Source organism: Hyperolius riggenbachi, chromosome 2 (genome assembly GCF_040937935.1).
Source record: "Hyperolius riggenbachi isolate aHypRig1 chromosome 2, aHypRig1.pri, whole genome shotgun sequence".
NCBI lineage: Eukaryota > Metazoa > Chordata > Amphibia > Anura > Hyperoliidae > Hyperolius > Hyperolius riggenbachi.
This window is the reverse complement of record NC_090647.1, coordinates 538,479,619-538,551,707: the sequence shown is the minus strand read 5'-3', so window position 1 is coordinate 538,551,707 and position 72,089 is coordinate 538,479,619. Positions and strand designations below refer to the sequence as shown.

General features: G+C 44.8%; 2 protein-coding genes across 2 annotated transcripts; both read left to right on the top strand.

Annotated features, from left to right (window-relative positions):
* Positions 1–13,874: 13,874 nt before the first annotated feature.
* On the top strand, positions 13,875–52,511 carry LOC137547294 (putative gastrointestinal growth factor xP4). Its single transcript, XM_068270723.1, has 6 exons — positions 13,875–13,975; positions 23,905–24,045; positions 26,443–26,589; positions 35,155–35,304; positions 47,960–48,106; positions 52,341–52,511. The coding sequence occupies exons 1-6, from the start codon at positions 13,903–13,905 to the stop codon at positions 52,355–52,357; spliced, it is 675 nt and encodes a 224-aa protein (XP_068126824.1). The 5' UTR covers positions 13,875–13,902; the 3' UTR covers positions 52,358–52,511.
* A 9,101-nt stretch (positions 52,512–61,612) lies between these two features.
* Positions 61,613–71,801, top strand: LOC137545081 (110 kDa antigen-like). The gene is made up of 3 exons (XM_068266187.1): positions 61,613–61,741; positions 68,483–69,358; positions 71,566–71,801. Exons 1-3 carry the CDS (start codon positions 61,660–61,662, stop codon positions 71,583–71,585), a joined length of 978 nt encoding a protein of 325 aa, XP_068122288.1. The 5' UTR covers positions 61,613–61,659; the 3' UTR covers positions 71,586–71,801.
* The last annotated feature ends 288 nt before the right edge of the window (positions 71,802–72,089 follow it).

Sequence of the window (72,089 nt, the reverse complement as noted above, 5' to 3'; positions counted from 1 at the left end):
GCGGCCCAGCCTCATCCCAGGTAAATTGAGTTTGAGACCCCTGTCATAGGGGATTCTCAAGATTTTTTTTTTTTTTTTTACTAAATGACAGTTGCTCATGCTCAGTCCAACTGCCAAAACATTGTGCAAACCAGTAGGGAGGCTGGCCAACATCATTGTATCTGTGAGGCCTGGCTGAGTATCCACCTACAGTTCAGCTCTGATGTCCCAATATATCATCGCAGTCTTCACCCTATGTGGTGCGTCTCCGCTGAAACGGGAGGTGAGGAGACAACACCTACCCAACTTCGGTTACAACCAGGACCATGGGCGTAGGGCCTGCGGTCGCAGGGGTCGCCGTGGCAACCGGGCCCGCCTCCTAAAGAGGCAAGGGAGGGGCCCGGGGCCTGGACCCCCCAGGTGTTGAAATCTGGCTCCCGGTCGGTGGCAGAGCAGGATGCTGCAGCGGAGCAGCCAGTTTCTCCCGGAGGCAGAGCAGGGCTACGGCAAGATGGCTGCCGAAGCCCTGCACTAGAGACTATTTGTGTCTCCATTACATGGCTTCGGGCGCCGTCTTGCCGTAGCCCTGCACTCTGCCTGTCAGCGAGGGAGAAACTGGCTGCTCCGCTGCAGGATCGTCGCTGGAGCAGCTGCAGGAGGGAGGCTGGTTGCACTTCGGGGAGCTCACGTCAGAGGCTGGCCAGGTGAGTGAATTTTTTTTATTTGTACAGGTTTATTTTCTGGTGACTGCTCTGCTCCCCACATAACAATTATTTTCTGGTGACTGCCCCCACATAACGATTATTTTCTGGTGACTGCCCCCACATAACGATTATTTTCTGGTGACTGCCCCCTCATAGCGATTATTTTCTGGTGACTGCCCCCACATAACAATTATTTTCTGGTGACTGCCCCCACATAACGATTATTTTCTGGTGACTGCTCCCCACATAACGATTATTTTCTGGTGACTGCCCCCACATAACGATTATTTTCTGGTGACTGCCCCCACATAACGATTATTTTCTGGTGACTGCCCCCACATAACGATTATTTTCTGGTGACTGCCCCCACATAACGATTATTTTCTGGTGACTGCCCCCACATAACGATTATTTTCTGGTGACTGCCCCCACATAACGATTATTTTCTGGTGACTGCCCCCACATAACGATTATTTTCTGGTGACTGCCCCCACATAACGATTATTTTCTGGTGACTGCCCCCACATAACGATTATTTTCTGGTGACTGTCCCCACATAACTATTATTTTCTGGTGACTGCCCCCACATAGCGATTATTTTCTGGTCACTGTCCCCACATAACGATTATTTTCTGGTGACTGCCCCCACATAACGATTATTTTCTGGTGACTGCCCCCACATAACGATTATTTTCTGGTGACTGCCCCCACATAACGATTATTTTCTGGTGACTGTCCCCACATAACGATTATTTTCTGGTGACTGCCCCCACATAGCGATTATTTTCTGGTGACTGCCCCCACATAACGATTATTTTCTGGTGACTGCCCCCACATAACGATTATTTTCAGGTGACTGCCCCCACATAGCGATTATTATCTGGTGACTGCCCCCACATAACGATTATTTTCTGGTGAATGCCCCCACATTGCGTTTATTTTCTGGTAAATGCCCCCACATTGCGTTTATTTTCTGGTGAATGCCCCCACATTGCGTTTATTTTCTGGTGAAAGCTCCCACATTGTGTTTATTTTCTGGTGAAAGCTCCCACATTGCGTTTATTTTCTGGTGAATGCTCCCACATTGCGTTTATTTTCTGGTGAATGCTGCGCACATAACGATTATTTTCTGGTGACTGCTCCCCATATTGCGATTATTTTCTGGTGAATGCTCCCACATTGTGATTATTTTCTGGTGGATGCTCCCACATTGCGATTTTCTGGTGAATGCTGTGCACATAACGATTATTTTCTGGTGAATGCTGCGCACATAACAATTTTCTGGTGAATGCTGCGCACATAACAATTATTATCTGGTGAATGCTGCGCACATAACTATTATTTTCTGGTGAATGCTGCACACAACGATTTTCTGGTGAATGCTGCGCACATAATAATTATTATCGGGTGAATGCTGCGCACATAACGATTATTTTCCTTCAGACTGGCATCTTGCTACTAATTGCCCTATTTCCTCTGGGTGCTGCGTATGTTTGCAAATTGAACGTGCCATGCTGCTGGAGAGCGGAATTGATATAGCCTGGGAGTTCTAATTGATTGGGATTTAAACTTCAGAACTCAAATCTCTGCTGTGGTGAAATCATCCTATTTTCACCTGAAGAACATTGCAAAAATCAAGCACCTCATACCCCCAGAAGATCTGCCAACCTTAGTCCACGCCTTCATCACATCCCGACTGGACTACTGCAATGCTCTCTACACTGGCCTTCCAAAAAAGGTCTTGTACCGACTACAGCTGATACAGAATACTGCTGCCAGACTGCTAACCAACCAACCCCGTCACTGCCACATAATGCCAGTCCTGCACTCCCTTCACTGGCTACCTATAGAATGGAGGGTCCTATTCAAGATCGGCCTACTGACATTTCAATCCCTGAATAATTTAGGCCCTGGATACATGAAAGATATGTTGCAGCTGCGTAGCAATCCCCGCATTCTCAGATCAACAGGTTCTAATAATCTAGTCATACCCAGAGTCCACTTGGAAACTTTTGGTCCCAGAGCCTTCTGTCATGCTGCCCCTACGTTTTGGAACTCCTTACCTCAACAGATCAGGACAGCTCCATCCCTGGACGTGTTTAAATCCAGACTGAAAACCCACCTGTTCAGTTTGGCATTTGCAGAAATATAACTTTTGTTGTGTGAATACTTCATCCTACTAATTACTGAATCTGAGAGAGCCTAAGCGCTTTGAGTCCTATGGGAGAAAAGCGCTATAGAAATGTTATTGTATTGTATTGTATATAGCCATGCCATGCACAGCTATGGGGATTTGGATATGTGTGTGCTTCGGGTGTTGCGAGGGGGGGCTGTTGTTGCCGGGAAGGGGGGGGGCCACATCCAGATTCCGCATCGGGGCCCAGAGGTTTCTAGCCACGCCACTGACCAGGACTTGTATGTGCAAAGCATCAAAGCTGAACAGAGGGTAAGCAAATAAACCACCAAACCACACTAGAGATAAGCGAGGTCTACACAGTCCAAGTCAGCAACGGGTATCAAAAGAACCACAGTAACAGAACACTAGGAAAAAACAGGACTAGAAACGATCCAAAGGTTCGACACGGAGAGTCAGAGATTCGCAGTACTAACGGGCTAGGCAAGAAGTCATCCAGTAATTAGGCAAGAGTCAATCCAGGCGGCAAACAAAACGTAGTCCAGAACACAGGCAAGAGTCATTAACAGAAATTCCAATCAGAGCAATAGCACCCAGTAATACACCAAGACAGCTTAACCATAGCTCCCAACTGTCCCTCTTTTGGAGGGACAGTGCCTCTTTGGGAGCCATGTCCCTCTGCCCCTCTTTCCTCCTCATTTGTCCCTCTTTCAGGACTTTGTCCCTCTTTCTATGTAAATATATGTATTTCTCAACTAAAAATTGTGTTTGATTGACTTTAAACTTAATCCCCGTCCTTTAATTTCGATGTATTACTCATTTTAAAATGTTACTATGATGGAAAATGAACCAGGATAGAAAGGACCAGTGTGGTTTGAATTATAAAACAACGTATTAAATCTTTATAGTGTGCGTGACTAGGGGTGTGATGGTGCGTGGTCATGTGTGTGGCAGGGGCGTGGCTTAAGTGTCCCTCTTTCTCATCTCAAAAAGTTGGGAGGTATGGCTTAACGCTATAACAGACAAGAAGACACTGCAGGAGCAAGGTATAAATACTCTAAGGGGAGAGGTGTGGCTACAGACTGGCTGGACAGCTTGAGCCCTGATTGGCTGCAGCATTCAGCCAGAAGTTTCTCCAACATGCTGGACAGCTGAGCCCTGATTAGCTGCAGCATTCAGCTAGATACTCCTCCTAAGTGCATAGAATGGACGCCAGGATGTATGTATCCGTTCCTGCACAATGCAAAAACATGTACTGGTGCTTCTGGCCGCAGGGATGCCGGGGATGCTGCTGGCTGAGTGCGCCGCACAGGAAGAGGAGACGCAACGAAAAGACCTGGACCGCAGCGATCCCGGCTGAGTCTTGGAGGGACCTGGAGCAGTGCAGGACCCCTCAGGTAAGTTCCTGACAGTATCGATCATTTACAAGCATGGCTTTTGTAAATAAAGGAAATGCTGATAACCCCCCATAAGGAGATGGACTGGTCAAAAGCCTGTCAGATCTGTCATATTGTTACTTTGTAGTCTAAGTGACAGCAACATAGGAAATAAGTAATTTATAGTGCACTTTATGCAGGGAGAAAGGTACTTCTTATATTTAGGTGTTTACAAGTGTCTAAAATAATGCAAATTTTTGCAATAGTGGTGTTTTAATGTACCACGGACAAGCACAAAGGGGTACATGCAAAAATGGCGCCTGCGAATAATGGCGCACGGTGATGCCGCTAATCCGTCTTCTGCTTATTGTTAAATAACGTTAACACTAAATTGTTAATTACTGTTTTAAAGGCGTCTCCTCAAAAACCAAGGACACCATTTTTACACCATTTTTTGTTAAATACAAATAAAATTAGGACTAGGAATAAAATATACATACATATATATATATATATATATATATATATATATAGATATTATAATTGTTTATTAAATATTACATTAGAATTGAATTAATTTAAAGAAGTACTTGCACTAAAGTTAGTCTAAGTTATGTCACAATGTATTTCGTTATTTAAAGTGAACCAGAGACGAAGCACCAGGGATGCTCAAATTCGGCTTCGGGAGATATCCGGATTTTTGCTATCCGGATATCTCCCAGTAATGCTGTGCAGGCTGGGCGGGGGGGTCAAGCTTACCTCTCTGACGTCTTCTTCGGTCGTCCCTCAGCGCCTCCCACGATGCGCTCCATGCGCGTCACGTGATTACAAACACTTCCTCCTTCAACCCGGAAGGAGGAAGTGTTTGTAATCAGGTGACCACCGCTTGGACCGCATCGTGGGAGGCGCCGAGGGACGACCGAAGAAGACGTCAGAGAGGTAAGCTTGACCCCCCCCCCCCCCCCCCCCCCCCCGCCCAGCCCGCACAGCATTACTGGGAGATATCCGGATAGCAAAAATCCGGATATCTCCCGAAGCTGAATTTGAGCATCCCTGCAAAGCACCCTTGTGTATTTTACCATATATATCAGTAGGAACATTAGAGAAAACACTTACCATGCTCTCTGTTTCACCCTCACTGCTAAAAGTGTCTGTTATCAGCTGTGATAAGAATCCCGGACTGAGCATTCAGTCTGGCTTTACGGGGAATAATTATAGCTCAGTCATTATAGCAGAGCCACAAGTGGGCAGGCTTGGGCTTGAAAAGACACCGGAGAAGACAGACTCAGCTATAATCTTTCAGTAGCAAAGCTAGACTGAGTGCTCAGTCCGGGATTCTGATCAGAGGTGATAACAGTCAGATTAAACAGAGAACAATGAAACAAAGAGCAGATTAGGTGTTTACTGTCATGTTCCCACTGATTTATAAGGTAAAATACAAGAGGGTGCTTCATCTCTGGTTCTCTTTAAAGATAAAAAAAAATGCTCACCGATGCACAATCACAAGAGGTAAATTTGCATTTCAATAAAAAAATTGATATTTACATATAAACACATGACAGTATATGAATTTTTAGTTATATTTAAAATGTAATGCAGTGTGCAGTCCGATCCTGCAAAGTCAAAGTGTATTACAGTTAATTAACGTTAAAGGGAAGGTTCAGGGATGCTGTGAAAAAAATAAAAATCCAAATCCACTTACCTGGGGCTTCCTCCAGCCCGTGGCAGGCAGGAGGTGCCCTCGTCGCGGCTCCGCAGGCTCCCGGTCTCCTCCGGTGGCGCGCCCGACCTGGCCAGGCCGGCTGCCAGGTCGGGCTCTTCTGCGCTCCAATGTGCGGCTCACTGGTGCGCGCTGACGTCATCGGACGTCCTCCAGGCTGTACTGCGCAGGCTCAGAACTACTGCGTCTGCGCAGAACAGCCCGGAGGACGTCCGATGACGTCAGCGCGCACCAGTGAGCCGCACATTGGAGCACAGAAGAGCCCGACCTGGCAGCCGGCCTGGCCAGGTCGGGCGCGCCACCGGAGGAGACCGGGAGCCTGCGGAGCCGCGACGAGGGCACCTCCTGCCTGCCACGGGCTGGAGGAAGCCCCAGGTAAGTGGATTTGGATTTTTGTTTTTTTCACAGCGTCCCTGAACCTTCCCTTTAAGAGTACTATACATTACAGGTACAAATTGGCTAACGTTATTAACGTTAAGAATTTTTTTTTTAAACCTCCAATCCTGCACAGTCACAGTGTATTAAAGTTAGTTAAGGTTTACAGTACTGCACATTACTCCTCATTCTGGGACATCTTTAGAATTTTTAGCAGTGTTACATTAAATCCATTCACCGTTTTGCAGTTAAATAACGTCTGCTGTTTGACATATGTAGGGCGCTATTGATAAATAACAGCACTGGGCGCCGTCTTTCTTTATTTTTCTCCGTGCGCCATTATTATGCAGTACTATTCAGCCTGCGGGGATTTTTCACCTTATGCATCAGAGCAATTTTCACCTCCCATTCATTTGCTAATAACTTTATCACTACTTGTTGTCACAATTTATTGATCTATATCTTTTTTTTCCGACACTAATTAGGCTTTCTTTGGGTGGTACATTTTGCTAAGAATTTTTTTTTATAAATGCTTTTTAACTTTGTAAATGTTGGTACACGCTCAACCAAACCGCCTGATTGACGCCTGATTTTAGGCTTTTGGAGGACAATCAGGCATGTGTACGGATGGCAAACGACTAGATGACCAACTGATAACAGGCGCTTTGCCCGATTCAACCGGCGTTGCAACTCACACGAATGTTGAATTGATATTGTGCAGTTGGCCACGTTTGTACACATCGTTTGAACGACTCGTACTTGTTTTGAATGTGGCCATATCGCGCAGTCCGTCATTTCGCTTGTGCACGCAGTATGCAGATGATTTGGTCATTCAGTTGGTTGGTGTGTGAAAAAAATAAGTAATGTAATCGCTTGGTCCTGCGGTCGGTCATGTCATAGACTTGGTCATGCCTTTCACTGGACAAGGTCAACTGTGTGTTGGCAAGATATTAGCCATGTAGTCCAGATGTGCACCATCCACCATCTACTTTGGGTTTCTTCTCTCCCACGCCACCCTTTTGTATCCTCTTCAGTGTTCCCCAACCCTGTCCTCAAGGCCCACCAACGGTGCATGTTTTGTGAAAATCCACACAGGTAGGTAATCAGCTAAGAAAGACACTAATTACCTCACCTGTGCATGTTTGTGGTTTCCTGCAAAACATGGACTGTTGGTGGGCCTTGACGACAGGGTTGGGGAACTCTGCTCTATGTGGTTAGATTATTTAAACATCTAGTAGGGAATGAGGGGACCCCCTCTGAATTGGGCGTGGTCTGAAGAGCAGATATACAAATAACAAACCATTTACCAAGTTCGAATGCCTACATTTTAAAGCCATCAATGGAGTCAGTGATGGACTTGTGGAAAGCAACATTAAAAATGCCAGTTGCTATGTCTGTACACAGGGAGAAAATAATGGAGATAGGACAGGTGCCAGGAGCGTCACAACTCATGAATTAGTAAAGGGCATAATAAAGAGGAAGACGTCATCTGATAAGATATTTGCATGGACAACCCTTGTAGCTCATTGATAAGATCTTATCACCATGAATCCTGCCCACTGAGTCACCCATGATAACGATATTAATAGAAGACATTACTATCCCTAAGGGTAAATGATGACAACAATAACAAAAGCTTTAGCTTGCACTTTAGCTGTGAGTAATCCTATGACAAAGCATCAGTAGTAGTTAAAGGACCACTACCCTGGAAAGAAGGACATTCTGTTGACATCTCCTACAGTCTAATGCCTAGTACACACCATACAATTTTCTGTAAGATTTTCTGTTAGATTTACCTGCCAGATGTGGAAATTAACATGTTGGAAATTATCTATCTAACCATCTATCTGCCCAGCAATTAGGAATTGTTCTACTCAGCAGGAGATAACCAGAACACCATGCACCAGAGATAATGACCAGTCTCTACCAGTACTATACAGAAAATAATCTAATTACAGAAAATCTGACAGAAAATCTACAAGTGGCCACACACTGGTCGATTTGCCATCAGATCGACCAACAGATAGATCCCTCTCTGATCAGAGAGGGATCGTATGGCTGCCTTTACTGCAAACAGATTGTGAATCGATTTCACTGTGAAACCGATTCACAATCTGTGGAGCTGCCGCTGCCCCCGCATACATTACCTGATCCGGCCGGCGCGAGTCCCCTGGTCTCCACTGTCTCTTCACCGCTCTGGGCTCCAGGGCTACAGCTTCATTTTTACTTTAACAGTAGAGGGCGCTCTACTGTTTAAACTTCCTGTCGGGACAGGAAGTAAGTAAAGTCAGCCGGAGCCCAGCGCGGAGAAGGGACAGCGGAGAGAGCGGGGACACGCGGCGGTGGAACAGGTAATGTATTGCCGCTAGCGTTGGTCGTCGGACATTAGAACGCCGCTATCGACGCACTCTCAACCAAAAAGCCCTCCCCGGCGATCGAGCAAAATCCTCCACACGGAGGGAACGACGGGAATGATCGAGACGGAAATCAATCATTCGCTCAGCGTTTGCGCAACGATTTCACAGCAGATTCGATCACAGTGATCGAATCTGCTGTATATCGGCGGGAAAATCGTTAAGTGTATGGGCCCCTTAACAGAAAAATCTAAAAGAAAATTGTATGGTGTGTACTAGACATTAGTCTGGACACACATTCCAGGAGCAAGTGTAACTGTCGGGCATAAAATCAAAAATCAATTATTTATGTTTATCTGGTAATACGGATGCTAACCAGGCAATACAAAAGTTAAAAAATCACTCTTATTTTTATTCTCCATAAAACATCATTCTACAGTATCCCTGGCTCTTATTTGGTACATCTGCCGGACAAAGGAAGTTGCAGGGCATGCTGGGTTGCCTTTCTTTCTTTTTTACTTTTCCCTAAGACTTAACTCATGCAGCCTGATTGGCTGAAGCCTCTCTCCCTCCTGATTTCCCCTTGCACACCTTTCTAAATGCACTTTCTACTGCAGAACTGGGCGGGAGAGTCTGAAGACTGGGAGGGGGGCGGGCAATGATACACAGACAGAGTAAGGGAGGAAATGATGTCAGGATTGGCTTCAAGATAGACACAGACAGAATGGAAAATCCTAAGAAGGATCCATCCATCTCCCCAGCAACGTACCAGACTAGAGCCAGACTGACTGAGACAAGATTTATTACAGCAGAAACATTTATGATTATATTGGAATGCTTGCAATGCAGACAGCATGTAAACTACATAATAAACGCAAAGCAGCGGGTAAATGCAGGCCCAGTCCGCCCATGATGCTAAGTGAGGAGACTTCCTCAGGCGGCCGAAGTCTGAGGGCAGAAACAGTGAAGAGAGTGCTTTGCCAGCCTGCAGGGGTGCTCGGATACCCCTTTTTAAAATCCGAACTGATCCGGATCCGGATACCCAGATATCCGAATCCGGATCGGATATCCGAAACCGAACTTTCAGATATCCGCGTGAACACGGTTATCCGGGCGGATTCGGATATCCGCATAGAAAAAACGGAAGTGCCCTTTAAATTGCTTTAAAAATGTTTTTAAGGGTAAATGAGGCATGTAGCATCATTATTTTTAAGGGGCAACACTAATTGATGATGTGGGGACTTAAAATCCCCCCCCCCCAAAAAAAAAATGGCTGTCAATTACCATCAGGCCTAGGTTCCAGACAGCAGTCGTGCAGCCCACATTGTGTCCAAAGTCCAACCACACAACTGGGACAAGACTGTTTTCAGCCAAGACACCTCCAAATAATTACGCAGCAATTGTGTTTTGGGTTAAATATAGGTGGTATCAGAGGCCTGTGGCACCCTGGCCTGGCGGTGGGAGCTGCACAGGCAGCAGGAGCAGGGCAATGCAGCAGCAGCAGGTGTAACGTGTGCCAGGAGCATGCCATGGCAAGTGGCAATTGGCACTTAGCACCAGGGCCGGGCCAAGGCATAGGCTGGAGAGGCTCCAGCCTCAGGGCGCAGTGTAGGAGGGGGCGCAGAATTCATTCAGCTGTCATTCCTAATTGTGTTTGAAGCAGAAATAAATAAGAAAAGGGGATACATGGCAGTGACTGCAAGCCAGATAACTAGATATTAAGGTGTTGGGGAGGTTGTGGGCCCTGTGGCGCCTCTTAGTCTAATAGCAATCAGTGTGTGATGGTTGGGGTGGCAGGGATGGAGGGGCGCACTTTGGTGTCTCAGCCTTGGGTGCTGGAGGACCTTGTCCCGGCTCTGCTTAGCACGTGGCACTTGCCACGTGGTGTTTTTTGGGGGGCTCACTGCAGCTATAACGTGCGGTGCAAATTGTCAGGAGCTTTGCAATCATTCTAATTCGGGAGGGGGGGGGGGATTCCTCACAAGCAAAAAGTCTACAAGTAGTGGCCCTGGGTAAATGGAGTTTCATCATGTGTCTGCCAATCCCAGAGGGGAAATACCCGGGGAATGGGGGGATTGGATCGAGCCTTGCAGACAGCTCAGGGGCCCTGGGAGTGATTTTGATGTAAGGGGGCATTAAGGCTCTTCCCCCAGTTACTTTTTCCCCTGGGCCCCGTTGCAGCTAGAACTGGTCCTGCCTACATCCAAAGGGGCCCATTAATAAGGCGATCGATCATCCAATTTGATGCCTATGATTGATCAGAAACAAATGGTCGTGCCGACTAATGACTGCAAACTGCAAATCAATCTCATCAATCTCAATCACACCTACAAAAAATTACGCAGCAATTGTGTTTTGGGTTAAATACAGGTGGTATCAGTGGCCTGTGGCACCCTGGCCTGGTGGTGGGAGCTGCACAGGCAGCAGGAGCAGGGCAATGCTGCAGCAGCAGGTGTAATGTGTGCCAGGAGCATGCCGGACGTGGCAATTGGCACTTGGCACGTGTCACGTCACGTGTCACTTGGCACGTGTCACATGGCACTTGCCATGTGTCACGTGGCTCTTGCCACGTGACACTTGGCAAGTGCCACGTAACATTTGCCAAGTGCCACATGCCAAGTGCCACGTGACACGTGCCAAGTGCCGAGTGACAGTCAAACAGCAAAGGAGAAGACACTAGTGCACACTAACTGTCACACTGACACTGCTCACAGCACAGCAGTTCTGTAGAAAGCTAACACAGTAGTACTACTACTCTAACAACTACTAGCACTGACTGCAGTACTACAGTACTAACTACACAATAATACAGTAATCCTATCCCCTAATCCCTAACCTAACCTATACCTAAGGCTAATAGCTAGCCAGCAGGCAGCAGCTGGCCTGGGATGTGCACAGCACACACGCAGACACATAGCAGCTGCCTGTAGCACACACTCTGACTGTCACACAATGGCATCAAGCTAATTAATGATTTAACAAGAGTGTAGTGATAGTGAAGGGGTTATTCACTGAACAGCTTTCGGTTTATCACTGTGTACAGCCCTTGCTAGGCCAGCAGCACTGTAGCACACACTCTGACTGTCACACAATGACATCAATCAAGCTAATTAACAATTTAACAATAGTGTAGTGATAGTAGTGAAGGGGTTAATCACTGAACAGCTTTAGGTTTATAACTGTGTACAGCCCTTGCTAGGCCACCAGCACTGGAACATGTCTCTCAGTGAGCATTCAGCAAGCTAAGATGATATGTCTCATCATGGCAGCCCTCCTTATTATACAGGGGGCTGGCCAGTGTTTCTTTCTGTGATTGGGTGCCAGGGTTTAGGCTGGGAGCCGTCTGATTGGTTCAATGAGGTCAGGTGAGGCTGGCCAGGGTTCCCCTCTGTGATTGGTTGCTAGGGCTTCTGCTGGGAGCCCTCTGATTGGTTCCAGGACGTCATCTCCTTAGTTACAGTATTTCAGATCCGGATATCCGCAATATCCGAGGATATCCGCGTTATGCGCCCAAATATCCGCAGATAGCTATCCGGATTTTTTTTAAAAATCCCAATCGGATAGCGGAAAAAAGTTTGGATATCCGGGTTACCCGGATATACGGAATCCTGATGAGCAGCACTGTTTAGCACTAGTAAAATATCAGTATTGAACCACTTCCCAACTGAGGGGTTTTACCCCCTGACCACCAGAGCAATTTTCACCTTTCAGCGCTCCTTCCATTCATTCGTCTATAACTTTATAATTACTTATCACAATGAAATGAACTATATCTTGTTTTTTTTCACCACCAATTAGGCTTTCTTTAGGTGGGACATTATGCCAAGAATTATTTTACTCTAAATGTGTTTTAATGGGAAAATAGGAAAACATGTGGGAAAAAAATTATTATTTTTCAGATTTCGGCCTTTATAGTTTTTAAATAATGCATGCTACTGTAATTAAAACACATGAAATGTATTTGCCCATTTGTCCCGGTTATAAAACCATTTAAATGATGTCCCTATCACAATGTTTGGCGCCAATATTTTAATTGGAAATAAAGGTGCATTTTTTTCAGTTTTGCGTCCATCCCTAATTACAAGCCCATAGTTTATAACGTAACAGTGCTATACCCTCTTGACATAAATATTTAAAAAGTTCAGTCCCTAAGGTAATTATTTATGTATTTTTTTTAATTGTAATTTTTTTTTTTTAAATTACAAAAAAAAAATTGGGGAGTGTGGGAGGTAAGGAGTTAATTTTTTGTGTAAAACTGATTTATTTGTTTGTAAAAAATGCTTTAGGGTGTAGTTTTACTATTTGGCCACAAGATGGCAACAGTAACTTTTTCTTTAATGCGACCTGCAAGCGTCCTTCCGGACACTTTCAGGAAGTACTAGGAGGCTGAGAAAGTTGTTTTTTTCCCCACAATAATCGTGCTGCTTATCGGAGAAAGCAGCGGATCATTGCGGGGCTTAGATCAACGAACGGGAATGGATTTTCACGTTCATTGATCTCCGAGCGGGCGGCGGGCGGCGTGCTTACACGCGGGAGTGCGCGCTAGAGCGAGCGGGAGCGCGGGCAGCGGCGGGAGCGCGGAAAGTACGGATTTCTCCGTCCCTGGGGGTTAAAGGATGGAAAAAGGGACGGAGAAATTCGTACGCGTGGGGGTGAAGTAGTTAATAATACCAACATTTTACACTTTAATAGGAAAATATTAAATATCAATATTTTATTACCGGCATTACTGAGCACCTAAATTTCCGTGCAGCTTTTTTCGATAGACGTGGAGATTTTCCACTGCTGTGTCGGTGATGAAAGCAAGAAACACAAAAACTCTCATTAGCTTATTACAATAAACAGAAAACAAAGTAGTGATGTGGCTCCTAAGTGAAGCTGGACCACTTACCCCGATACCGATCTCCAATTACTGCTTCTCACTGAGTACAGTTCAGGCCTTATCTCGGGGTGAGGAGATAGGAAAGTTTAATAGTGTACACAGGAGGGAGATAGTGAGGAATTAAAACAACATCAATGGCTAATTAAACAGCTTCTGTTTTCACACCACGTAATATTTGTCACATAAAGCCTTTGACAAAGCCTGCTGCTATCCCTATCACCACCATCAGGGCAAATATTATCGAGCCTGTGTGCTTTACTCATTACAATCAAAAGATGAGGTTATCAACGCCAATTAAGCAAACAAGCGTGTGATATATAAGGCGATGTCTGAGTAGACTGCCGCACACTTCAGCTCAGCCCTACCAGAGACCAAACGATGGAACAATCCGCTGTCTGCTGGCTGCTCGCTGCCCTCATCATAGGGACTGAGGCCTACATACCTGGCATCTGTAAGTGCCATTTACCTCACAGGGGGAATCCTGCGGAACTGGAAATTAGTTGTATCCTGTTTGTGTAGTGTAATTATTTATACAGTGTATTAAAAGCAAGTTTTGAATCAGGATGATACCATTTATTGGCTAACTTAGAGGTAAAGAGAAACTCCAACCTAGAATTGAACTTTATCCCAATCAGTAGCTGATACCTTCTTTTACATGAGAAATATAATGCTTTTCACAAACAGACCATCAGGGGGCACTGTATGACTGATTTTGTGCTGAAACCCCTCCCACAAGAAGCTCTGGGACCGCGGTACTTTTGGCAGTTTGTTACAATGTAACAAGGTTCACAGACAGGAATTAGCTGTTTACAGCTGTCTCTAACAGCCAAAACAGCTAGAAGCAGCTACATAACCTGCCCACAGTAAAAATGTCACCATGTAATAAATGTCAGAATGTAAATCGGGGAGAGGAAAGATTTTACAATTAGCAAACACTGGCTAAATCATTTATACATAATTATGGTAAAAATGAAGCACTTTTTTTTACTACATTATTTTCACTGGAGTTCCTCTTTAAATAAAAAGTAAGCTTTGGGCTAATACACCTTCTTCAGACTTTTTCCTGTATATTAACAAGATGTTAAAACACACAGCTTATATACATTGGACAGTTGGAGGAGAAGCATTCTTTTGCAAACATAAATAAATGTCATTAGATGCCTTAAAGGGGCACTATGGCGAAACATTGTAAAATATGTGCAAACATATATAAAGGAGTACCTTTTTTCCAGAGTAAAACGAGCCATAAATTACTTTTCTCCTATGTTGCTGTCACTTACAGTAGGTAGTAGAAATCTGACAGAAGTAACAGGTGTTAGACTAGTCCATCTCAACATGGGGAATTCTCAGGGATTGATTTATTTTCAAAAGCACTTAGTGAATGGCAGTTGCTCTGTCCCACTGCCAGAAAACTGTGTAGGGAGCAGGGAAGCTGGCCAGCATCATTGTTTAAATCCTTTTTAGGGAACATCTTTATAAAGAATAAAAGCCTTGCTGAGGATCCCCTATGAAGAGATAGACTAGTCCAAAACCTGTCTCTTCTGTCAGATTTCTACTATCTTTTGTAAGTGAGAGCAACATAAGAGAAAAGTAATCTATGGCTCATTTTACTCTGGAAAAAAACATACTTCTTACTTGTCTATGTTTGCACAGATTTTAAATTTTACAATTTTTCGCCATAGTGCCCCTTTAATTAAAACTTCATGAGGGTCTCACAGGGATACTGGCTAATTTATGACAAATAGATAAGACCACTTGTTTTGATCCAGAGATCAAACATAACTAGGAAGAGTATATAATCTATTTGATATCAGCTAAAAAAAAATTGGTGGCATTTACCAGCACATTGTGCCAGCACATGAAATACAGCAGTAAAGATGCTGGTAAGATTTTTTTTTAATGCCACAATTCGTTATATTTGAATTAGTTATATTTGAACTCTGGCTTTACGATGTCTCTCCATCACCCGGAGTCTGTGGTATGTGATGTGTTAGCAAACAAGTGGTCTTCTCTATTTATCATAAATTAGCTAGCATCCCTGTGAGTCAATCCTGAACTTGCAATTAAAGAGGCACTACAGCGAAAAACTGTAAAATTTAAAATATGTGCAAACATATACAAATAAGAAGTACATTTTTTCCAGAGTAAAATGAGCCATAAATGACTTTTCTCCTATGTTGCTGTCACTTACAGTAGGCAGTAGAAATCTGACAGAATTGACAGGTTTTGGACTAGTCCATCGCTTTCTAGGGGATTCTCAGGGATGTATTTATTTTCAAAAGCACTTAGTGAATGGCAGTTGCTCTGTCCAACTGCCAAAAAACTATGTAGGAAGCAGGAAAGCTGGCCAGCATCATTGTTTAAATCCTTTTTAGGGAATATCTTTATAAAGAATAAAAGCCTTGCTGAAATCCCCTATGAAGAAATGGACTAGGCCAAAACCTGTCACTTCTGTCAGATTTCTACTGCCTACTGTAAGTGACAGCAACATAGGAGAAAAGTCATTTATGGCTCATTTTACTCTGGAAAAAATGTACTTCTAATTTGTATAGGTTTGCACATATTTTACAGTTTTTTGCCGTAGAGCCCCTTTAAGGCATCTAGTAACATTTATTTATGTTTGTAAAAGAATGTTTCTCCTCCGAATGTCCAGTGTATATAAGCTGTGTGTTTTAACATCTTGTTAATATACAGGAACAAAGTCTGAAGAAGGCTTCTTAGCCGAAAGCTTACTTTTTATTTACCTCTAAGTTAACCAATAAATGGTGTCATCCTGATTCAAAACTTTTTACTTTTATTCCTTAAATTATTTTGATTTGTTCCTAATATTCCCCAATGGTAATAATAGCATGTATGGCAGCTTTTCTATTAACCTCCAAAGTGAGCATTTTGTGTAATTCCGCAGAATTTTGTATGGTTTACTTTTACATGTGAAATTAAATATGATTTTTTTTACCAAAATTTCGTATTACAATTTTGCATCATAATTGCGAATTACGATACAAAATTACGATAATGCGAAAGTTCTGCTCATCACTATTTATTGCCCCTATTACATTATGCCTTATTATACTGCCCCCCTCCTCTCCCGTTTTAGTGCTCCCTGTTACCATACCCGCCTTGCAGAGATTGGCACAAGCAGATTGCTGATAGTTATCTACTTGATTTTGCCATTTGTTCATCATCTGCTGTATGCCCTTTATCATTTCTGACCTATCAGATACTTGTTCATCACCATAGCATGATGGTCATGTGACACAGCAGTCACCAGGCCTGGATTTACATCACAGGAGCCTATAGGCACAGATGTCCTGGCAACTAATGCTGCGTACACACTGGCGACTATGGTCGTTTGAAACAGCTAATTAAGGATAGTTTCGCCGACAATCGGGTAAAAAAATTTACGATCATTAACACGAACGACAAAAGAACGACATCGGGAAGATGGAAATATCCAACCTGACGGATCGTATCTACCGTCAATCGTTACAAAGCTATAGTGTGTACAGACATCGGCCGAGAAAGATCGTTACAAGGGCCAATGCGCCTGCGTTGAATTCTGCCCAGCTTCCGTACTTCCTTTGTAGCGCGGCCGTAAAGATTGTTACATTGCTAATTTCAATTAAACTTTGTTTTCAAGTTAACAATCATATATTTGTATCTAATGTAACTCCATGTTAGTGGTTTTTATTTTATTTTATAGAAATATGTACGCAACATTTCCTTCTGATCGTTCTTTTCTGCGAGAACGATCGTTAAAATGTGTATGATGATCGCTGCATCCCATCGTTGCATTCTTCCTATCGTTGCCGTATCGTTCGTCTTTCAATTATCGTTCCTAGCGAACGATCGTTATCGCAAGTGTGTACGCAGCATTAGACTTCGCCCACCATGAACCTTCAAACCCCGACTGAACCGCTCGGCAAATGTGCTGCTTGGCCCAGCTGTCACTTCTCCCTTACTTCCCTTGCCTGTCATAGGTAGCTACAAGTGCCCCTTAGTATTAGGTAGCCAGAAGCTCCCTCCAGAATAAGTAGCTAGAGATGCCTTTAAGTATTATGTAGCTAGAGGAATCTCAGTATTAGGTTGCTAAGGGTGCCCCTGACTAAAGGGAGATCTGGTCAGTGGAATGCCGAGAGCTGGGTGCATAACCTCTCATTTACACTCTCATTAGGACTCTGCATAGGGAAGGAGGGAGGGAGGAGCTCGAAGAGGGGAGTGAGACGTCTTTCCATCATCAGGCGCCTGTAGGCACGTGCCTACAATGCCTTATGGTAAATCCGGCCCTGGCAGTCACATGACTACTGTGCCAGGGATGAGGTAGGGAGGTTGGAACTCATGATGGACAGATAATGAGTGAAAAAACACCTAGAGCAGCTGAGGAGGTATATGGGAAACCTTTTTCAACCAGTCAGTCAAGCAAACCCCTCCTCCTCCTCGTGAGTCTTTTCTCATTGGAGGAAATATGAGAAAGTCTGTTAGAGCAGAACACAGTCATTTAAAACCAGAGGTAAACATATCTTCCTTCAGAACGAAAAAGTATTTGATTGAATATAATAACATTTTAGCAGTAAAAAAGTTAGTGGCTTACACGAAAATCAGGAATGTTTACATTTATAAAATGTATTTGAATTCAATGTACAGCTTTTGGCCCCGCCTCCTTTATTTCAAGGCAGCCAAGGAAATATGTGAGGAAAATGTAACAGGACAACTTGTGAGCAACCAGCACCACCTTGTGGTTAGCTGGAAAACTACCATATTCTAACACAGCTGTGGCTGAAACATGATTTTATTATAATAATAAATAAATGTGGTTTCAAAGCCACGAAAATGAAAATAAATGTATGGGATTATGAATTGTATGTGTAGTCCAGCCTGGAAATAGAACATAAGTAGCAAAGAAAAAAGTCTCATGTTGTTTTCCAGTACAGGAAGAGTTAAAAAAAAACATCAGTTATCTATGCAAAAGAGCTTCTCTGAGCTATTCAACCCAACTTAGGTAAATACACTCCTGTTTTCTGAAGCACTTAAATAGCCAAGAAACAGTGAGCGACAGCTTGTGATAAGGTTTTACTGCCGGAAAGTTCAAAGGGCCATTATTTCTGCTTTGTTTTATTGCTTGAAATACAGAGCATGGTTTCTAAACTGCAAATATGACAGAATGATGAAATGTTATAAAAAAAACCTATATACCGGTAACTTAAAATAATAAAAATATGAGACTCTTTAATTTACTACTAATGTCCTATACATTATCCGTACTATACATATAATTTATTAGATTATAAGATTTTTTTCACTTCAGGTTTGCTTTCAAATTGTTTAAAAGGAGAGGCAATAGAAGACTTACCTCTTCTGATGAGCCTCACGGTGCTTACACCCATTCACCCCAGCCTTGGCACATTGTTTTGTCAATGATCTGAAGAAGTGGGAGCAACCCTCGAAACGCATTGTTTTAGCTCTGTTTTCTGCAATACACTTATGAATCCTATAAGTCTGCCTGGTTCATTAGGAGAGGTAGCTGGAATGTTACTGCTCACAGTGGATACTTCAGAGAGTTACTATAGATTAGGTCCTAGAAGGAAATATGCCTAAGCTCAATATTTATTTGAATCTGAGCAGTTATCACACGCAAGGTCCTGGAGCGTAAAACACACACCACTTCAGTTTACTTTGGCCGGTCTGCAGAGTTTTGGCAAGTGGCCACACATGGTATTATTTGCCGTGTTGTAGAACTCAATGACAGAATAATAAACAGAACAAGTCTGACTTTCACACAGACTTTGGTTTTGGAATCTTGCCACACGACAGACAAGGTCAGAGATCCATCTTGCCCTATCCCAGAGAGCCACGTCAATCCCTGCAATGCACACTGATGAGGACCCGGAAAGTCCAGAGCATTGTGTCTGCATGTTGGGTAGATGTGGTCCTGTAAAATGTATAAGCTACAGGCATGGGCGTAACAATAGACCCTGCAAGGGATGCAGCTGCAGGGGGGCTCAGAAGCCGCAGGGGGCCTTGTGGGAGGAGAAGTTTCTTCTCCCTGTCCTGAGAGACTGACAACTAAGGGCACAGAGAGAAAAATATTTCTGCTCTCTGCACAATTGTTCTAATGACTGTATCTGCCCAGGCACTGATAAGGAATCATACAAAGTCTTGTAGACAAAGATTTGTAGACAGTCCCTATTCCGTGTGCAGCAAGCTGTCTTCCTTTGATCTGTAGAGATGTGAAAACTTGAAAACATTTTTTTAAATAGTTGCTTTTAATAAGGTTATACTACAACTAAAAAGGGGAAGAGGGCAGTGTTTTTACTCTTTAAAGCGGACCTGAACTCAGAACTTCCTCTCTGCTCTAAAAGATAAGTAACAGCATAATAAAATTTACAGAAAACCCTTTTTTTTTTACAGCTGATACATATCCTGCAATTAATCTGCAGTGTGTCTACTTTGTGCTTTCATGGAAGCAGACATACTGTATTATTAACATCCTTTGTTTACAAATGAGCTCAGCAGTCAGCTGACACAGCTGAGGGGTCAAATTACAACTGGTGCTTAGTCACAGATGAGGGGGGGGGGGGGAATAGACAGGCTGAGCTCTCATTCACTTTCAATAAACCGCTGTAAAAATCGCAACGTGAAAATCGCTGCGATTTTTCCACAATTTTTACCACGATTTTAATGAAAGTGAATGGGATTGATTTTAAAAAACGCTAATCAATCGCAAAACTCTCAGAAAAACGCTTCTTTTTAAAACAACTGGTCAGATTTTTATTTACAATATTTAATAATGTCTTGTTTAAAAATAACAAACAAACAAAATTTGAGCACTAAACCAAATACATGAAAAAAAAAAAATACACAGAAATGCACAGAAAATGATCAGATTTTCATAAGTGATACTTAATAATTTTTTGCTTGAAAAGTAACATACTAATAAAAATTTCGGTACTTATCCGTTAGCCGGGCGCATCCGACAGGTGGCGCTAATTACTATTCCCCCTCCAGGCCGACATGGATAGTAGTGAAAGATGTAACTCTGGTGGAGTTTTGTCGCCACCTAGAGGATGCGCCCGGCTAACGGATAAGTACCAAAATTTCAGTATTAATCCAAATACATGAATAGAAAAAAATACAATAAAAAAAAAAAACAAGACCTAAAGTTTTCTAGTCAAAAACTGGTGGAAAAAAAAAAATCAAATTTTAGATATTTCATTACGGTATTATTTTTTTATTATTTAGTATTTATCTAGCACCACATCTTCTACAGCGCTGTATAGAGTATCTATTCTTGTCACTAACTATATCTCAGGCCTAGTGCACACCAAAAACCGCTAGCAGATCCGCAAAACGCTAGCGGTTTTTGAAGCGTTTTTTTCTTATTATTATGAAGCGTTTTGCTAGCGTTTTGCGGTTTTGTGTAGCTTTTTTTGTGTAGCAGATTACAGATATTGTTACAGTAAAGCTGTTACTGAACAGCTACTGTAACAAAAAAAAGCCTGGAAAACCGCTCTGATCTGGCGTTTTATCAAGCGTTTTGCGTTTTTCCTATACTTAACATTGAGGCAGAAACGCATCCACAATTAAAAAAATGCTGCAGCAGGGAGTATGCGTTTCGCTCTGGTATGCACCAGCACATTGAAATACATTACCCCAGTGTTTCCACATCCGCAAGCGGTTCTAAAAACGCTACCAAAACCGATCGGTGTGCACCAGGCCTTAGAGAAGCTCACAATCTAATCCCTTTCATAGTCCTATGCCCATCCTAGCCTAGGGACAATTTAGGGGGAAATAAATTAACTTATCTGTATGTTTTTGGGATGTGGGAGGAAACCGCAGTGCCCGGAGGAACACAGACACGGGAGGAGAAAATACAGACTCCATGCAGATAGAGCCTGCAAAACATACACAACACATTCAATTTAAATGAATTTTGCTATTTGCCATGTTGGCACACCTGAAACAAGCATGTGACCATTGCTACATACACACTTGAGATAAAAGTCTTTGGAAAAGACAAGATCACAGACCAATTTTACCCCCTTCCATGTAGTATGAGAGCCATACTCTACACAGTCTATTCTATGGAGCCATCAGATAAAACGCTTTGCAAGATGCTGCACACAAAGATGCTGTACACACTCAAAAGATCAGTATCTGCAAAAGATCTCTTCCTGCAAAAGATCCATTCCTGCAAAATGCATTCTTATGCTACGTACACACATGCGACTACGATCGTTCGTTGTTAACGACGAACGATCTTTTAATTGACGAAAGAACGACCGGAGTAAAGTTAGTTCTAAAAAGTGTGTAACGATCACATCGTTAGAACGAACGTTACACCACGTAAAAGCACTCAATGCGCCTGCGCATAAAATTGTAAAGTTCCCTGGAGAAAAAGTGAAATGCGCATGTCCAGCCTGGTACAAACGATCGTTTCCAACGATGTACTACTTTTGCAAACGATCGTCGTTGGTTAAAATCCGCCGAGACAGAACTTTCTTTTGTAGCGATTTGGCTCGTTCGTCGTTAGACTTAATAGTCGGTGGTTCGTTTTTTGTAACGATCGTCGTTGGTAAAGATCGGGGAACGAACGTTACAAACGACTATAGTCGCATGTGTGTACGCACCTATAGTCTATGATATCTGCAGATCCTCATACATACCTTGTTTAACAGACAATCATCTGCAGATCAGATCCACCAGGATGGATTTTCAGATCTGCAGATGATTGCCAGATATGCAGATGAAGTCTGTTAAACAAGGTGTGTATGATGATCTGCAGATCTCATAGACTATGAATGCATTTTGCAGGAACGGATCTTTTGCAGGAACAGATCTTTTGCAGATAATGATCTTTTGAATGTATACAGCATCCTTGTTCTCAGCATCTTGCAAAGATTTCTGTCTGATGGGGAGTTCAGCTCCATAGAATAGACTGTGTAGAGTATGGCTCTCATACTACATGGAAGGGGGTACAATTGGTCTGTGATCTTTCATTTTCCAAAGACTTTTATCTCAAGTGTGTATGTAGCATAATCCAGTCAGATTTCAGTCAGGAACAGTTGATCTGCATGCTTGTTCAGGGTCTATGGCTAATAGCGATGATTGTAATCTGCTAATTACGATTTTGCAATTACAAATTACACATAATTACACATTTGTAATTCAATGGACTTTGTGTAATCATTTGTAATTCCGCATGAAAGTTACGCGTAATTTATGCATAATATAGTGCCAACTTTGGTGGTGAATAGCAAACCCCATACATGCCATTGCTACCAAAATTGCTACATATGTTGCAGAGAATATTGGGCACAAGTCAAAAAATTTTTTTTCAAAAAGACCTTGTAGTTTCTGAGAAAATGGATTTAAGAAATGCAAAGAAAAATGTTTCAAAACCTAGAAAAATAACAGTTTAAAAACCTTTTTTTGTATTTTTAAAATCGATTTTCTCAAAAACTACAGTCTTTTTGAACAATTATTTTTGTAACGTGTACCCACTATTCTTCGTAACATATGTAGGAATTGTGGTAGCAATAGCTTGTATGGGGGGTTTGCTATTCACCACCAAAGTCAGCATGAAATTATGCATAAATGACGCATAAATTAATTAATACGTAATTATGAATGGGAACAATTAATTTTGAAATTGCTTACACTGTCACCACGAAATTAGGCATTACGATTACGATGCGTAATTGCATATTACGATGCGTAATTACGCATGGACGTAATTTCTGCTCATCATTAAAGCTACGTACACACATACGACAACGATCGTTCGTTGTGAACGACGAACAAACTTTTAATTGACGAAAGAACGATGTAAAGTTAGCTTATAAAGGTGTGTAACGATCTGATCATTAGAACGAACGTTACATCACGTAAAGCAACTATTGCACTTACGCATAAAATTGAAAAGTTCCATGGAGAAATTGCGAAATGCGCATGTCAAGCTTAGTACGAACGACCGTTTTTCAACGATGTACTACAATCGTCGTTGGAAAAAATCCGCCAAGCTAGATAGATCGTTTTTAACGATCTAGCTCGTCCGTCATTTGACTCAATGGTCATTGGCTGCTTTTTTTTAAACGATCGTCATTTGAAATGATCAGGGAACGATCGTTTCAAATGACTATAGTCGCATGTGTGTACGCACCTTAAGGCTAAAAGGATTAGAGACAGAGGATCAGCAGGAAAGCCAGGCAATGTGCATTTCTTAAAAGACAATAAATATTGTAGCCTTCATATTTCTCTCACTGCAGGCACACTTTAATATTGCATCAGAGGCTATAACAAAGTCTATAACTAAGTTGTCAATAATAGAACCAACCTAATAAAGTAATTACACTAATTTCAATTACTTTTTTTCCTTCGCAGACAAATGTGGAGTTAAACCCTTAGCAAGAGACAACTGTGGCTATGCTGACATCACCGAGGACGAGTGTCTGAAGAAGGGCTGTTGCTATGACAGTTCAGTGCCGGACAGTATTTGGTGTTACACCCCGTGGCAATTACAGGGTACGTATATTGCCAGCTTGGTTCACACATAGAATGGTGACCAGTCCTGTCCAGTCAGTTTTTGACAGTTGGCATCAGTTTTGTATGTGTTTCTATGGATGTGTTCACCAGAGCCGTTCACACATAAATCTGTACATTTCCATAATATTAGAGCTGACAAATAAATGTATCTGGCAGCGGAACAGATTGGTTGGATAGAATAAGGTGCATACACACATCAGACCATAGTCTTTGGAAAATGAAAGATCACAGACCAATCTTACCACCCTTCATGTAGTATGAGAGCCAGACCTACACAGTCTATTCTATGGAGCTAAACTCCACATCAGACAGAAATCTTTGCAAGATGCTGCACACACAGATGCTGTACAGACACAAAAGATCAGTATCTGCAAAAGATCTGTTCCTGCCAAAGATCCGTTCCTGCAAAATGCATTCATAGTCTATGAGATCTGCAGATCATTATACACACCTTGTTTAACTGACATTCATCTGCAGATCAGACAATCATCTGTAGATCTGAAAATCCATCCTGGTGGATCTGATCTGCAGATGATCTGCAGATGAATGTCAGTTAAACAAGGTGTGTATGATGATCTGCAGATCTCATAGACTATGAATGCATTTTGCAGGAACGGATCTTTAGCAGGAACAGATCTTTTGCAGATACTGATCTTTTGAATGTGTACAGCATCTTTGTGTGCAGCATCTTGCAAAGATTCTTATCTGATGAGGCGTTCAGCTCCATAGAATAGACTGTGTAGGTATGGCTCTCATACTACATGAAGGGTGGTAAGATTGGTCTGTGATCTTTCATTTTCCAAAGATTATGGTCTGATGTGTGTATGTGGCCTAAATGTATCAGCCTCCATATCTCTCTCAATTCAGGTGCCCTTTAATACTATTAATAGCCTCAACCAGTTTGATTAACCACTTAATGACAAGCTGACTTATAAAAACGTCCTGCTAGAGCCTCTTAACGGCTCCAGGACGTTTTTATAAGTCTAAAGGTGGCCATACATGGTACAATTTTTCTTTTTTTTTATTAGATAATTTAGTTCGATTATTCTGTTAGATCGAATATAAAGATTATTCCAGCATGTCCGATCAGATTTTTCTCGAAAAAACGGGATAATCGTTCGAATTTCTTGATCGGAAAAAATATTTTTGACTTATATTCGATTCGATCAATTAGACCGAATAAACGGGAAAATCGAACATTTTATTGTATGGGCACCATAACAGTGCTGCTGCCGCTGTGCGCGTGCGCGCATGCATGTGCACGCTCCCGCGCATGCATGTGCACGCTCCCGCGCATGCATGTGCACGCTCCATGTGCACTTGAAAATAGTGAAAAAAATTACCCACCATAGAAAAAATACACCATTATTTCCAAATACTATATTTGTCACCATACTTTGTACTAGGGATATAATTAAAATCTTGTGATAACCAGAACAAATAGGCAGACAACATGTGTGGGTTTTATGCACAGTAGGGCCTGGTGCACACCAAAAACCGCCAGCAGATCCGCAAAATGCTAGCAGATTTTGAAACGCTTTTTTCTTATTTTTCTGCAGCGTTTCAGCTAGCGTTTTGCGGTTTTGTGTAGCGGTTTTGGTGTAGTAGATTTCATGTATTGTTACAGTAAAACTGTTACTAAACAGCTACTGTAACAAAAAACGCCTGGCAAACCGCTCTGAAGTGCCGTTTTTCAGAGCGGTTTGCGGTTTTCCTATACTTAACATTGAGGCAGAAACGCATCCGCAATCCAAAATCTGCAGCAGCTCGGGAGTATGCGTTTCTGCAAAACGCCTCCCGCTCTGGTGTGCACCAGCCCATTGAAATACATTACCCAAGCGGATCCGCACCCGCAAGCAGATCGCAAACCGCAGCGGAAACGCTCCGGTGTGCACTAGGCCTAATAGTGTTTATCTTAAAACTATAGGGGATAAAATTTGAGAAATAGTGTATTTTTTCATTTTTTCCTCGTTTTTCCCTTTAAAATGCATAGAAAATAAAGTAATTACTGAAAACAAATATCAACCCCAAAAAGCCCAATTGGTGGTGAAAAAAACAAGATATAGATCATTTCATTGTGATAAGTAGTGATTAAGCTATTGGCAAATGAAAGGGATGAGCACTGAAAGGTGAAAATCGCTCTTGTCCGTTAGGGTAAAAGTGGTTAAATATTGTTAACCATGTCCTTTCCTGTTCAGCCTGCACCATTTTAGGATTCCCTAATGCCTCTCTAATAAGTTGCCGTTGTAACAACAATACATCATTTGAAGACATCAGTTTGCAGAACTCATGCTGCTCTGTTCTTGTAATTGGTTTACTGGTTTTTCCTCTTACAGAATTAACGTTTGTATAAATATCTTTATACCTTTTATACAGCCACAGAATGTAATCCTGCAGAGCCCAAAGCCAGAGTGAACTGTGGATATCCCGGGATCTCGAAGAAGGACTGCACGGGCAAAGGATGCTGCTTTGATGACAGCATTCCCCAAGTGGTGTGGTGTTACCAGCCAGCCATCCAAGCAGGTATGGCCCATATACAGTCCTCACTCAGCCGCACTGACTTTATGTGGTCATCAGTGGTCCACAAGGTCTGATGTAAAGGATGGTCATACTGTATATGGCAACAGTAACAAAACATTGGATGAACTTTCACATACCCTCCATGAAATGGAACCTCATACCTCCCAAATTTTTGAGATAAGAAAGAGAGACACTTTAAGATACGCCCCTGCCACACCTCACTGGCAGCCATGACGGCCGCACATTTTTTTCTATTAAAGTGTACCTGTAGTGAAAACATGTGCCCGGGGCTGTGGAGTCGGAGTTGGAGTCGGAGTCAAAGTGTCGTCGTTGGAGCAATTTTAGGTACCTGAAGTCGGAATTGGAGTCAGTGCTTTCATAAACTGTGAGGAGTTGGAGTCGAGAGTCGGATGATTTTTGTACCAAATCTACAGCCCTGGTAAGTATTAGGCTGAGGAGTCGGAGCGGAGGAGTCAGAGCCATTTTGGGTACCCGGAGTCGGAGCTGGAGTTGGTGGTTTCATAAACTGAGGAGTCAGAGTCGGATGATTTTTGTACCGACTCCACAGCCCTGCATGTGCCCCAAAAGGGTACTTAAAGAGAAACCGTAACCAAGAATTGATCTTCATCCCAATCAGTAGCTGGTACCCCCAGGGGCGTAACTAGACATCACTGGGCCCCCCTGCAAAACTTTGGATGCCACCCCCGCAAAACTTTGGAAGGGGCCCCCCACCTCCACCCCCGCAAAACTTTGGAAGGGGCCCCCCACCTCCCTTGCTTTCTGCACAGGAAAAACTGAGGACCCATGCAGATAAAAACACTTAGACTTAAGGCTAGTTACACACCAGGACGTTGCGTTTAGGGGACGTTATAGGGCACATAACGTGCCCCTAACACAACGCCTAGTGCTCTCTGGTGTGGACGTCGGAGTGAGCCGCCTTGTGCAGCTCACTCTGGCGTCCGTGGTGCGTACTCTTGGACGCATGCGGCATCACGTAGTCCTGCCCGGCCAATCGCCGCACAGAGCGGCCGCTCCAGGAAGTAAACACTGCACGTCACTAAGTGCAGTGAATATTAATTAGCCATGTGCCCGGCCGCTCTCCCCTCCTCCCCAACATGACTGAGCATGTGCAAACAGTCTAACGCGGCTTAGCCGCGGAGAACGCACAGCATGCAGCACTTTGCAGCGTTACGATGTAACGCAACGTGGGCAGTGTGAACAGCCCACTTGTGTTACATTGCTGTGCGTTGGGGGAACGTTACAGGCTGCACTAACGTGCGCCTGTAACGTCCCTGTGTGCCTAAAGGAAGCCTAAAGGAAACATCAGGCAATCTGTGCTACCCCCAGATCTACTTACCCGGGGCTTTCTCCAGCCTCTTGCAACTGACAAGTCCCTTGTTGCAGCTATGCTCCCAGTACATACATGCACACACAGCCGTATTATTTTACTACATGAGAGCACATGCTATATGGAGGAACAACAATGACATGCTGAACATAAGCTATAGTATCAATGTAACTTTGGCAAAACATTCAGAACGTCACTGATTGATACTGTTATTACAGGAACTTTGACTTCATTGAGACAACAAGCTCTCAATGAAGCAGCAACAGTAATGGCCCATACTCACGGGCTACAATTGTCGCCGCAACACGCGGGCGCGCGTGTTGCGGCGACAGGTCGCCCGGGAGTATGAAGCAAAACACGGGCGCGCACCCCAAACCGTCGCTCGCCGCCGCTGTCTCCAGGCGACTGGCGCGGTCAATCGCCTGGCGACAGTTGCCGCCGCAACTCCGCCGCACCTGTTGCTAGTCCGCGTGAGTATGCGGACTAGCGACAGCAACCAGCAGGGAATACATTGAGCTTCCAGCGGGGGGAGGAACAACAGCGACAGCTTCCGCCGCATCAGTTGCCAGGTCCCTCCGCCGTGTGTATGCGGAGGGACCTGGCGACGAGCTGTCGCCGGCCTGTCGCGCACACGCTCCCGTGTGCTAGCGACAGGTCAGAAATGTTGCCCGTGAGTATGGGCCATAAGACATCAATCTCCACCCCACAGTGTTGTAAAAGTATTCAGAGGCCATAAAGTCATTAGCCCCTGTGATAAGAATCTAGGAATCCTATTGCTGAAAAGGGAAATTGGTACAACCTTTTTTCAAAATGTGACTCCTTTGTTTGTAAGGTTCTACAAGTTTTTAGAACTTTGCAGCAGTGAGAGACAGATGTTTTTTTACGAACCCTAGGGAGCAGGGACAGTGTACAAATTCCAAAGTGTGTGTGATTCCTTATCTGTGTGGTGGACACATGCAGTCAATATAACAATGCTGTGAGAGCAGAATACGTTTTTTTTCTCCATGCCCTTAGCTGTCAGTCTCTCAAGCTTTTCCCCCCACGGGCCCCCTGTGGCGTCTGGGCCCCCCTGCGGAGGCATCCCTTACAGGGTCTATTGTTACGCCCCTGGGTACCCCCTTTCCCATCTTTTCCTTTTCACAAACGGATCATCAGGGGACTCTGTATGGCTGATATTGTGGTGAAACCCCTCCCACAGTGTGATGTCAGGACCATGATTCTGCCATCACACTGTGGGAGCCTTGTTGCATTGTGGGAAATAACAGCGGTTTCCAACTGTCACCATGTGTCCAAATGTCAGAATGTAAATCAGGGAGAGGAAAGATTTACAGTGGGCAAACACTGACTAAATCATTTATACGTAATTGTTGTAAAAATGAAGCACTTTTTCACTAAGCAGAGGGGAGTTTCTGGATATTCCCGATTTTTCCCCAGTCCCCCTACTCCTAGTAGTGATGCTCATTCGAATTTAGTGGAATCGAAATTTCCACATTTCCATTCAGCATTTCCAACCATCCCTAACTAGCCATTCCAGCGCTGGGACTCCACAAAGCCCGCCAACAAGCCCCTTGGCCACAATGCGCAGGCACAGACAATTTGCATCTGAACAGCAGCACGGAGCTAAACAGGCTTGGCAGAAAAAGCGTTGGCTCCGTGCTACTGTGCAAGTGCAAGCCGTCCTGTGCAGTGCATCCACTTTTGTTCATGTATGGGAGGAGCAAGGTCACGAGTTTTGTGGCCTTCACTGCTGGAAAAGTGAAGTGGAAGGGAGGACAGGCGAATCCTCTATTCTGAAGAGCAACCAACAAGTAGAACATAACTGAATCGTTAAAGAGAACCCGAGGTGGATTTTAAGAATGTTATCTGCATACAGAGGCTGGGTCTGCTTATATTGCCCAGCCTCTGTTGCTATCCCAAACCCCCCTAAGGTCCCCCTGCACTCTGCCTGCCTACAACCATGTATCTTGGTATCAGCTGAACTGGAGGTAAGGCTGCATACTGTGTGGTGCACTATCTAAGTGCTGTCCATGTTGGTTAATAAGTCTTTCCTGAGTGGAAACTAGGGATGGTTCTAGACCAGGCATGGGCAAACTCGGCCCCCCAGCTGTTACGGAACTACAAATCCCACAATGCATTTGCCTTTATGAGTCATGACCGTGGCTGTCAGACTCCTGAATAGAGTTGGGCCGAACGGTTCGCCTGCGAACGGTTCCATGCGAACTTCCGTGGTTCGCGTTCGCGTCCCGCAGGCGAACCTTTGCGGAAGTTCGCCCCATAATGCACATGGAGGGTCAACTTTGACCCTCTACATCACAGTCAGCAGGCCCAGTGTAGCCAATTAGGCTACACTAGCCCCTGGAGCCCCACCCCCCCTTATATAAGGCAGGCAGCTGCGGCCATTACGGTCACTCGTGTGCTGCCTGCGTTAGTGAGAGTAGAGCGAGCTGCTGCAGACTGTCTCTCAGGGAAAGATTAGTTAGGCTTAACTTGTTCCTGTCTGGCTGCATACCTGTGCTGTGAACCCACCACTGCATACCTGTGCTGTGAACCCACCACTGCATACCTGTGCTGTGAACCCACCACTGCATACCTGTGCTGTGAACCCACCACTGCATACCTGTGCTGTGAACCCACCACTGCATACCTGTGCTGTGAACCCACCACTGCATACCTGTGCTGTGAACCCACCACTGCATACCTGTTCTGTTCAGTGGACCCGCCACTGTATACCTGTTCATTGAACCCACCACTGCATACCTGTGCTGTGAACCCACCACTGCATACCTGTTCTGTGAACCCACCACTGCATACCTGTTCAGTGAACCCGCCACTGCATACCTGTTATGTTCAGTGAACCCGCCACTGCATACCTGTTCTGTTCAGTGGACCCGCCACTGTATACCTGTGCTGTGAACCCACCACTGCATACCTGTTCTGTTCAGTGGACCCGCCACTGTATACCTGTTCATTGAACCCACCACTGCATACCTGTGCTGTGAACCCACCACTGCATACCTGTTCTGTGAACCCACCACTGCATACTTGTTCTGTTTAGTGAACCCGCCACTGCATACCTGTTCTGTTCAGTGGACCCGCCACTGTATACCTGTTCAGTGAACCCACCACTGCATACCTGTTGTGTTCAGTGGACCCGCCACTGCATACCTGTTCTGTGAACCCGCCACTGTATACCTGTTCTGTTTAGTGAACCCGCCACTGCATACCTGTTCTGTTTAGTGGACCCGCCACTGTATACCTGTTCAGTGAACCCGCCACTGCACGATAATAAGGTCGTTGCCTCATTGTGGTCAGACCAAATTTGATCAGCTGGACAGTTACTGTTCTGTCATTCAGCTACATCAGCCAGGCGACCATATGGGCTGTAAAGCCACCAAAACCTGCACTCTCGCCATGGTGCGCGCACCAGTCCAGCACGGCCGTCACTACACAAACAGCTGTTTGCGGTGCGTTACACGGTGAGTTTGGTGTGTCAGTGTGAAGCAGTACCTTAATTACACTACCTGATTGATGTATACACATGCAAGATGTTGTAAAGCACTTTAGGCCTGTCATTTAGCATTCAATGTGATTTCTGCCCTTAAAACGCTGCTTTGCGTCAAATCCAGATTTTTCCCGGGGACTTTTGGCATGTATCCCACTCCGCCATGCCCCCCTCCAGGTGTTAGACCCCTTGAAACATCTTTTCCATCACTTTTGTGGCCACCAGAATTATTTTTTTTCTCAAAGTTCGCATCCCCATTGAAGTCTATTGCGGTTCGCGAACTTTAACGCGAACCAAACCTTCCGCGGAAGTTCGCGAACCAGGTTCGCGAACCTAAAATCGGAGGTTCGGCCCAACTCTACTCCTGAAATGCATAGTGGGACTTGTAGTTCCGTAACAGCTGGAGGGCCAAGTTTGCCCATGCCTGTTCTAGACTTTCTGCTGCCTTAAGCAAACTTTGGAGTATGCACCATCTTCTTCACCTCCCCCCCTCCCCCCCATAAATGCGGATATATAACCCCATCATATACTGTATACCTCATACCATATATACCCACATATAAACCCAATCATTGGTGAGAGATCACCATGACACCAGACCATCCAATCACAGCCACACGCTGCTCCTTTTGCTAACTGGTGCAGATGATCTTGCAAGCAGGACCACAGCACCATCATTGGGCCAATCACTGCACTCGATCTGTAGCAGTGACCTATCAGATGTCACAGGTCGACTGAGGACTGGGATGCGTGGATGATGAGGGTAGTGTGTGTGCCAGAAAGACGGGAGGGAGAGAGAAGGTAGGTGCCAGGTGGCCTAAACTGTTTGTCCAAATGCTGCCCCCTAGATTTTGCTGCCTGAATTACGTGATTCAGGTGGCTTCATAGTAGGTCTGCCCCTGGTGGGACCTCTTTCAGAAACGATATAGGGAGTTCCAACCAAGGCAACCCCATCCCCAGTAGAGATGTCACGAACATCTATATATATAATTCAGTAAGTGCCTCAACCGTCCAGCAAGAAGAAGAAGTACTTTGCATGAGAAAATGTATGCGTGCTCAAAGACCAAGTTTGAGGCCTCCTTTCCACGGACTGTTGAGCTGTGTGCTCAGCAAGCAGTTACCAGGCACAGGTAAGAAGTTATCAGGCAGCAACAAGCAGTTATCAGGCAGCAACAAGTAGTTACTAGGCAGCAGTGAGCAGTTACTAGGCAGCAGTGAGCAGTTGAGAGAGCTTGAGAGGCATTTCACTGCCTATTAACAGTCCGTGGAAAGGAGGCCTAACCCTAGCAAGTCTGGGTTTGCAAATCTGGCCTAATTGGCTATTCATAATTGAATAAGGGCCTCAACCTTCCAGCAAGAAGAAGAAGTACTTTGCATGAGAAAATGTATGCGTGCTCAAAGACCAAGTTTGATGCCTCCTTTCCACGGACTGTTGAGCTGTGTGCTCAGCAAGCAGTTACCAGGCACAGGTAAGAAGTTATCAGGCAGCAACAAGCAGTTATCAGGCAGCAACAAGCAGTTACTAGGCAGCAGTGAGCAGTTATCAGGCAGCAACAAGCAGTTACTAGGCAGCAGTGAGCAGTTGAGAGAGTTTGAGAGGCATTTCACTGCCTATCAACAGTCTGTGGAAAGGAGGCTTAACCCTAGCAAGTCTGGCTTTGCAAATCTGGCCTAATTGACTATTCATGAGGCAATGCTCATGCAAATATGCATTTGCTTTCGCATGTCAAACTATGCAGGGTCAAAAAACCAATACTGCAAAGCGGTCGTGGAGCAGTGCTTTTCAGCACTGCTAGATTTGGGCGCAGCGAGTGCCGCCATAGACTGTAATGGGAATCAGTCTATAGCGGCGCTCAGTGAGTAACGTCGGCGCCGTCAGAAGACGGAGCCGAAGTTGCTTAAAAAACACAATCATTTGACCTCCAGCAATCGCTGGAAGCCGAATTATATCATTCCCCCACTATCCATGGCGGCCTGGAGGGGGAATAGTAATTATATTATATTATATTATAATTATATAATAGAGTAAGTGCCTCAACCTTCAAACAAGAAGAAGAAGTAGCGCCCTGCCCCCAGGGCTGGTCCAAGCAAGAAGAAGGGGCTGGTCCAAGCAAGAAGTAGTGTCATATTAAACCAAGGGCAAAGAGGGATAATTTGCATATTCAGTAGCAGTGCATTGTGGGTAACCACAAATGTTCACTTATAGCTGAATTATTGCAGATTTGCTTCTGTTTTAAGAAGGAAAATTACACTAAGCTTTGCTTTTTTTAGTAGGAGGGCTTTTTGGTCTCTTTTATCATCCTATACATTCTTAGTAGTTTGGGTCACCCTGAGCTGCTTGGTTACTCTTTTGTACTGGTCCAAGCCCTATCTCATACAGCCGTATCAATCCCTGCCATGTACTGATGAGGACCAAAAGTCTGAAACAGGATGTCTACATGTGGGTTTGATATGACTGTGTAAAATTTAAAGCTATATGCTTGCTATACACCAGTGGCTCTGGATGCTTGCTTGGCTTACTAAGCAATGTACTGATGAGGACCAAAAGTCTGAAACAGGCTGTCACATGTGGGTTTGATATGACTGTGTAAAACTTAAAGCTATAGGCTTGCTTGACTTATCAAGGGTGAAAAGGAATTATTTGCATATTTAGTAGCAGTGCATTGTGGGTAACCACAAATGTTCACTTATAGCTGAATTATTGCACATTTCCTTCTGTTTTAGGAAGGCAAATTACATCAAGCTTTGCTTTTTTTAGTAGGAGGTCTTTTTGGTCCCTTTTATCCCCCTATACATTCCGAGTGGTTTGGGTCACCCTGAGCTGCTTGGTTACTCTGTTGTACTGGTCCAAGCCCTATCTCATACAGCTGTATCAATCCCTGCCATGTACCGATGAGGACCAAAAGTCTGAAACAGGCTGTCTGCATGTGGGTTTGATATGACTGTGTAAAATTTAAAGCTATATGCTTGCTATACACCAGCGGCTCTGGATGCTTGCTTGGCTTACCAAGGGGGAAAAGGGGTAATTTGCATTAGTAGCAGTGCATTGTGGGTAACCACAAATGTTCACTTAAAGCTGAATTATTGCAGATTTCCTTCTGTTTTAAAAAGGCAAATTACACCAATACAGTGTGCGGCATTGCAGGAAGTGACGACAGTGGAACGCACGATGGAACACGGAAGAGGTGAGTCATCCCCGCCCGCTGCCTCTTACTAATAGTGGCGGCTGCTACTGTGCTTAAGCAGGAGGGGGAGTGCACATGGGGGACTCAGGTGAGGGGGGGGGGTTCCTGCTGAGCTTAGGCTGGAGGTAGAGCACACATGGGGGACCCAGTTGAGGGGGGGGTCCAACCCCCCTCCCTGCCGCTGTGCCCAATACCCCCTTCCTGCCCTCTACCCTCTTATGCGGCGTATGGTACGCCGCGGGTCGGTTAGTCAATCCTAATCATGTAACTAGTGAGCAAATAAAGTAGAGAAAGTTATCTGCTTCCCCTCTGGATACAGCAGGAACTTTTCTGCCTTGTTTACACAGTTTATTACACTTTCAAAACAAACTGATAATGCTGGTGAGCAAAGGCAAGCTCATCAATTAGCAGCTAAATTTTAACCCTTCTAGTACCTTACAAAAACAAGTAATCAGCTATAGAATGGCTACGGGCTCCTCCTGGCGATACTCACCTTAGCTTCTCTGATGTACAGCTATGTCTTTGTTTTTCAGTGGAACATGACTGCGGCGCCGTGCTTCCCAAGAAGAGGGAGAACTGCGGAGCTCCAGGAGTCACCACAGAGGAGTGTGAGAAAAGCGGGTGCTGCTTCGACAGCAGTGTGGCTGGAGTTCCCTGGTGCTTCAAGCCCGAGATTAAGACAGGTCAGTTTTATCCGCACGTTTTATAGTCCAGTAAGAGAAAAAAGAACAACAAAATAGTGTGGTCAGGGCTGGATTTGGACATTTTACTGCCCAAGGCCCACTGTCACCAACCCCGCTGCCCCCCAAACGCCCCACCCTGTGCACTACCCATCCTATATGCTCCCTTTGCTTGTTCCACTGGTCCAGTGCTCTCATCTTGTGCCCCCCCCCCCCCCCCATCCTGTGTACTTGCTCAGTCCTGTGCCTCCCCCCTTCTGTGCTTTGATTGCGGGGTGCTCCACTGCTTGCCCCTGTGGAAGCAGGGCAGTGGTGCTCGTAATGACCAAAAAAACGTAGTTTCACAAAGTTCGCTACGTTTTTTGCATCGTAAAACTTTGCATTAAACTTTGCGTAGTATTTTACGAAATAAAGGGTATAACGTAATTACTGCTACAGTATTACGCTTGTAAACGAAATTGCGTAACGTAATAACGCGTTACTTACGCCTGAAAATCCGCTTTAAACTTGCCAATGCGCATACTATACACTGTATATTAATGCGTATAATCATGCTTATAATGCGTATAAACATACGCATTAAAGAGAGCATGCGCGTCTATACAATACCATATCCGGATGTGGAAATTTGTAAGCGTACATCAATCAAAATACACATCAAAAGATACTAAATGACTAATTTTGTAATGAACCGTAATTTCGTGAAATTACGAAGTTAAGCGAAATTTCGATACATAATTACGGTTCACACGTAATTTATTACGCATTCTCCCGTAAATTTCGCATTATGATTACGATGGAAAAGGGCGAATTTCAATGCGAAATTTTGCACATGCAAAATTTCGGCCCACCATTGAAGCAGGGTCGGCCGCCGACTGGGCTTGTGACGGCTGTGGTTTACTCAGTGATGATTGTAATCAACGAATTACGATTTCGCTAAATTTCGCATACATTTTTGCAATTACGCTTATACGTAATTGCAATTTGCAAATTCAATTGATTTTGTGTAGTCATTCGTAATTTCGCATAAAATTTCACTAAATTTCTTGCCGAATTTAGCAGTGAATAGCAAAGTCCCCTTACATGCTATTGACACCAAAATTGTAACATATGTTGAGGGTACAAGTCAAAAAAAGAATTTTGCAAAAAGACTTTATAGTTTTTAAGAAACTTGATTTTAAAAATGCAAGTAAAAAATGTTTTTTAAACTTAGAAAAATTACGGTTTAAAAACCATTTTTCTTTGCATTTTTAAAATCGAGTTTCTCAAAAACTAGAAGGTCTTATTGAAAAATTATTTTTGTGACTTATACCCACTATTCTGCTTAACATATGTCACAATTTTGGTAGCAATAGCCTGTATGGGAGCTTTGCTGTTAAGCTCTATAGTCGGCACAAAACTATGTGAAATTTCGCGAAAATTACGCGAAACAATACGCGAAATTTTGAAAAACTACTATTACATACAAAATTAATTACGATTTTCTCTGAAATTTCGCATTACGATTACGATGTGAAATTGTGAATTTCGATGTGAAATTTCGGCCCACCACTGGCTTACATGTTTGGCAGTTTAACTACCCTAGTGTGCCAGTCTGCTGCCCGTCCCCTGCTTCCTGGTGCCCTAGGCCATGGTTTTCGTAGCCTTGCCTCAAATGGTCGTCATGAGCAGTGGTGCTCAGCAGAGCTCGAATATTCGAGTAGCTCAAATATTCGAGCTCTTTTTCAGCTATTCGAGCTCGGTATTCGAGCTCCGAATAGCTGGAGCTATTCGAATGGGCTATCCGAGTACACTCGAATAGCCCATTCACTATTCGAGCTATTCGAGCAACCCGGCGCTATTCGAGCTCGGTACCGAGCTCGAATAGCGTCATAGCCCAGATTGATGTCCTTAGAGCCAATCAGAGGGCTCCCAGGCCCTCTGACGGCAGCCAATCACAGAGGGGGACCCTGGCCAGCCCCTACCCTATAAATAGCGGCCGCCATGTTCCGTTTCTCCGTGCTTGCCTGAGACTTGTACAGAGAGAGAGTTGCTCCTTTGTGCTTTGGCTTAGCAAGAGCTCTATTGTGGTCATTTACCTAGCGTTTTTGCTCACATACACCTCCTATACACACCTATATTGTTGTTAGTTAGATAGACATTGTATTTTAGTTAGTAGCTTGTGTGTTACATTAGAGACAGGCAGCTGCTGCAAGCTTACAGGTTTAGGCCTCAGGGGGGCCTTGCCTCTGTGGGCAGCTGTCCTCCTCTGTTTATTTCTCTCATCTATACCAGTATTTCTGCTGTCCTTTACTAATAGTATTGTAGTTATACTGTACTAGGAGTAGGACACTCACTGACTGTCACTGTTTATAGGCTACTAGCTAGCTCCTGCGTGTGTGCACTCACTCACTGTCTGTGTGTACACACACTCTATTTCCTTCTGATTACTGATAGATTATTGTTAGTTAGTTGTACTTACTTACTACTTACTCTTACTGTACCCGTAGGGACACTCACTGTCACTGTTCATATAGGCTACTAGCTCCTGCGTGTGCGCACTGCACTCACTGTCTGAGTGTACACACACAACACACACTCTATTTCCTTCTGATCGCTGATTGATTATTGTAATTAGTTAGTTCTACTTACTGTTACTACTTACTCTTACTGTACTAGGAGTCTAGGACACTCAGTCACTGTGTTCATAGGCTACTAGCTCCTGCGTGCGTGCACTCACTGTCTGAGTGTACACACACCCACACTCCATTTCCTTCTGATCGCTGATTGATTATTGTAATTAGTTAGTTCTACTTACTGTTACTACTTACTCTTACTGTACTAGGAGTCTAGGACACTCAGTCACTGTGTTCATAGGCTACTAGCTCCTGCGTGCGTGCACTCACTGTCTGAGTGTACACACACCCACACTCCATTTCCTTCTGATCGCTGATTGATTATTGTAATTAGTTAGTTCTACTTACTGTTACTACTTACTCTTACTGTACTAGGAGTCTAGGACACTCAGTCACTGTGTTCATAGGCTACTAGCTCCTGCGTGCGTGCACTCACTGTCTGAGTGTACACACACCCACACTCCATTTCCTTCTGATCGCTGATTGATTATTGTAATTAGTTAGTTCTACTTACTGTTACTACTTACTCTTACTGTACTAGGAGTCTAGGACACTCAGTCACTGTGTTCATAGGCTACTAGCTCCTGCGTGCGTGCACTCACTGTCTGAGTGTACACACACCCACACTCCATTTCCTTCTGATCGCTGATTGATTATTGTAATTAGTTAGTTCTACTTACTGTTACTACTTACTCTTACTGTACTAGGAGTCTAGGACACTCAGTCACTGTGTTCATAGGCTACTAGCTCCTGCGTGCGTGCACTCACTGTCTGAGTGTACACACACCCACACTCCATTTCCTTCTGATCGCTGATTGATTATTGTAATTAGTTAGTTCTACTTACTGTTACTACTTACTCTTACTGTACTAGGAGTCTAGGACACTCAGTCACTGTGTTCATAGGCTACTAGCTCCTGCGTGCGTGCACTCACTGTCTGAGTGTACACACACTAAATTTACTTGTGATTACTACTGATTATTGTAACTGCTAGTTGTACTTCCTGACTGTTACTACTTACTTACTGTACTAGGGGACACTCACTCAGTCACCTCACCAACCAACCCACTCCATTAAAGTACCCCACTTTTCACCCGCCCTTTTAAAAAACTTTTGTCTATACGCCCAAAACATTGAAGATGTCTGGAAGTGGCAGCCAGCGCGGTTTGGGCAAGGGGAAGGGCAGCAAGGGAATCAGGAGGAGAGGGAGCAGCATTGTGGCAAGCCGCGGCCGCGGGCGCGCCACCATGCACAGTTCCGCAGCAGCAGCAGCAGCGTCAGTGGCTAACATTCCTCCCATAGCCACTGGCCGTGGACGCCTTGGGCGCCGCCCAGCAGGAGCATCTGCAACTCACGCTGCAGAGACACAGCAGCAGCAGCGTGTAGCACCTGCTCCCATTTTCCTCCAGCCGGGTCGGAAACGTCCCATTGAGGAAAATGATGCAGACACTGTGGTGCAACTCATGACGGAGGATGAGCAGCCCGCCATCAGCTCTGCATCCGAGGCCTCCACCCTCACCACCACCACCACCACCACCACCACCACCACCACCCCTGTTCGCAGCAGCCGCCCAGCAGGGCCTGGGGAGGAGGCCAGTTCACCATCAGTCGCCGACCTGTCACTCAGCAGTCTTTTTACCCCAGGCACCATCAGGGTATTGTCTGCTGTTGTTGGCGATTTTGAGGAGGAGATGCTGATGGGCACTTTGGGGGAGGAGGGATTGGACAGCAAGACTGTGGCGACAGTCAAGCGTCCCATCCATGCATCAGGAGAGGAGTTTGGGGGGTCATCATCCCAGCAGGACATGTTTCAGGAGGGGCATGATGATGATGACCCGGTGACAGACAGAGACTGGGTGCCACCACCTCCAGGGGATGTCGTCCTCAGCAGCTCTGAGGAGGAGGAGGAGGATGCGCTTGTGGGCCTTGCAAGGAGGCGCATCATTGCAAGCATTGGCAGCGTCCCACAGCCTGCTGGTGTCTCAGGCTCAGCAGCAGCAGCAGCAGCATCAGCCAGTACCACCACCAGCCGCACCCAAGCCCCCCCCCCCAACCACCACAGGGAGACAGGCAGCAGCGCTTCCATGCCGTAGGGGTAAGGTTCTGTCACCAATCTGGCGGTTTTTCACCATGCCCACTGTGTACAGCCAGTACGCCACTTGCAACCACTGTCAGCGGAAGTTGAGCAGAGGTGCAGACCCCTTAAAGTTCAGCACCAGCTCGCTCATCAACCACCTTGCGGCTAAACATTTCCACCAGCATGAGGAGTTCCAGAGGCTGAAGGCATCTGCTGCTGGCAGTGGCACCACACCCATCACTGCACAGCCTTCAGCAGCAGCAGCAGCAACAGCAGCCACCCGCCCTCCTGCTCCTCCAGCAGCACCAGCAGGAGTGCGGAAACGCACTGCTCCTCCCCCCTCTGCAACTCCTGCCGCCGACACTGAGGCCTGTTCTGGCAGCCAGTCCTCAGTGGCCTCCTCTGCTGTGTCTGCTGATTCCCGTGTCAGCAAAAGGCCACGCCAGAGCCTTTTGAGCGAGTCCTTCCAGGGGGTGGTTAGGGCTCTGCCTCCCAGCAGCCGTCGCGTGCGGCAGCTGAACGGCTTGCTGGCACGGGCCATGTGCTCCCAACTCCTGCCGTACACGCTCGTGCAGGAGGGGAGCGACATTCGTGCGCTGCTTGCTTGCGCAGCCCCAGACTGGCAGCTCCCCAGCAGACACTTCTTTGCCCGCAAGGCCATTCCTGCACTGCACCGCTTTGTGATGGCCAATGTGGAGCGAGGGCTGGAGCACGCGGTTGGTGAAAGGGTCCACGTCACCATGGACTCCTGGAGCAGCCGCTTCGGGACAGGCCGCTACCTGTCCTTCACTGTCCACTGGGTCAGCTTGGTGGAAGGGGGTGAGGATGGGAGAGCAGCAGCGGGCACAGCAGCAGCAGCAACACAGTGGGTGGTGCCACCCCGCAGGGTCAGGGGAACTGCAGCAGGTTCCTCCGATCCTCTGCCATCCTCCGGCACACCTGGCCAAACCCCCCGCCTCAGCAGCAGCGTGAAGGCCCGCCACTGCCAAGCGCTGCTGCACTTGGTCAGCCTTGGGAAGACCAAGCTGACGGCAACCCATGTGTTGGCCAAACTCCAGGAGCAGGAGAGGATTTGGCTGACCCCCAGAGGCCTCAGAGTCGGAGAGGTGGTGGCCGACAATGGGGCCAATCTGGTTGCCGCAATAGACAGGGGAAACCTGACCCACATCCCCTGTCTTGCCCGTGCTGAACCTGGTGGTGCAGAAGTTCCTGCGCACCTACCAGGGGATGGGCGAACTGCTGGAAACGGCAAGGAATGTTGTGCGTCACTTCCGGCGCTCGGCTGCAGCCTGTGCGAGCCTGGAAGACGTGCAAAAGGAGCTGGATCTGCCACGCCATCGGCTGATCCTTGACGTTCCGACTCGCTGGAACTCCACCCTGGCGATGTTGGAGCGTCTGGTTGAACAGAGGCACGCTGTCAAACAGTACCTTGCCCTGGCCACTGTTTCCGCAGCTCAGAGAAGGGACAAGACCAGCAACATCCCGTCCATCGTCCCCGATGATGACTGGAGGCACATGCAGCAGGTGTGCTTAGTGCTGGCTCCCTTCCTGCAGGCCACAAACATGGTGAGCAGGGACCATGCTATGGTCTGCGAGTGGGTGCCCCTGGTTTCTCTGCTGAACAGGGCCCTCGATGCTTTGCTGGAACAGGGAGCGGCAGCCTTGGACCAGCAGGAGCGGCAACCAGCTGCGCAGTCCACCTCTGAGGGGGAGGAGGAGGAGGACTTGGTGGAGGTCCCTGACCTGGCTGCTGATGAGGGGGATCAGCACAGCGCAGCTGAGTTGGTGCGGGGGTGGAGAGAGGATGAGGCGGCAGAGGAGGAGGATGAGGACAGCACTGACGTCGATGTGCCAGCAGACGTGGCCCGCCTCTTCCCAATGGCAGCGCACATGCTGACGTGCCTGCGCAGGGACCCCAGGGTGATCCAGATGAAGCAGAGGGAGGACATCTGGATCAGCATGATGTTGGACCCACGCCTCAAGGGGAAGTTGAGCCAGTTCCTGCCGCCTGCAGAAGGAGACCCAGCGCAACAAATAAGGAGCTTGCAGCAGGCCCTTGTTGAGCGCTTGGAGGAAGCCTTCCCTCAGCCTTCCACCCCCACTGTCCAGCAGCCAGCACAGAGGCAGCAGCAGGTGCCTGCATCCAGCAGCAGCAAGCGCCCCACAGACCTGCTGTCTCTCAGCCACGAGCTCTACAGGACTGTAGAGGCTCCGGCAGCAGTGACTAGAGAGGAGATGCATGCAGCAGCATCCTCCTCCGGTCACAGCCAGCGCCTGACCCGCATGGTGGCTGACTACATGGGGTCGTACAGCGGGCTTGACAGCGATGCCCCTGTTGATCCCATGGAGTATTGGGTCAAGCGCATGGAGATCTGGAGCGAGCTGGCGCAGTACGCCCTGGAAGTGCTGTCCTGCCCCCCTTCCAGTGTGCTGTCCGAGCGCTGCTTCAGTGCAGCTGGTGGCGTGGTCACCGAGAAACGCTCACGTCTGTCTCACAAGTCTGTGGACAGACTGACGTTTCTCAAGATGAACCAGGCGTGGGTGGAAGGCGAGTTCCTGGCCCCTGTTGTCGGCGAGAGGGGGACATGAACTGGCTGCCGGAACCATCGTTAATGTGCCTTACCACCCTTTACCACCTCCTGGCTCCTGCTCACTAAGCCAGCCTGGTTCACTTTGACTATTACATCGCCTGCAGCCACACATTTTACACCTACAGTGGGCTGCTGTGTACTGCCCTTCTGCTGTCTGTCTGTGTTTCCCACTGCCAGGGTACACAGAATTACCTTCTTCTGCTGCCACTCTGCCACCAGCTATTACGTCAAACAATAGCTATATTGGTTGCAAAACCAAAACCAAACAAACCATTAAAAAAAAAAAAAAAAGGTTTCATTTTTCTGAGGTGCCCGGGTTGAAAACTGTGTTGTTCCAGTTGTGTATTGGACACAATGTGGGCTGCACGACCGCTGTCTGGGACCTCCTGTTGTGTTTATTTACAGCCCTGGTATCACCGCTAGGTACCAGGGCTATTATGTCACGCTGCCTACCTGCTGCCACACTCACACTGCTCCTCCATACCTCCTCCTGCTGCTGCTGCTGCTGTCTGTCTGTGTTTCCCACTGCCAGGGTACACAGATGATTTACCTTCTGCTGCCACTCTGCCACCAGCTATTACGTCAAACAATAGCTGCTCGCCTACTCCTCCATTCCTCCTCCTGCTGCTGCTGTCTGTCTGTGTTTCCCACTGCCAGGGTACACAGATGATTTACCTTCTGCTGCCACTCTGCCACCAGCTATTACGTCAAACAATAGCTGCTCGCCTACTCCTCCATTCCTCCTCCTGCTGCTGCTGTCTGTCTGTGTTTCCCACTGCCAGGGTACACAGAATTACCTTCTTCTGCTGCCACTAGCTATTACGTCAAACAATAGCTATATTGGTTGTAAAACCAAAAACCAAAAAACCATAAAAAAAAAAAAAAGGTTTAATTTTTCTGAGGTGCCCGGGTTGAAAACTGTGTTGTCCCAGTTGTGTATTGGACACAATGTGGGCTGCACGACCGTTGTCTGGGACCTCCTGTTGTGTTTATTTAAAGCCCTGGTATCACCGCTAGGTACCAGGGCTATTATGTCACGCTGCCTACCTGCTGCCACACTCACACTGCTCCTCCATACCTCCTCCTGCTGCTGCTGCTGCTGTCTGTCTGTGTTTCCCACTGCCAGGGTACACAGATGATTTACCTTCTGCTGCCACTCTGCCACCAGCTATTACGTCAAACAATAGCTGCTCGCCTACTCCTCCATTCCTCCTCCTGCTGCTGCTGTCTGTCTGTGTTTCCCACTGCCAGGGTACACAGAATTACCTTCTTCTGCTGCCACTCTGCCACCAGCTATTACGTCAAACAATAGCTATATTGGTTGTAAAACCAAAAACCAAAAAACCATAAAAAAAAAAAGGTTTAATTTTTCTGAGGTGCCCGGGTTGAAAACTGTGTTGTCCCAGTTGTGTATTGGACACAATGTGGGCTGCACGACCGCTGTCTGGGACCTCCTGTTGTGTTTATTTACAGCCCTGGTATCACCGCTAGGTACCAGGGCTATTATGTCACGCTGCCTACCTGCTGCCACACTCACACTGCTCCTCCATACCTCCTCCTGCTGCTGCTGCTGCTGTCTGTCTGTGTTTCCCACTGCCAGGGTACACTACACAGATGATTTACCTTCTGCTGCCACTCTGCCACCAGCTATTACGTCAAACAATAGCTGCTCACATTACTCCTCCATTCCTCCTGCTGCTGTTGCTGTCTGTCTGTGTTTCCCACTGCCAGGGTACACAGAATTACCTTCTGCTGCCACTCTGCCACCAGCTATTACGTCAAACAATAGCTATATTGGTTGCAAAACCAAAACCAAACAAACCATTAAAAAAAAAAAAAGGTTTAATTTTTCTGAGGTGCCCGGGTTGAAAACTGTGTTGTCCCAGTTGTGTATTGGACACAATGTGGGCTGCACGACCGCTGTCTGGGACCTCCTGTTGTGTTTATTTACAGCCCTGGTATCACCGCTAGGTACCAGGGCTATTATGTCACGCTGCCTACCTGCTGCCACACTCACACTGCTCCTCCATACCTCCTCCTGCTGCTGCTGTCTGTCTGTGTTTCCCACTGCCAGGGTACACTACACAGATGATTTACCTTCTGCTGCCACTCTGCCACCAGCTATTACGTCAAACAATAGCTGCTCACATTACTCCTCCATTCCTCCTGCTGCTGTTGCTGTCTGTCTGTGTTTCCCACTGCCAGGGTACACAGAATTACCTTCTGCTGCCACTCTGCCACCAGCTATTACGTCAAACAATAGCTATATTGGTTGCAAAACCAAAACCAAACAAACCATTAAAAAAAAAAAAGGTTTAATTTTTCTGAGGTGCCCGGGTTGAAAACTGTGTTGTCCCAGTTGTGTATTGGACACAATGTGGGCTGCACGACCGCTGTCTGGGACCTCCTGTTGTGTTTATTTACAGCCCTGGTATCACCGCTAGGTACCAGGGCTATTATGTCACGCTGCCTACCTGCTGCCACACTCACACTGCTCCTCCATACCTCCTCCTGCTGCTGCTGCTGCTGTCTGTCTGTGTTTCCCACTGCCAGGGTACACTACACAGATGATTTACCTTCTGCTGCCACTCTGCCACCAGCTATTACGTCAAACAATAGCTGCTCACATTACTCCTCCATTCCTCCTGCTGCTGTTGCTGTCTGTCTGTGTTTCCCACTGCCAGGGTACACAGAATTACCTTCTGCTGCCACTCTGCCACCAGCTATTACGTCAAACAATAGCTATATTGGTTGCAAAACCAAAACCAAACAAACCATTAAAAAAAAAAAAAAAGGTTTAATTTTTCTGAGGTGCCCGGGTTGAAAACTGTGTTGTCCCAGTTGTGTATTGGACACAATGTGGGCTGCACGACCGCTGTCTGGGACCTCCTGTTGTGTTTATTTACAGCCCTGGTATCACCGCTAGGTACCAGGGCTATTATGTCACGGCGAGCTGCCTGCCTCATTGACTGCCTGCTGCCACACACTCATCCTCCTCCTCCTGCTGCTGAATTTACCTCCTGCTGTCTTTGTGTTTCCACTGCCAGGGAGCACATACAATGGCGCTTCCAACATGCGTGCGCCCACCAGCTATTTGTTACGCTCAAAAATAGCTGCATTTCTTTAAAAAAAAAATTGAAAAGAGAAATACGTGAAGAAGAAGAAGACGATATTGAAAAAGAAGGAGAAGAAGATGAAGATGAAGAAGAAGATGAAGAAGATGATGAAGAAGAAGATGAAAAAGAAGAAGAAGATGAAGAAGATGAAGAAGAAGAAGATGAAGAAGAAGAAGATGAAGAAGAAGAAGAAGAAGAAGATGAAGAAGATGATGAAGAAGATGAAGAAGAAGAAGAAGATGAAGAAGAAGAAGAAGATGAAGAAGAAGAAGATGAAGAAGATGAAGATGAAGAAGAAGATGAAGATGAAGAAGATGAAGAAGAAGAAGAAGATGAAGAAGAAGAAGAAGATGAAGAAGATGAAGAAGAAGAAGAAGAAGAAGAAGATGATGAAGAAGAAGAAGAAGAAGAAGATGATGAAGAAGAAGAAGAAGAAGAAGAAGAAGAAGAAGAAGACAATATAGAAGAAGAAGAAGAAGATATAGAAGAAGAAGATCTAGAAGAAGAAGAAAGATGAAGAAGAAGAACAAGTATATACAGTAACACTACTGAACAAAATTAAGGACACAACTTCTCTTTCCACATTTTTTTTTAAAGGAACATCCCCACATAATCACTTGCTGTTGTTACTTGGAAAAAAAGATGTTTCTTGCATCATTCACCCTCAAAACAAGTGTTGGAAGCTATTTAAGGCCAATTCGAATAGTCAGCTCGAATAGTGAGCTCGAATACCGACTCGAATAGTGAGCTCGAAGTCCGAGGTCGAATCGAATAGTAAAAATTATTCGACTCGAATATTCGACTGACCTCGAATAATTTACTATTCGAATTCGACCAAACTCGAATTTTAAAAAGGGGTATTTGAGCATCACTAGTCATGAGATCATAAGTCTGATAACAACACCACCTGCTCTGGAGAGGGGTATCAGAGGTAAGGTAAGTAGATGGGGCTCCCCACAGCCCTGGGCCCCACTACAGTTGCAGAGAAAACTTACCCCGTAGTTATTAGGCCTCTGGTGCAACATGCATAAGGTCCACAGAGGTGGCAAACTGCAGTTATCTTAGGGCAGCGCCAGGGCAGGGTTTAGCTTCAAAAGTAACCTGGGAGGCCCTCCTGACACCAACTCCAGCAGCAAAATCACCCCTACAGCTCCCCAGAGCCGTCCTCCACCACCCCAGACTTCATTGTGCTCTACGGGGCCCCTGCAAAGTTTTGGCAGTATAGTGACTCACCTGTCCGTGGTTCTCGCTGCTCCATTAGTCCGTGCACTCTGATCTTCATACTCATAGGGGAGCTTCTACTCAGTGACCCGGTACATGTTATTATATAACATGCAGGTGCCAGGTCACTGAGAAGATACAGCCAGGGAAGGATGAAGACAAGCACACAGATTGGTGGAGCAACACCAGCCGACACCAGTAAGTTGCTATGCTGTCAAAAAATTTTCAGGGGCCCCGTGGAGCAAAAGACGGGGGGGGGGGGGGGGGCGGGAGGGTCCTTCAGTACTCAGCGGCCTTGGGCAGGGTTGCTGCTAGTGATTTTGTGGCCAAAACCAGCACATAATTTGTGGCCCTCCCCCCCAGTCAGAGGCCCGTTCTCCCATAATAATAGGTAGTCAAAGGTGTCCCCCCATATAGGAAACCACCCCCAGTACAGGTAACCAAAGCTGTCCCTGGTATAGGGCATTGGTGTCAGTGGGGATATGTAGCTTACTGATTTTCCTAATTTTCCCAACACCCCTAGACCTGCAGGTCAGCGGTGACCCAAAGCAAGGAGAGTATTGCACCGGATCCCCACAGCATGGTTCAAATGCAGGAAGTGACCGATGACCTCACTTCCGCATCTGCAGTGTACTTTATGGTCACTGCGACGCTCTCCCTTCTGTTCTCATTGCCATTGATCTGAGGTCTGTGTGTGAGTGAGGGGCCAGCAACGTCTAAACAGGGCAACCCTGACAGCATTGGAGGCCCCTTATGTGGGTGAGGCCCCAAGCAACTGCTTGGTTTGCCTCAGCCAAGCTGCACCCCCTGGACTTGGGGAAATTGCCCTGGTTGCCCCTATGGTAGCATCGGCCCAGGGCAGCATGGACTGCTGCTGCTAATGTTATACAGTGGGGTGGGGTTGCAAGGCTATTTGGAGAGATTACTTCACACATCTGTTGAGAAAATCTACTGTGCTCTGTTTTGGTGCATATAGTACCCAGGGGAACTCTTCTTTTGTAAGGTTTGCTTGTACTGAGTGTATTTTTCCTGTTACAGAGACCATCAAGTGTGCCGTTTTGCCAAAGCAGAGACTGAACTGCGGGTGGTCTGGCATGGACATGGACCAGTGCCACAAGAAGGGCTGCTGCTTCGACTCCAGCGATCCTGACGCCCCCTGGTGTTTCTACCCAGACATCACTAATGGTAATACAGCTGCCAGTGCACAAGTGTATCTCTGCTTAGAGAAATAAGTAGCATTATTTTCCATGGAAACCAGTCACCTGTTATTATTATCATTACAAACTTTTATCCTTAAAGAAAACCAGAGATGAATAAAAAGCCTGTTTTTTACTTACCCGGGGCTTCCTCCAGCCCCATAAGCATGGATGCCTTTGTCGCTGTCCTCACGCGTGCCTCCCGCGGTCCAACCAGAATCATCCGTTCAGCCGCAATCAAACCCCGGTAGACGGCTCAGTCGGACTCAGTCTGACTAAGTGACGTCAGCCGGGGCCAATCGCGCTTGTGCAGAAGGTCAGCGCATGCGCAGAAGACCCCTGCTGACGTCATACAGCCGCTTACCGGAGCAGATTGCGGCTGAACGGCAGCGCTGAGGAGGATGGCGAAGGACACATTCGTGCTTATGGGGCTGGACGCCGCCGCCGCGGGTAAGTAAAAAACATGCTTTTTATTCATCTCTGGGACACTTTAAAGAGGAAATTTAACCCAGTATTGATCTTCATTCCAATCACTGGCCGATATCCCCTTTCCCACGAGAAATCTTTACCTTTTCTCTAATATGGCCTCTTTTCCACAAAAAGTTGAACTGTGTGCTCAAGAAACAGTTACCAGGCAGCAGTGAGCAGTTACCAGGCAGCAGTGAGCAGTTACCAGGCAGCAGTGAGCAGTTACCAGGCAGCAGTGAGCAGTTACCAGACAGCAGTGAGCAGTTACCAGAAAGCAGTGAGCAGTTACCAGAAAGCAGTGAGCAGTTACAAGAAAGCAATGAGCAGTTACAAGAAAGCAGTGAGCAGTTACCAGACAGCAGTGAGCAGTTACCAGACAGCAGTGAGCAGTAACCAGACAGCAGTGAGCAGTAACCAGAAAGCAGTGAGCAGTTACCAGAAAGCAGTGAGCAGTTACAAGAAAGCAGTGAGCAGTTACAAGAAAGCAGTGAGCAGTTACAAGAAAGCAGTGAGCAGTTACAAGAAAGCAGTGAGCAGTTACCAGGCAGCGGTGAGCAGTTACCAGGCAGCAGAGATCAGTTGTGAGAGTTTGAGGGGCATTTCACTGCCTATCAACTGCTCGTGGAAAAGAGGCCTAATGGATCAGAGATGTCTGTGTAGCTGATAATGGGCTCTATTCTCAAAGACTTCCCGCATGCAGTAAAGTGCATGCGGGAAGTTACCGACCAAAACACACCGCCACATTGAAATTCTCAAAATGTTCCGCATGTTTTTTCCGCATGCAGAAAAAGTGTGGTAAAAGTGCGGGATTAAAGTCGGTATTTTCCGCAATTAAAGATCAATTCTCAAAAATGTTCAGGCGCATAATTTCGTCGTTAATTACCTATTTTTTTTTTATCACCTACAAGTAGTAGGTGATATATTCCGCATCCCATTGACTTTAATGAAGTCTGGAGGCATAAGGGCTGTGCTTGCTGGACTTTAACTTTTTTTTTTTTTAAACACTTTTTCATGCAACCTTTTTACCGCATGATTCCCGCATGAATAATGGCTGTTTCCGCATCTTTTTTTCTGCATGCGGCAAACATTTTGCGGAAAAGTTTGGACTTTGAGAATAGAGCCCATTGAGAGGAAACCCTTCCCACAGTGTGATGTCAGGGCCATTTGGATGTCAGGGCCATTTGTTTGTGTATATATATATACACAAACAAATGGCCCTGACATCACACTGTGGGAAGGGTTTCCTCTCAATGGGCTCTATTCTCAAAGTCCAAACTTTTCCGCAATATATAGTCAGTTTTTTTTCTGTCCAGTGTAAAGATGATGACCTGTGGGCTTATGGTGGACCAAATAACATGAACATATGATACCACACATCATTCAAATCTTGATCTAGCTCTTATTTTTCAACTGCTCATTTTGTAATGTATTGATTATCTCCCCCCCCCACTGTCTTTTGGCAAATATCCCCTGGATCCTCATGTTAATAATGTATGAGCTCCCTCCTTCCCTTTTGCCTGCCACCTGCTGCTGCCTTTTTTTGTTTGTTTAGAATTGATCAGATCAGACCAATGCACTAAAAGCATCGCCTCTAGTGTTCTTTCTTATTCATAGAGCAGAAGTGGTTAATGATGAGATGCTAAAAATTCTAGCTTGTAGGCAAATGTAATCAAAACTCTGGGCAGATTGGGACTAGCACTTCCTGTCAAATTTGCATTACATTTGCATGCCAGCTGGCATCATTAGCATCTCATTAAACAGCTTCCTCTGTTTGCTATTGGCTATTCCTGTGATAAGCCCTTTGGACTTAACAACTTGACCACTACAGGTTGTGTAAGGCCTCTTTTCCATGGACTGTTGATAGGCAGCGAAATGCCTCTCAAACTCTTACAACTTTTCACTGCTGCCTGGTAACTGCTTGTTGCTGCCTGGTAACTGCTTGTTGCTACCTGGTAACTGCTCACTGCTGCCTTGCAACTGCTTGCTGAGCACACAGCTCAACAGTCCATAGAAAAGAGGCCTTATCCTTGTGGACCAGAGCATTTCAGCGCTCCTTCCATTCATTCACCAATAACTTTATCACTACTTATCACACCAAAATGTTTTTGCCACCAATTAGGCTTTCTTTGAGTGGTACTTTTAGCTAAGAATTATTTTATTCGATATGCATTTTAACTGGAATAATGAGGGAAAAAAATCATTTCTCAGTTTTAAGCCATTATAGTTTTAAAATAAAACGTGCTATTGTTGATAAAACCCACATATTTTATTTGGCCATTTGTCCTGGCTATTAAAATATTTAAATTATGTCCCTAGTACAATGTATGGCAACAATATGTTATTTGGAAATAAAGGTGTATTTTTTCAGTTCTGTTGTTTGTTTATACTATATCACTAGTTACACGCCCTTATTTGCAAAAATAACAGTAAAATACCCTCGTCATGACATACATATTAAAACATTTGTGTCCCTAAGGTGACTATTTGTTTTTTTTTTTTCAAAGGGAACCCGAGGTGAGAATAATATGGAGGCTGCCATATTTATTTCCTTTTAAGCAATACCTATTGCCTGGCTGCCCTGCTGATCCTCTGCCTCTAATACTTTCAACCATAGACCCTGAACAAGCATGCAGCAGGTCGGGGGTTTCTGACAATATTGTCAGAACTGGCAAGATTAGCTGCATGCTTGTTTCAGGTGTGTGAATCAGACACTACTGCAGCCAAATAGATCAGCAGGACTGCCAGGCAACTAGTATTGTTTAAAATGAAATAAATATGGCCACCTCCATATCACCTCGGGTTCACTTTAAATGTCACTTAAAAAAAAGATGTTTTATTTTGGTAACTATGGAAAGGGGGGGGGGGTCTAAGGGGTTAATTAATGGGGGATTTATTTATTTTTATTACTTTTATTTAATGTATGTAGGGGTCTTTTTGCTATTAGATGTCCCCCCACTTTATTCCTGTGTACAGTGAACAGTACATAGGAAGTGCTCTGTGTATGTTTATACTTTCACTTTCTCAATGACACTGATGTCGGTGCTGGTGATCATTGATTACAGGCACTTTGATCGGCTTTGGAGACACATGTTCCCATTCCCTGATCAGTGTATTAACAGGCGGTGACAAGAACACGTGTGGGAACGCGTGCGGTTGCCAATTGAGGCGGGGAACGTAAATCTATGCCCTTGGAGTTAAGATGAAGTCTCAAAGGGCGTAGATATACTGTTGCGACTCCGATAACTGGTTAAAGGCCCATACACATGCTTACCCAAACCGCCTAATTGACATTTGATTTTGGTCTGCTGGAGGACAATCAACCGTGTGTATGCATGGCCAACGACTAGATGATCAATTGATTAGCTGAGTCGTTTGAACGATGTACTTGTTTTTATTGCCACCACCTCACACAGTCCGTCATTTTGCTTGCGTGCGCAGTATGTTAATGAGTTGGTTGTTCAGTTGGTTGGTGTTTGGAAATTAAAGTTGTGTAAACGGTTTGTCACTGGGTCGGTCATGTTGTGATGTTGGTCAGGTGCTTTGTTGGACGTGTGTACGAGCCTTTAAAGAAACTAGTCAGAAAGAGCAGACAGTAGAGAGGGGGAGAGAGGGAAGAGTACACTCCCACATAGACATTTTCTGACTTTGGCACTCATTTTGGGACACCAATTTGAAATCTAAATATCTATTTAACATTTGTAAATGTTTTGCTGTAAAGCTAATTTCTGACTTCTGTTTTTCTGACTGTTTTCCAGTTGTCATCATGGAATAAGAAGTCTGGCGAGCGGTGATTCTAGCCACGCCTTCTGGCCACACCCAGATCTCAGCCATTTATCCTGCTGCTTCTCACTGTTATATCAGCATGGGATGTTTGTGTCTGTCTCTCATCTAATAAATGCTGCTCCACAATGCAGCCATAAATCTCACCTGTGTCTTTGCCATCTTTATTACCTGTGCATCACATGCAGATTAAAGCGTAACTGTCGGGGCATAAAATCAAAACTCAATTCTTTATTTTTATCTGGTAAACAATGAATAAGGATGCTAACCAGGCAATCCAAACGTTAAAATCACTATTACTTTTCTTGTTAATAAATGATCATTTCCCAGTGTACCCGGCTCTTATTTGGTACATTGCCGCACAAAGGAAGTTGCAGGGCATGCTGGGTGGTCTTTTTTGCTTCTTTACTTTCCCCTCAGCCTTAACTCATGCAGCCTGATTGGCTGAAGCCTCTTTCCCTCCTGTTTTCCCCTCCCACACCTCTCATTGTTCCTGTCTGATTGGCCAATATTTCTCATGCTGAGACAATGCACTTTCCATTGCTAAGCTGGGTGGGAGTGCCTGAAGACTAGGAGGAGGGCAATGCATACACAATCAGGCAGAGGAGAGTAAGAGAGGAAATGACATCAGGATTGGGTTCAAGATAGACACGGTTAAAATGGAGAATCCTAAGGATTTTATCTTTCTTTTTTTTTACTGTAGAAAAATAACTAAAATCAAAATGAGGACAGTGCAATACATGTGTTATGTAAGTAGAGCAAGTATTTATCTACTTATATGTGTGGGGTTTTTTTCTCAGATAGCATGACTGACAGCTCCTCTTTAAATGGAACAGCACTCCCAAATGGACATTTAAGCTCCAGGGTATGTGCTGATCCAGGGAGGGAATCTATTAACCCGTTAGCAGCTCCAGTAGAGTTATCTTATTTTAGTGCCCTGCTTTTGACCTCAGCCAGCAGAACTCCTTGTGCTGTAAATTCTTGGAATGCTTTGATGTCTCTCTACTAGCAGAGGATATAGAAACTGAAAGCAGAAGTCATCTATTATTGTCTCACACTGCCCCCAGTGACAAGTGGCCATAAATACACTTTACAGCAGATTAAATTAATTTATTAATTACAGACTAATTAAAAGCAGGGACATGTAACAAATAAGAAATAAAAAAAATGTGCTAAAATGAATTGGCATGGAGCACTTGCAAACCTCTAAATAAATTGGTTGCTAAAGTGTTAAATCCCTGGTAACCAGCAATGGATTAAGGTGTAATGTGGGCGTATGTTATATAGTGGCATTGGCCAACTCCTGCCAATCATCTGCTGTTCGGGAGTTTTTTTAAAGATTTGGTGGAGGCTGGGGTCACCTAGGCCCCTTGATATCTGCCAGGCCTTAGGCCAGCGTTGGGAAAACTACGGCCCACAGGCTAGATCCGTCCCTCTGACAGTTAGCGGGATTCCCCTCCTCCTCCTCCCCCCCTGAAAAGTTGTGAGCGGGCAGCGGGGGATTTGAAACTCACCTCGCTCACAATGTCCCGTGTCGCATCTCCATGGCAACAGGAGGACATGTGTAATATGCTGCCACATCCTGACATCACGTCATGTGACCCCCAGTCGTCATGGAGATGCGACGTGGGACATCGGTGAGCGGGGTGAGTTTCAAATCCTCTGCTGCCTGCTCACAACTTTTCACGGAGGGAGGGGGTTGGAATTTCAGGCATGCAGCCCACGGTCCACACAATGTGTCCCGGGCTACGCAAAGTTTGCCCAGGCCTGCCCTAGGCACTTGCCTAAGTTGCCTTGTAGATTATTCGACTCTGCTCGCCCCTGTCTATCACCCAGAGTCCAATTTCTATTTATACAACTAAGTAGTTCTGTTAGGGCTGGCAGAAGACAGGAGTTGATCAACCATTCAGTTACTATTCTATTCAGGTGACATGCTGGCACAGGCAGGGGGTCTGGAATGAGTATAGCAGCTTCTATGGGACCCACAATCGGGGAGGGGACACAGGATCAGGGAGGGCCCAGGTAATCCTTAAAGGACACCTGAAGTGAGAGGGATATTGATGCTGCCATATTTATTTCCTTTCCCGTTATGTAACCAGCAGCCCATTCTCCATCAGTAGATAAAAAGGCAGGAAGCTGCCTTTTTATTTACCAAACTGCCTTTTTATTTACCTAAGACCTTCCACAGCCGATATCAGTACTTGCTGCTGACTGAGCCTGCATTACAGAACAGGCTTTTATCTCACAGCACAGAGAGGAGAGAAATCAGCTGTAATCACAGCCTACCTGAACAGAGGAGGATGTTACTTTCCTCTTACTGATGCCAGGATTTGTATATGTGCTATAAATTATCCGATCTAGCCGACCTGTGTAAACAGAAACGTTACCTAATACAGTATGTGTTGCTCTTCCTATTAGAAACATGCTACTAGGGTTAACCCAATAGCCTAAATGTTGCCTCACAGTCCTGCTGGTCTCTTTAGCTGCACTTGTGTCTTAAAGGGGAACTGAAGAGAGAGGTATATGGAGGCTGCCATGTTTATTTCCTTTTAAGCCATACCAGTTGCCTGGCAGCCCTGCTGATCCTCTTCCTCTAATACTATTAGCCATAGCCCCTGAACAAGCATGCAGCAGATCAGGTGTTTCAGACCTTAAAGTCAGATCGGACAAGACTAGCTGTATGCTTGTTTCTGGTGTTTGAGTAAACAAAAGTAATAGAGGCGCCAAAATAGGATAAAATAATTAAAATCAGTCTAAAAGGAGGGACATGGGTGGATTCACCTCCCTCAAGTATAGCAATGACCAGACCAAGTTCAGCCGTAAGTTTCACAACTATATTTATTTCAACACAATCTCCAAAAAATTGATGCAACGCGTATTACGGGCCAACATCCCGCTTCATCAGGCAATCGTAAAAGGAGAACACAGCTGAAGATCAGTATCAAGCCAGAGCGCCTCTATGTGGCTCCGGCTTGATACTGATCTTCAGCTGTGTTCTATAACGTCCCCTAAACGCAACGTCCTGGTGTGTAACTAGCCTAAAGGTGGCCACACACAATAAAATAAAATGATCCGATTTTATGGCAATTCGCTAAAAACGATTCAGACCCTTCAGGGAGACCATGTCCCATATGCAATTCACTTTTTAACCTGAGTTTACTCCTAGGTGATATTTTCACAACTTAATAAAATTCATTTTAAAGGGACACTGTAGGGGGGTCAGGGGAAAATGAGTTAAAGTTACCCGGGGCTTCTAATGGTCCCCCGCAGACATCCTGTGCCCGCGCAGCCACTCCCCAATGCTCCGGCCACGCCTCTGGTTCACTTCTGGAATTTCAGACTTTAAAGTCAGAAAACCACTGCGCCTGCGTTGCCGTGTCCTCGTTCCCGCTGATGTCACCAGCAGCGTACTGCGCAGGCCCAGTATGGTCTGTGCCTATGCCGTGCGCTCCTGGTGACATCAGGGGAAGCGAGGACACGGCAATGCAGGCGCAGTGGTTTTCAGACTTTAAAGTCTGAAATTCTAGAAGTGAACCGGAGGCGGGGCCGGAGCATCGGTGAGTGGCTGCGCAGGCACAGGACGTCTGCGGGGGACCATTAGAAGCCCCGGGTAACTTCAACTCATTTTCCCCCGACCCCCCCTACAGTATCCCTTTAAATCACCTTTTCCCGTTAAACATTTAGAATAAAATAATTCTTGGCATAATGTACCACCCAAAGAAAGCCTAATTGGTGGCGAAAAAAACAAGATATAGTTCATTGAAAGAGGAACTCCAGTGAAAATAATGTAATAAAAAAAAGTGCTTCATTTTTACAATACTTATGTATAAATGATTTAGTCAGTGTTTGCCTATTGTAAAATCTTTTAAATCCCTAATTTACATTCTGACATTTATTACATGGTAAAAAAACACACGATTTGCACGATGGCCAGGGGCCCTGGACCTCTCTCACTGGCCGGGGCCCCAAGGCCAACATGCGATACCTGGAGGGGAGTGCAGGTGGGCCTGGACCTCTCACACCCAGGCTCTGGACCAGAGCCGGGACAAGGTCCTCCAGCACCCAAGGCTGAGACACCAAAGTGCGCCCCTCCCCATCCCTCCTACCCCAGCCGTCACACACTGATTGCTATTAGACTAAGAGGGCCACAGGGCCCACAACCTCCCCAACACCTTAATATCTAGTTATCTGGCTTGCAGTCACTGCTATGTATCCCCTTTTCTTATTTCTTTCTGCTTCATACACAATTAGGAATGACAGCTGAATGAATTGTGCGCCCCCTCCCACACTGCGCCCTGAGGCTGGAGCCTCTCCAGCCTATGCCTCGGCCCGGCCCTGCTCTGGACCTCTCACATCCAGAAAACCCACCAACACTGCCACCATACTGAATGCTAAATTCAACACACACGTCCAACTGAAGCCTCCCACCTGAATGCTAATGGCTGCTAGATGTGGTATGGCAGGTAAAGGGTGTATGATAGTGCATCCTGATTGGCTGACGGGCACCTGCTGACCACTTAAATGTAGCTGGATGCATGTACTGCTGTGTTCTATTGCTTGTGTGTGTTGAATTTAGCATTCAGTATGGAGGCAGTGTTGGTGGGTTTTCTGGATGTGAGAGGTCCAGAGCCTGGGTGTGAGAGGTCCAGGCCCACCTGCACTCCCCTCCAGGTATCGCATGTTGGCCTTGGGGCCCCGGCCAGTGAGAGAGGTCCGGGGCCCCTGGCCATCGTGCAAACCAATCGTGTGTTTTTAAACGTTTTCTTTCAGCTCTAGGACATGGCGGACAGGTGAGCGGTTAGGGAGGGACCCCTGTGGGAGGGATGCCTGCACAGGGCGGTCCTGCTAGCGACGTAATTTTGCGATGGCGTCCAACTGAAGCCTCCCACCTGAATGCTAATGGCTGCTAGATGTGGTATGGCAGGTAAAGGGTGTATGATAGTGCATCCTGATTGGCTGACGAGCACCTGCTGACCGCTTAAATGTAGCTAGATGCATGTACTGCTGTGTTCTATTGCTTGTGTGTGTTTTATTACATGGTGAAATTTTTACTGTTGGCAGGTGATGTAGCTGCTGCATGCTTTTTTGGCAGTTGGAAACAGCTGTAAACAGCTATTTCCCACAATGCAACAAGGTTCACAGACAGGAAACTGCCAGGAGTACCACTGTCCTCAAAGTTTCTTGTGGGAGGGGTTTTACCACAATATCAGTCATACAGCACCGCCTGATGGTCTGTTTGTGAAAAGGAATATATTTATCATGTAAAAGGGGGTATCAGCTACTGATTGGGATAAAGTTCAATTCATGGTCGGAGTTTCTCTTTAATTGCCATAAGTAGTGATAAAGTTATAGGCAAATGAATGGAAGGAGCACTAAAAGGTGAGAGTTGCTCTGGTGTTCAAGGGGTAAAACCCCTCAGTTGTGAAGTGGTTAAATACAAGATAAAAAAATATCTCCTAGGAGAAAACTCAGGAAAAAAAAATAATTGTATATGGACCCAGGTGTTATTTCTGCTGAATTCAGAACACACAGTACACAAACATTCCGCAATCATGCACCTGCCAGCAGTAAACGTGTCGCCACCTGTGTAAATCACAGTGAGGAAAGTGTGAGGAAATATTTTACAATGGAAAAACACTGATTAAATCATTTATAATAAATATTGTAAAAAATAAGCAATTTTATTCAATATATTATTTCTTGTACAATACAGTTCTTCTGTAATTGAAAGGAAAAATGATGCCCCAAATACAATCCATTTCACTGGACTGGCCCTCTTCCTCGAGTAACAGTGCTACACCCTTACGCTGCCCCCTTGAGGCGCTAGGATAGTCTCATGAAACTCATTGTGATTAAAGCTTAATACTATATACTCAAATACAAGTCGACCTCGTGTACAAGTCAACTCCAATATTTGACCCTCCCAAGCTGGAATTTTTTATTGACTCAAGTATAAGTCTACCCAGCAAAGTTAATGGCTGCACTTGGGGACCAGGAGGGGCTAGTAACTGCACTGCATATAGTATTGCAGCCATTAACCTCTCCTGTCCCTTAAGTGCAGCCAATAACTAATCCAGGTTTCCAAGTGCTGCACTTATTCACCCCCCTTCCTCCAGCCCAGTATCCCCCCCCCCCCCCCCGCCCCTTTCCTTGTTCATTGTTTTGCCCAGGACTTTCAGACCTGTGTTTTTTCTTGGCATTTCCTTTATCAAGAATGTGTCACTTACCACTGGGTATATTGCTGCAAATGGGAATGTCACTATTAGTACACACATTACACAGTGTTGTTGCCCGTGACTCGTGTATAAGTCGACCACTATACTGTTATTTAAGGAGTCAGACTGACATTTCTAGACTTATACTCGAGTATTTACGGTAACACTTTTTGACCAGTAAAGCTGGTCATTACATCAACCACTAAATACATGATGACTTGCATTCATAATATTTCCCTCCTTTCTTCTCATGAATAAATTTGTCATCTAAAGAGAAAAACAAAGCTTGAAGATACTTTGAATTAGTCTTGATCTTGAATATCAAAATGACATCATAATATTGTGTTTTTCTAGCGGTAAGGGCCTGAGCCTTCTAACGTAGTTCTGTCCACTTCTGTTCACTTTTCAGCATCTCTAACATTGATGTGCAACTGAAAAGCAGACACAACTGCGTCAGTGGGCTCAGGCCCTAAAGGGATATTGATGCTGCCTCCTACAGCTGCCTGTACAATGCAGGACTACACTTCCCATCATCCCTAGCAGTGATTGTCAGCTTCTACTTCAGCTCAGAATGCCAAGGACTGAAAATCGTGGGTAGTTCTGATGCCATTATGTGACACAAAAGAGTATGATACATCTACACTTGTGTTATTTAATCAGTTACTCAAATATAAATCATTTGGCGTATAAAACGACAGGAAGTCCAGAGGCTCCGGGACCGGCTGTGGAGGGGATGAGGAGGATGCACTGATCTGAATAATGATAAAGTTTAAATTTGACACAAATGGCTATTTTTGGGGCAAAGAAAAAATATCTAAGTTTATATTTGAACACAACCATTCTTTTTGTTTGTTTTTAAAGCATTTTTAGAGTTGAGGCATGGCTCCTGGGTCTTGCCACCTAGAGCTGAATGCTTGCTTTCAGTTGCACCATCAAGCACTGGAATGCTCCAAGAACAGTTGTTTTTTAGGCTGAACTAATCAAAAGGTTTTAACTGATCTCAAGTGGAAGCGCATCAGCAGGGGTGTAACTAGAAATCACTGACCCCCCCTGCAAAACTTTGGATGGGGCCCCCTTGTGCAGAGAGCAGAAAGTTTTTTCTCTCCATGTCCTTTCTTGTCAGTCTCTCAGGACAGGGAAAAGAAACTTCTCTCCTTAAAGCGGAATATAACCCTGCATTTCAACTTTGCTCTAAAACATTATTTACAGTATATTATATGCAACCAGCACTTTTTTACTAGACCAGCATTGGAAGGGTTACACAGAGCTTTAAAGTTCCTGGAGATTTCTGCAGACGCATCCGAAGCTGACATGGATACATTTTGTTTACATAAATGTATCTAAGTGTGGCATGTAACTCACTCTCTCTGACTGAGAAGGAGCTGGAGGACAGCCAAAGAGTGTGTAACATTTATCAATAGATACATTTAACTAAATAGAATGTAACAATCTGAACTTCTGCATATCTCTCCACGGAACTTTAAACCTCTGTGCTTAACCCTTCCAATGCTGGTCTAGTAAAAAAAAAAATGCTTTTTGCATATAATATGCTGTAAATAATGTTTTAGAGCAAAGTTGAAATGCAGGGTTATATTCCGCTTTAATGGGGCTCCCTGCGTCTTCTGGGCCCCTCTGCAGCTGCATCCCTTGCAGGGTCTATTGTTACGCCCCTGCGCATCAGCTAGCTTGGCGTGCAATGAAGAAGTTATACCTGGCTGAGTTTATAAGTAATCTTTCGGAGATGGCGATATTTTATCCATCTCTGATTTGGGTTTTTATAGATATTTATATTTATGTTTTATAAAACTGATGCTGTTATATCTTTAATTTTGCTGTTAGCATTGCATTGAATTAATACAGATAAAAATGTAATTGTGGGTATGTGTGCATGTCATGCAGCAAAGCAACACAATGCTGCATGAAATCAAGACACACCCACAACACAACACAATAAGAATATTTTCAAGAGAGTGATTCTTTTCTATACCTTCTGTATTAGCTTCTCATTGAAGCAGAAGGAATGCTGGATTCTGGTGATGCTGGGAGAGAGCGGTCCAAGACTTGATGAAGGAGACCAGCTCAGGACACTAAAGAAGGTCAGTCTGATTGGGCAAAAACCACACTGCATAACATTTGCATGTCATTATTACCACCTGTAACTGTTGTTTAGGTAATATCTTTAACCTCCTTAGCGGTAACCCCCGAGTCAGGCTCGGGCCAGAAATCCACAGCTTAGAGCGGTAACCCCGAGCCTGACTTGTGGTAGCCACTGGGAGTTATATGCAGAGCCTGAGTGCAGCGAGCGTTTGTAACTCACCTCACCCGGGATTCAGACACTGGCAGCCATTCTTCTTCTGCTCCTCTCTCAATCCCTCTGCTGAGATCGCCATCTGTTGCTTGAAGCGAGAAGCATATGGAGGTTGCCATGTTTATTTCCTTTTAAACAACACCAGTTCCCAGGCTGCCCTGCTGATCTTTCTGGCATCAGAAGTGTCTGAATCGCACACCTGAAAAAAGCATGCAAGCTAATCCAGTCAGACTTCAATCAATCTGCATGCTTGTTCAGGGGCTAAGGCTAAAAAGTATTAGAGGCAGAGGGTCAGCAGGACAGCCGGGCAATGTGCATCATTTAAAAGGAAAAAAAATAATATATATATATAATATATATACATATATATATATATAGCAGCCTCCATATCCCTTTTACACACAGGTGTGCTTTACATTGTTATACTATGAATCAGGCAGTACGCTACAATCTGTTTATTTACACTCAGAGTGTTGTTCTTACACCTTCTTATTGGCCACTTGGATTTATGTGTGAAATAAGAACATGCAGAGCGTTTCGTTAATATGATTGAGTGTTGAGTAAACATTCTGATGACACCTATTAATCTGCCGCTAATACCTATGGCTGAACCTCATCCCTGAAATCATATATAGTGGATTATAAAGAAAAATATCAGCACCCTAGGTACACAGGCGTCTGAGTGGAAAAGAAAACAGCCCAGCGTCTATAAGACCACGACGCGGGCCGAGCGACTGGTCATCCCATTGGGTTACTGGAACAGAGAAGAACATGGCTCTACAGGAGGCTCTCATCTTCACTCTCGCCCTGGTATGCCTGCAGGTGTCGCAGGTCCGCACTAACCCTGTGGTCTGTGAGTATATACAGCGTTACTATTCTATGGCATGACAGAACTATACATTCACCCGTAGTGACATCAGCTGCATCATGGGCATTGTACCATTTATGCCCATCAGCCAAAACAAAAAGGATGATACAATATATTTTCAAACTCTCAATATATTCAAATGGGGGCTTTCAAACTAGATCTTAAAAACACATTTTATTATTGGGTATTGATATAACAAAGACTTATTCTGCAGCACGTTACAAAGTTCACGGTCATGTCTCTGTCCTCAGAGGAGCTCCCAATCTAATCCCTACCATAGTCATAGTCTAATATCGTTCCATATTAATATTCAGTATTTATATACTGCTGACATCTTCTGCAGCACTTTACAGAATACATAGTCATGTCACTGACTGTCCTCAGAGGAGCTCACAATCGAATCCTAACATAGTCATAGTCTAATATCGTTCCATATTATTATTCAGTATTTATATACTACTGACATCTTCTGCAGCACTTTACAGAGTACATAGTCATGTCACTGACTGTCCTCAAAGGAGTTTCCAATCTAATCCTACCATAGTCATAGTCTAATATCGTTCCATATTAATATTCAGTATTTATATACTGCTGACATTTTCTGCAGCACTTTACAGAGTACATAGTCATGTCACTGACTGTCCTCAAAGGAGTTCCCAATCTAATCCTACCATAGTCATAGTCTAATATCGTTCCATATTAATATTCAGTATTTATATACTGCTGACATTTTCTGCAGCACTTTACAGAGTGCATAGTTATGTCACTGACTGTCCTCAAAGGAGTTCCCAATCTAATCCTACCATAGTCATAGTCTAATATCGTTCCATATTAATATTCAGTATTTATATACTGCTGACATCTTCTGTAGCACTTTACAGAGTACATAGTCATGTCACTGACTGTCCTCAGAGGAGCTCACAGTCTAATCCTACCATAGTCATAGTCTAATATTGTTCCATTATATTATTCAGTATTTATATAGCACTGACATCTTCTGCAGCACTGTACAGACTACATAGCCATGTCACTGACTGTCCTCAGAGGATCTTACATTCTAATCCCTACCATAGTCATAGTCTCATATCGTTCCATATTATTATTCAGTATTTATATACTGCTGACATCTTCTGTAGCACTTTACAGAGTACATAGTCATGTCACTGACTGTCCTCAGAGGATCTTACAATCTAATCCCTACCATAGTCATAGTTCAATGTCCTACCACATTATTATGTATTTATAGATATCCTACCACATTATTATTATGTATTCATATACCAGTGGCATCTGTAGCACTTTACAGAGTACATAGTCATGTCACTGACTGTCCTCAGAGGAGCTCACACTCTAATACCTGCCATAGTCATAGTGTAATGTCCTAGCATATTATTATGTATTTATATAGCACTGACATTATTTGCACTTTACACAGTACATAGTCATGTGTATGACTGTCCTCAGATAAGTTTACAATCTAAACCTACCATAGTCATAGTTTAAAATATAGCACTGGCATCTTTTGCAGCACTTTACAGAGTACATAGTCATGTCACTGACTGTCCTCAGAGAAGCTCACAATCTAATCCTACCATAGTCATAATCTAATGTCCTGTCATATTATTATTATGTATTTATAAAGTAGTAGTGTTCTCCCGAACGGTTCAGCCAGGAATTTATGCGCACGAACATAGCTGGTTCGCGTTTGCGTCGAAACGCGAACTTTATGGCGAGTTCGACCCTCCCCTAAACTACATCATTGGGTTAAACTTTGACCCTCTACATCACAGTCAGCAGTCACATGACAGCCAATCAGGCTGCACTCCCTCCTGGAGCCCCCTCCCCCCCCCCCCCCTTAGCTGCGTCGGCTATTATCTCACTCGGTGTTGCTGCAGTAGTGAGAGAAGGGAGAGGAACCTGCTGTAGACAAAGGGAAAGCTTAGTTAGGCTCTTGTAGCTTGCTCCTAGCTGATATTTGTTGTTGAAAAGCACCACAAAAAGAGCTCTGTTTAGAGCTAATGTTCTTGTGAAGTTTTTTTTTTTTTTTTTTTGTCACTGACACTGCATTATACAGCCCTGTGTGTCGCAGCTGCTCCTTGCTAATTGCTATGCTGTGCAAGGCTCAGCACATTCAGTGCCTACCTTTTCACTGCACCTGTGTGTGACAGCTGCACATTTATAATACCAGTCCGACCGTGCATACCTGTTCATGTTCACTGCACCTGCGTGACAGCACGCAGTGTTATGTAATACCAATCACTGCATAACTGTTCACCGCACCAGTGTGTGTGACAGCTGCACATTGTATTCTGTAATATCAGTCCGTGCATACCTGTAACTGCACTAGTGACTAACCACACATTGTATTATATACCAGCAGTCACTGCATACTTTTTACTGCACCTGTGTAACGCACAATGTTGTACCAGCAGTCACTGCAACCTTTTCACTGCACCTGTGTAACCGCACATTGTTGTACCAGCAGTCACCTTTTCACTGCAACTGTGTAACCGCACATCGTATTAGTCAAGTCAGTGTATACCTTTCACTTCATCCTCCCAATATGGACAAAACAAGAGGCAGAGCCAGAGGCAGGCCACCGGGAAGGTCTGTTCGAGGTCGCGCTGTCGTGATTTTGTGCGGCCCTCGTCAACCAAAGTACAGTGTTCAGAAGAAGACACGAGCCATCAACCCCCAATATTGTCAGAACGTAGTTGACTATTTAACACAGAACACCTTATCTTCCTCAGCTTCCGCACGGAAGCATGACATATCTTCCTCCTCCTGCTCTGATTCTGGCACCCCACTTAACACTCCATTGGCAGCCATCACAAAAGTTCCATCATCCCAGGGCTCAGCGGTGTGGAACATTTTTTGTGTGTCTGCCTCAGCTGAGAGCAATGCCATCTGTACCCTCTGCCACCGAAAATTGAGCCGTGGAAAGACCAAGACCCGCGTAGGGACAACTACCTTACGAAAGCACATGATTACAAAGCACAAACTGCAATGGGATGACCACCTGAGGAAAAGCAGCACACAAAAGCAAAGCCACACACCGCAATGTAAAATACCATCACGCAATTATTTCTCAAAAAAGGCGATACCCAAACTGTACCGTGATGTTGAAAGGCAAGTGGTGTCATCTCTGGCACACAGCGTTGGGTCAAGGGTCCATCTGATGGATGCCTGGTCTGCAAAGCACAGTCAGGCTGCCCGTAGACTAAGTCAGTCCCCACACACAGCATCTCTGCCTGCACGCAGTGTGACTGCCTGCCCCAAGACTAAGTCGATCCCCACACAGCATCTCTGCCTGCAGGCCGCTTGACTGCCTTCTTCGCCACCACTAACAGGGTCCAGGACTCCAGGTGGATTCCTGAATTTTTAAGGCCGCTGCTAGCAGCGGCCGCTATAATAATTTTTCTGAGGCGTGTACATGCCTGCCTAATTTTTCTGGCTGCACTGCGGCTGCAACAACAAAACAAAAGGCATGTACAGTACATGTGTTAATTCCCCTTTGTGATCATTACCTTGCCGCGGTGAAGGGGTTTGCGTATCACAATGAAGCAATGACCGGCAAAATTAGTGTGTTGGGGCTGGGGGGGGGGGGGGCACACCTGACCCAAGAAGATAAATAATAAGGTCGTTGCTTCATTGTGGACAGACCAAATTCGATCAGCTGGACACTCAGTCACTGTTGTTCTGTCATTCAGTTACGTCAGCCTGACCATATAGGCTTGAAAACAGCCATAGCCTGCACTCTCGCCATGGTGCGCACCAGTCCAGCATGGCCGTCACTACACAAACAGCTGTTTGCGGTGTGTTACACAGTGAGTTTAATCTGTCAGTGTGAAGCAGTACACTAATTACACTACCTGATTGATGTATACACATGCAAGATATTTTAAAGCACATTAGGACTCCAATTTAGCAAGAAAATGTGATTTCTGCCCTTAAACCCTGCTGTGCGTAAAATCCGGATTTCCCCCCGGGACTTTTGGCATGTATCCCATCCCACCATGCCCCCCTCCAGGTGTTAGACCCCTTGAAACATCTTTTCCATCACTTTAGTGGCCACAATTAATGTTTGTAGTTTTGAAGGTTCGCTTGCCCATTGAAGTCTATGGCGGTTCGAAAGTTTGCCGGTTCACAAACTTTCTTCGCGTGTTCGCATTCGAGGTTCACGAACCAAAATCGGGGGTTCGTGACAACTCTATATAGTAGTGACATCTTTTTCAGCACTTTACAGAGTACATAGTCATGTCACTGACTGTCCTCAGAGGAGCTCACAATCTAATTCTACCATAGTCATAGTCTAATGTCCTACCATATTATTATGTATTTATAGATATCTTACCATATTATTATTATAGCACGGGCATCTTCTGTAGCACTTTACAGAGTACATAGCCAGGCACTGCCTGTCCTTAGAGGAGATTACAATCCAAACCTTGTCATTGCCATTGTGTAATGTCCTACCGTATTATGATTATGTATGTATATAGCACTGGCATGTCTTACAGTACTTTACACAGTGCATAGCTATGCTACATTTAGTTTTTTTCTGGGTGCGTGTTGTGTGTGTTGGGTGGGGGGGGGGGTGCCAGTGCTGTGAGGCAAGAATGCTATCCACCCACTATGCCTCCCTTCCACCCATTTTAGACAACAAAAGGAAGCACATAAGGGCCATAGCTGACTAGCAGCTTGCCATTGCTGGTGATCAGCAAGTGCTGCACCAATGGGTCCCTGTAGGTGGGGTCCACCACAATACTGTGATCGCTGAGATTTCCCAATACTGCCTGCTGCATTTTTGCAATCCTCCCCGAGCGTATGCTCCTTCCTCCGACACAGGGCTCCATCCTCCATAACGGGTGTTTTATGGCTGCTCTTGTTATACGTGTAAACATCACTGGCCACACCTATTTTATGACCCTTGCAAGATGGGCCCTGAGGATGTGAAGGTCACTAAGTAGAGGGGGGAGGCTTGTGAACAGTGGGGAGACCTATCAAAGTTTGAGCCATGACTTGTAGTTAAAGTCTACGGAAGAGAAACACACACCTGGGTGTGTGGGTGCTGGTGCAGGATTCCTTGGCAGCATAAATCCACTGTTTAAAGGAGGAGTCTGCACACAGATTTTCTGGAACTAAATGCAGGAGTTTATTGTCCCATCACACACACACATGTAATTACTGTATTTTTTGGACTATAAGACTCACCTTTTCTCCCCGAAAAGTGGGGGTAAAAAAGTCACTGCGTCTTATAGCCCAAATGCAGGGAGGTCCTGACTTGTGAACGGCTGCCAATATGAGGCTCCAACCCGCTGCAATGTGGGGGGCTCCCTGTACTATGCCCATGCAGAGGAGGACACGGGGGGACAAACAAAGGACATAGGGGGACACAAAGGGGCATAGAGGAGGACACAAGGGGGACACAAAGGGGCATAGAGGAGGACACAATGAGGACAGAGGCAGATACAGGAGGACACACGGGGGACAGAGGAGGACACCGGGAGACACAAGAGGTACAAGGGAGCATGAGGTACAAAGGGGGCATAATTCACAAGATGCCCCTTCACCATGGATGCACCAGGTTTTTTTCCCCTGGTTTTTGTCCTCTAAACCTAGGTGCGTCTTATGGTCAGGTGCGTCTCATTGTCTGAAAAATACGATAACATCTGACCGAAAGGCCCGATGATCGTTTTGAGCCTGTAAGGTCCCCTTTGTAAAGGCGTTTGTCAAAAACATGTTTTTTTCTGAACTATGCCTTGAAAAATGGGACCTTACAGGCCCCAAAACGATAGTCGGCCCTTTAGGTCAGATGTTAATTGCATGTGTGTGTGTGATGGGACAATAAACTTCTGCATTTAGTTCCAGCAAGTCTGTGTGCGGACTCCTCCTATGAACACATAACTTATAGTTACACCCCTCTTTATGAACTTTCAGAAAATGCCACTTGCCTGGCTCCTCCTCCACTTTTTATGCTGGGAATACACAATGTAATTTTCTGTCAGATAGATGGGTTGATAGTTAATTTCCGAAGGATCCGTTCTGACTTTTATCGTTTTTTTTTCTGATCGATTTTCTGTTTACTTCTATACAAATCAACCAGAAAAATGATTGGAAATAAGACCGGACCTGTTGGAAATTATCAATTGACCCATCTATCTGACGGAAAACTGCATGGTGTCGTATTCCAAGCGTAATGCTGTTTTTTTTTGGGCAAATAGGTGGCTCGATAGATCATTTCTGATATGTCCGATCTGATTTCGATCATTTTTCTGATCGATTTTCTCATAGAAGTGAATGGAAATCGATCGAAAAAACGACTGGCAAAATGATTGGATCGGCCAGTAAATCTGCCAAAAAAAAACTCATTGTGTATTCCCAGTATAATACTTCATGATTTAACAGCCCAGGACTAGCATGTAGATTAGGTGATCTTACTTTGCTAGTTCCATATGAGTGAATTAGACTACTAAAATCAAAAGATTATTGCGACTAATAGCAGTTTCCATGACCTTCCCTTCAAGTCACCTGTATTAGAAGTTGTTGTTTTGTCACTCTGGCCACCTTGTCTTGACCTCTTTCTATTTTAGTCTCTCTAAAAAACTCTCTCTCTTTTGTAAAAAAACAATTAAATCTACTTTTGAGTTAAAAAACATTTGATCCGACTACAGGGTGGTGTAAAGGTTTATGTAAATGTTAAAACTATCTCTTTTACCATTTTAGCTGAAGAACAATGCACCTTGGCACCACATGAACGAACTGACTGTGGCTTTGGGGGAATCAGTAGAGAAGATTGCATTAGAAACGGATGCTGCTTCGACTCCCGTATTCCAGGGGTTATTTGGTGCTATAAAGTTCCACAGCCAGTACAACCAGTAGATGATGCAGTTCTTCCACAGGAAGAGCTGGAGCCTCAACAACAACAGGAGGAACAAGAGGAAGAGCAGGAGTCACATGAACAGCAGGGGCAACAAGAGGAAGAGGAGGAAGAGCAAGAGTCAGTAGTAGAAATTGAGGAAGTTCAAGTGAGTGAAGAAGTAGAAGAGGTTCAACAGAGTGAAGAAGTAGAGGAAGTTCAACAGAGTGAAGAAATAGTGGAAGTTCAACAGAGTGAAGAAGTAGAGGAGGTTCAACAGAGTGAAGAAATCGTGGATGTTCAACAGAGTGAAGAAGTAGAGGAAGTTCAACAGAGTGAAGAAATAGTGGAAGTTCAACAGAGTGAAGAAATAGTGGAAGTTCAACAGAGTGAAGAAGTAGAGGAAGTTCAACAGAGTGAAGAAATAGAGGTTCAACAGAGTGAAGAAATAGTGGAAGTTCAACAGAGCGAAGAAGTAGAGGAAGTTCAACAGAGCGAAGAAGTAGAGGAAGTTCAACAGAGTGAAGAAATAGTGGAAGTTCAACAGAGTGAAGAAGTAGAGGAGGTTCAACAGAGTGAAGAAATAGTGGAAGTTCAACAGAGTGAAGAAGCAGAGGAAGTTCAACAGAGTGAAGAAATAGTGGAAGTTCAACAGAGTGAAGAAGTAGAGGAAGTTCAACAGAGTGAAGAAATTGAAGGGACTCAAGAAATTCAAGAAGTACAAACATATGAGGAGGAGGAAGGTAAACACACAGTATATAATCAATGTATCAACTTTTAAAGTATAAACTCTTATTGTGTCTTCCCTCCAAAATAAATGTTTGTTCTTGCCCATAGCCTTTCAAAATATGGAATGGAGAAGTCATAATTCCTCAACTCCTGTCCAGAGAGCTTAGTGTAACATGCTTGGCTTCTCTTCCTTATTGGTCTGCTCTGGAGTAATTCTGGCACTACCCTGACTACCCTGAAGTTTTGGGTTTGCTCCAAATACTTGAGCCTGGGTGAAATTTATACAGCTTTTCGGAGAAGCGTTGGTGCTTCAGATGAGTTGTGGCAGTTTTTGGAGCTGATAGTAGTGAGTTGAGTGCACAACATTCAAATTTGCACGGCTGCCCGGATCACCAGTCGGGAATGTGTAGATTCACAGAGGGAGCCAGCACCATCTGTTGTTTTAATGCTCTTTTATTGTAACTTCATTACAAGACACATATACCACGTTTCAGATTATTATGTGGCTCCCTTCTCACTGACTGTCACAACGTTAGAAAGGAGCTACTACACCATTCTCCGAAACATTCTATATGTATAAGTCACAATAAAAGAGCATTAAAACGACGAATGGTGATGACTTCTTTTATGAATATAAAGTTTTTGGAGCTGTAATAGAACATAAATCATAAGTCAGACTGGGCTTTTTTGCTTTCACATTTTTCTCTCTTTTTAATCAAATATAATTTAAATTATTTTAGGACAACAAACTATTGATTAAATTGGTGGCCATAAATCTTCTAAAAATATCCAACTGTTGTAGAATAGATCAATATTTTAAGGCATTGCTTTCCATCGTGGTTGGAATAGTAGTACACAAGTCACAAGAAACATCTCCAAATCAAGACATTATATAGCCACCTCTTGAGATCCTACTCATAAAATCTGTGCAGATTCTAAACATTTCAGCATTTTGTCCCATGGGCCTATCTTCTGCATGATCTGATAAAGCCTTCTTTCCTTCTTTGCTGGAGTCAGGGCTTAGTTCAATGCACAGGGGGTACACTTTATAAAAAACACACAAAACAAGGTTAAACCGAAATAAAAACTCACATTGTTGGTCCATGCACACTGGACCCCATAACATCAAATCCCATTGAAAAAAGATTGCACTTACATACACTAAAGTGCTCAGTGCATCACCAATAAATATCTAGAAGTGCCCGCTGCCCTTCCCAACCAGGTTTCGTAATTTTACTTTCGTTGTGCTGCTATAACATATTAGTAGATTTGTTTTTCTTATTGACAGGCTAAAAGCTGTTAAGTTTGTATTGGTTTTTGTGTGCCCCCAATGGCTAAGTTACCCCTCAATTACTGCTTCCAGTGGCCTATCAATTGGACAGGAAGTAAAAATAATCTTACTGGTGTTGTGGATACAAATATTCTGAACTGTGCTGCTATTATATGCTGTGTCCTTTCTAAAGCCATGTCACCTTATTCTCCATTCTCTAGCCTGTGACAGGAAGTGTACATAAAACTCTCAGACTGGAACACAAATACCGATAACAATCTAGGAAACATTCAAATCCCTCCTGATTATCAAAAATTAAAGTTAAAATAAATAAGCCAAGTCAACTTTTGCACAAATATATACATACATATAAGTAAAATTGAAATATATAAATATGAGGATCTAAGTAAAAAAGTACATTAAGTCTATTTTAATTGGTCCTGAAGATGTTGTCAAGTAGTCTACCATTCTATAAACTATGACACAATTGTGTGTTACTTTAAAGAGGAACTCCAGTGAAAATAATGTAATAAAAAAAGTGCTTCATTTTTACAATAATTATGTATAAATGATTTAGTCAGTGTTTGCTCATTGTAAAATCTTTCCTCTTCCCGATTCACATTCTGACATGTATTACATGGTGACATTGTTACTGTGGGCAGGTTATGTAGCTGCTCCTAGCTGTTTTGGCTGTTAGAGACAGCTGTAAACCGCTAATTCCTGTCTGTGAACCTTGTTACATTGTAACAAACTGCCAAAAGTACCGCGGTACTCAGAGCTTCTTGTGGGAGGGGTTTCAGCACAAAATCAGTCATACAGCGCCCCCTGATGGTCTGTTTGTGAAAAGCAATAGATTTCTCATGTAAAAGGGGGTATCAGCTACTGATTGGGATAAAGTTCAATTCTTGGTTGGAGTTTCTCTTTAATGCTGATTTTTATCTTTTTTTGCAGATTGCAGTATGGAAATCTGAATAAGAGGACAGTAAATCAAAGGACATGAAAAGCTGGGTTTCTATTTTCCAGCCTAAAATCTGGACAGCTTATTCCACATAAAGTTTTCGCAAAGTTCTATGGAATCCCACGCTGGCTGTGGACAAGCTTGGCCGGATTTTCACATCATTTCATCGGTTCATAAATATGCTTAGTACAGAAAGAATAACAATAAATGCCAATGCTGACGGACAAAAGTGTGTTTTTATTTACGGCAGAAATTATCTGAATGTATTACAGACAAGCTCATGGTGAATCAGAACTTATTGGAGTGTGTGAGGGGCTACAAGGGACTGAAAAGCCCTCTTACTAAAATGCTATGACAAAACAAAAGTTTGCTTTCTTATAACAGAATGTATTTGCAATAATTCAGGTTGGAGTGAGCATAGGATGTCTCCCACAATGCATCACTGCTGAATATGCCAAATCATCCCTTGTCCCTGTAAGCTAGCCACACCTCCAGAACCCCTGGAATGCAATGATGT

Coding starts and splice junctions, on each gene's coding strand:
- LOC137547294 (XM_068270723.1), top strand. CDS start 13,903: ATGGAACAATCCGCTGTCTGCTGGCTGCTCGCTGCCCTCATCATAGGG. Junction 26,590..35,154: donor CCAGCCAGCCATCCAAGCAG/GTATGGCCCATA, acceptor TTTGTTTTTCAG/TGGAACATGACTGCGGCGCC. Junction 35,305..47,959: donor CAAGCCCGAGATTAAGACAG/GTCAGTTTTATC, acceptor TTCCTGTTACAG/AGACCATCAAGTGTGCCGTT.
- LOC137545081 (XM_068266187.1), top strand. CDS start 61,660: ATGGCTCTACAGGAGGCTCTCATCTTCACTCTCGCCCTGGTATGCCTG. Junction 61,742..68,482: donor CCGCACTAACCCTGTGGTCT/GTGAGTATATAC, acceptor TTACCATTTTAG/CTGAAGAACAATGCACCTTG. Junction 69,359..71,565: donor AACATATGAGGAGGAGGAAG/GTAAACACACAG, acceptor CTTTTTTTGCAG/ATTGCAGTATGGAAATCTGA.